Here is a 72089-nt window from a genome sequence, read left to right as displayed (position 1 = left end):
CGCGCAGAAACTCAGTTCGACCCCAAACCGCAAATTCCCTTAACCAAAACCTCTCAAACCAAGATCTACCGGCCATAATCATCAACTAAAACATGAAGAACAGTAGGGGAATTGTTACCTTAGGGCACCACAGCAAGAAAACTCTAAAATCCCCTAGCTCCAAACCTCCTCTTCCCCTCTTCTCCTTGATTTCCTTGCTGCCCTTCCCTTCCCCTTCTTCTCCTCTTTCTTTCTCTTCTCTCTACTGCACAAGAGCAGCAGCAGGGGGGTGGCGGCATAGAAGAGGGACGGCTAGGGTTTGGTGGGGTGGAGGGGGGAAAAGAAGGGGGGGCGCATGGGCCTTTGGGGGAGGGGTTGGGCTAACCGGCCCAAGCCCAGGTTGGCTCAGCCCACTCTCATGGTTAAAGCTTCTCTATTTTAAAAGAAATGCACTGCTGCAATTTGCCTGACTTTCTTCTCTTTTCTTTCCCGGCGAGAGCGATTCAATACCCAAAAAAACCGGAAACGACGACTTCCAATTTCCTTCCAAAATTTTAGGGCATTACACATTGCTCCTTGCTTTCTCTTTTTTTTTCTACGAATGTGACACAAACTCAAAACTCCTCTACTACCTTTTCTAGGACCAGAGCGGTATGTGGGTCACAAACTTTTTCTGGAGAGCAGGGGTAAAAAGGTAATAAAAAGAGCAGCTCTGTTCTGGCTTGCCCTCTTTCTCTAACCTTTGGCTTGCTCTGTTTTGGCTAAGGAGTTGCTACTCAAACTTTATCGCACAATGCTCAATATGAAGGGTGTGTGGGGGTGTCCGAGAGCAGCCAAAAACAGATAGACTCCGACTAGGTTGTGTAGGCGAAATTGACTGGATAGTCGAATCCGACTAAGTGGTCGAACCCGAAAGGATGGTCGAATCCGACTAGGTGGTCGAATTTGAAGAGGTGGTTGAAATGACTAGTGATTGAACCTGAATAGATGATCGAAACAACTAGTGGTCGAACCCAAGTAGATGGTCGAAACGACTAGTGGTCGAATTCGAGTAGATGGTCGACTCGGCTAGTGGTCAAACTCGGGTAGATGGTTGATGCCACTAGTGGTCGAACATGAGTTGATGGTCGACTCAACTAGAAAGACAACTCGGCTATAGCAAACAAGGTTAGGCCGGGATACTAGATGACTAAATCAGCAAAGACATGACACTAAAAACTAGAACACGATGACTCGACAAGCAACACCAACGATGGACTCAAACTCAACAAGATGAAAATTGAAAACAAAATTGTAAAGGGCACAAAGTGGTTTGCACAGCGGAAAAACTAAGATCTAAATCTCTTTTTTTTTGTGGGGCAATTTTCTGGACTCTAGGTAATGAAACACGACGAAACAAAAGTGGATAACTGAGATTATGTAACGAACAACTGAAGCTCTAATACCAATTGATGTGTGATTGCCCGATCTTTTGAAGGTTATATGATAAGTCGATTTGGTGGAGTTTCGATGTTGATGATCCAAAGGCTTCGATCAGAACAAATCGAGAACCCTCACAACCACTACACCACTACTCTAAGTTTATCAACTGTACCAAGATGCGATTGACTTCGCTAAGAAGGCTTTTCCTGCAAGCAAATCAATAACACAAGCTGGAACAGGTAGATGCAATATGAATATTGATAATTACCAATGAAGCTCGAGTTTGGGGTTCTACAAACTAATAAACAACGAAACTGTCTAAAATAGAATAATCTAAGCAAAACCCAAGCCAAAACTATGACAGCTATTGTGTATATATAGGGGGACGTGAAGAGGTCAATCTAGGGTTGTGTAACCATGTAAAGAGTCATACACAACCTAGACTCTAACCCTGAGAAGTCCTAAAACAGAGATGCAACACCTTATTCCATCGATTCTAACTAATATATATGAAATATCTGGTCGATCCTAGATCCATTGGAAAGGGCTCGTCATAAGCTTTCCAGAATGTCCAAGAACGCCTCAATTGGACTCTATATGCGAGAGTTATGCCCATTACTGTTGTGATATCCTCAGACTCCGAATAGACTTTGGAGTTCGACTAGGACTCGACATTGATTCTGAGTAGACTTGGAACGCGAGTGATGACATCCAATTGAGCCTGTGGTGTGTCCATCTAAGGTTGTGGTGTTTCTCCCAAGTTCCTAAGCAACAAAATAACACAAAAACTTAGTAGTATGCTATTATTTACGAGTATGAACATGCTGGGGAACGGGCAGGTTGCGCTAGCCTAAAACAAAATTTTCTAGCGCATTCACCCAGAAAATCATGCTAGTAGGGGATCATAGATCGTTATCGCTCGACACGAAGCAGCGAAAAAAGAGTTGGAGTAGACCGATCCAACGTCGTGCGCATTAAACTCCTCGTGCAGCTTCTCGATCGGATCTGCGACTAGTCCCACGCAGGTGGTCACGCTCCTCGACCAACCCCGAGCAGGTGGTCATTGTTGTCATGGAATTGGGCAACACCTCGCTAACACGGGTCCATTAAGGATACTTGTCACTTTTCACAGCGACGCGTGACTTGTTTACAAGAAAACAAGCAAAGGTTTCGACCGTCAACCTTGGGGATCGCCGCCCGGAAAATTTACGAGCAAATCGACAAAGAACTGTCACCCTAACCACAGGGATTTGAAATAGCAGTGAAGAACTAACCCTAAATTGCAGGAAAGTAAAGGCAAAACGAAAAGTAGATGCAATAGATGCGATTGACTGATCGATATACAATCTGCCTCCACCCCTCGACTATTTATAGGGGGGTATGGTCTTGACCCTAGGGAATCGAATTAGGACTCTATTCCAACCCTAAACACGCCCTGTTCAGCCAAAATCATGAAAGAGGTCTGAACAAATCCACGAATCCATTTCGATTCGGTTTCGTACTGAACACCGGATGGTCTGGTGAGGACAAACTCCAGAACACCGGACCATCCGACGAGTTTACTCGGCCGAAACTCTAAGACTCAGTCTTACACACAGTGGATATTCCGATGTCACATTTATACTCACTGGAGTATGTCACCGGACCAATTGAACTTCAACCGTCAAGGTAAGAGAGGTAAAAAAAAAATTAGCAACATAACCCATGTGTTAATGATGATCCATTTGCTAAGGGTAAGTTTACTATACCATGTTTTGTGGGTGCTTATGATGCTGAAAAGCATTTAGATTGGGAGATGACGGTCGAACAGAAGTTTAATGCTCATTTAGTTCCTAAAGTGCAAAGAGTTAGGTAAGCTACTAGTGAATTTAAAGGTTTTGCCATCAACCGGTGGAATAGAATATGCAAAGAAGAGTTAGAACCTATTACATGAGATGCTTTAAAGGTTGTTATGCATAACAGATTCGTTCCACCCTCTTTTAAACATGACTAGCAAAAGAAATTACAGCACTTAAACCATGGCAATAGATCCATAGAGAAATATTATTAGGCGAACAAGAACAACAAAACCATTAGTGTGAACACGAGGAAAGAAGTGCTTGATATTTTTTCAAAGCCGAGGACGGCTTTGCTTCAAAGGGGAGAGAATGATATGACCATCAAGTTATCATTTACTTCTGTTTGCCCATCTGAAAATCAGCAAGGTTGTGTTATGCTTGCTACTAAATCTGACCTTACTGAAATTTATGATAATGAGCTGCCATGCTATGCTTTGAAATGCAAAAATACCTTAGTTTCAACTGAGGTTATATTTAGTTCTTTGCCTCCTGCTGTTGCAAACTTTTGCAGGATAAGAAAATCAACCAAGCAATGGATGAAGAGAAGAAGAAGTTGCTTGAGAGCCACACCACCACTGCTACATCTCCTCCCCCAGGCTGTAATACCCTCTCATCCCTTCCTTCTTATGATGGATTTTGTGCCGATGAATACATTGATTAGGAAACATGAATAGATAAATTTTCTGCACAATGTCGAATTTGTGAAAACATGAAGATTAGAAATTTGTCGAATTTTGTGCATCAATTTCGTGGAAGAATTTGTATGCATCTAATAAGGTTCCCTAAGCTTAGAAAGAAATAAAATTCTTATAAGAGAAAGATTTATTCCTCAATCTCATACATCTATTTGTAAAGAATGAGTGCATCTTTCGGAGAAGCAACCCCTTGTTACACCTCTACATGTGCCTAGCATTTTGCAGGAAAATGTGAACAAACAAAAAAAGGAAAATGAGAAGAAAAACAAGGAGAACGAGGAGACATCTGTTGCACCATGCATGTTATAAAAAGGTACAAATGCTAAAGTACCTATATCACCTGTGGAAGAGAACAAAGGTAATGAAAAAGTTGCTACAATCACTCAAGGTGAGAATTGTTTTGATATCTAGAAATTATCCACCAATGATTCTAATGTAGAACAAATGTTAGTGGAATCAATTCTTGATTTATCTTTGTCAAAAGATGATTTGCTTATTGTTCCTTGTGGCAAAAAAGATTTGTGTGGTAATGCTTCACTTATATCACAACCACAACTTGTGAATGAACGTGTTAATTCTTCTTTACAAATCAATAATTGTTTTGAAATTAAACATGTTCAATGCATTGCTAGTGAGCAAGAAGAGCTGAAATTGTTATTTTCTCTAAATACTTTAGGTTATATTGGATTTGATGTTCTTTGTGATCTAGATAGTTTAGAGAAGAAATTAAAACTTAATTATGATTTTCCATGCTTATCACAGAATAATTTACATGTTATTGGCAAATAACATGATAAATTAGAGTATATGGTGCATCGAGTTTATATTTGTTCAGATCTGAAATCTTCTATTATTGTGCCCCAAAGTGATTATTTAGAGAACTGTAGTAGCAATATTAATGTCATGTCAAGTTTTTCTAATTCTATTTGCGACTTACCAAATAGTTCACAAGAATGGGAGCATTGTTGGCTGCTACCATACACTACAACCATCGCTTCAACTTTATTTGTATAAAAGATACAAATTGATGCCAGGTTACGATGCAATATCACTTCTTTTAAAGAAGGGGACCAAGAAGTGGCATGTGCATACATTGTGCCAATGTTGTCTACTATACTCAATTATTATCAGGTACAATTATTTCAAAGAGAATTACAATTGTTTCATACAGAACTTATGATATTACATAATGAAAGTTACTTAGTGCATTTATTTTGTGTCGAAGCTTATGGGCAAGACAATACTATATACAAACTGAGGACAATTTATTGTAAAGAAGGGTGGATGATTAGGGCACTACTCCCTCGGATACACACAAGGTGAATTTGTTCCTTATTGTTCATACTTTCTTCGTTAAAAATAGCATACTACTAAGTTTTTGTGTTATTTTGTTGCTTAGGAACTTGAAAGAAGTACTACAACCTTATATGGACATGTCACAAGTGCACCTAGATGTCATCACTCGAGTTCCAAGTCTACTCATAGTCAATGTCGATTCTAGTCGAACTTCAAAGTCTACTCGTATTCCCAGGATATCACGACAATAAAACGGGCATAACTCTCGCATACGGGGTCCAATTGAGGCTTTCTTGGACATTATGGAAAGCTTATGAAGAGCCCTTTCCAATGGATGTAGGATCTACAAAATATTCCTAATATATTATTCATAATTGATTGAATAAGGTGTTGTATCACCGTTTTGGGGCTTGTCAGGTCTTATAATCGTGTCAGGGTCTGAGTCAAGGTTGTGTACACCTCTCTCCATGGCTGTACAAACCTAGGTCGACCTCCTCAGGTCCCCCTATATATACACAGTAGCTGTCATAGTTTAGGCTTAGATTTTGTTTAGATTATTCTATTTTAGATAGTTTCACCGTTTATCGGTTTGAAGAACCCCAAACTTGAGCTTCATTGGTAATTAGTAATATTTAGATTGCATCTACCTGTTCTTGCTTGTGTTCTCAATTCACTTGTAGGAAAAGCCTTCTTGGCGAGGTCAACCATGTCTTAGCACGGTTGATAACCATGAAATAGTGATATAGTGGTTATGATGGTTCTAGATCTGTTCCGGTCGGAGCCTTTGGATCATCAACATCAAAACTCCACCAAATTGACTTATCATATTACCTTCAGAAGATCGAGCACGCCCTCATCAGAGGACTATCATGCATGTTCCTTCGAGCAGGGGAGTCACATCGGCCATCTCGTCCTGGAGATCTTCCATCGTAACGACGGCGGTCGTCCTCGCAGCGTTCCTCATGGAAGTTGTTCATCACTATACATAGATTATGCCGATTGTGGGGAATGCGATTCCTCATGTCTCCCTGGTTCCTGTGCCTATGGATAATGCAGTTACAGTTTGGTGCAAAAAGTGGTGCTCATGCTCGATCACCTAAGCTTCTTGCCTGGGATCACTCGACTTGGGGATACTCGCGTTTGTGGCTTCTCAAGCTGGCACCTTGTCGGCTGGGGCGTCTAGACTCAGCTTGGATCTAGGCCGCGTTGAGTAGGGTCTTGACCTGGTTAACCATAGGGGTCAAAGGATTCGCTAGATCCAACTCCAGAAGAGATCTCAAAATCTGGTGGGCTCCCTGGACATTAGCATTCGGAGTGTTGAAAACATGGCTGCCCAGATTTGGCTATGGTCGAGACAATGCTGCTTCACAGTTTCTATTCTGAGGGAGCTCATCCCTCGATGTTTGAGCCACTAGCGGTGGAGGTGTTTCCATCGGAAGTCATCGTTGAAGACCAGGAGGTACCTAACCTCCTGCGGTCCGTCGATGGAGAGTTGTGTCCAGGACACATAAGGCTCCAGCTACAGACATCTCAGGTAGAATATCGCTAGCAACGCTGGTACCATGACAGGCGGCTACCGCTGCTGGATCCTCGGGAATTTTTGTGCCATTATTTACCATGGTGTTTGGATCTACCGCCATTGGGTCAGTAGGTGGGATATCAGCTCCTCTGGCCATGAACACGAATTGATCTGTTTGGCTGCTCTGGCTGGTGACGGAGTCATCATCACCACCCTCATTGCAGTCAGTGTCCATACACTAGAGAACATTGGGCTCCTTAGGATCCCACTTAAGATGTCCCACCTCACGGTATACGTCCAATGGTCTAGACTCGATAATACCGGTGTGAATTAGTTCACCTTCATGGTCCAAGCAAAAGATCATAGTTCTGAATGTAATCTCCGATCGGGCTAGGGGCGATTCAAGGTTGATCGTTGTTGACCCGAAGTGGTCGTAGAAGCCATCGTCGGAGAATCCGGTACCGATGTGTACTCGAGACATAGTCGATCCTGAAAAGCAGAAGACCCCTACCTGACGCGCTAATTGTCGAGGATTTGTTCTTGATAATATGTCCTAAAAATAATGGGGTTACCTTCATGAATCAAATATTTAATATGAAAAGAGGCACACGCGATGTATACAGGTTTAGGCTCCGGTTAGAGTAATTCCCTACATCCTGTATGGATGATTATGTATATGTCTTCACTCGAGTACAAGCAATATGGATAACCTATTACAAGGAGTAGATCAGATCTAGTCTAACCTAGGGCCAAAGTCACTGAGTTCCTTCTGTATCAAGGTCGTTATGCATGCTTCGAGTAAAAAAAGAACCCCACAAGGGATCTAGGTCCCCACCTTATATATGGGTGATGTACCATCTCTTATCCATCTGTAATCGAAAAGGAGTTCTTCTTGTCATCCAAGTAGATAAATCTGTTATGAATACTAGTCTTCTCAAGTTGAGTAAGCAATTAAGGTCTTCATAGTATACACCTTCTAGTTTTCAGGATTATCAGGTACCGCAGATTCGGTTCTGTAATATCCAGAGTTATCAAGTATGCACACGGTACACCCTGTTCGTATATGATATACTCCTTATGCATATATACCCTATAGTTAGATATTCGAAAAAACTAATATGAGTAGAATGATCTTCACTATCTCATGAATGCATCGCTTAATTAGTGCGGAATTAGATTTTAGAACCTAAATTCTGCGAAGCTATCCCCTCCCGTTGATGTAGTCGACTTGATCTTGGTTCAGGAAAGCCCCCTGCAATGTGGACCTGTCTTTAGATCAGCAGAGCGCCCTCCAGAATTGTTTGGGTGATTCTGTTGAGAATTGTTGCTAATCCACGTGCTAATGATATGATTAATCATGGTGGCAGGGTTGTCCCCTCTTTATATAACGCAAAACTGACCTGGGACCTAACCTTTTTTCATTCAACCCCAGTCAAAGACTCCTTAGTTAATTAACCCATAATTACTGCTTAAGTTCATAATTAGTAATACAACACTTTAGAATTAGTTTGTAACTTAGCCAAAGATCATATATGGGTCTAAGAATCACAAGGGGAGAAAGCAATTAGTTTGTAACTTAGCCAAAGATCATATATGGGTCTAACAATCACAAGGGGAGAAAGCACATCTAGGTCCTCTGTTTGTCTGAATTTTTATCTTGAAAATGCAATTAAGTTTTCAGTGGAGTGTGTGATGGATGAGGCTGACACGATAAGTTGATAACCAGCAAATTGGCAGCTACTGCATTGGAGCTTTTACCCTAGAGATGACCGCACCTCGGTTTCACGGGCATCGTCGGTCTCCGGTTAGTCAAGATTGGCCATAGCTGAACCGTGCGAGACCAGCAAAGGAAAAGTATGGAAACGAGAAAATAGAGCAACGACAGCTCCGGGAAGCAGGTCTTCGTCTTGCCACTCGCACAATTGCGCGTAGAAAAACCAGCGCTACGAAGTGCGCCACTGATCTCACGAGCGGCGACGCTACGAAATGCGCCACTGCCTACTCCACGGACCAAGCTTCGAAATGCGCCACGACTCACGAGCGACGACCTTGACCTCTCATTAAAATCTCTAGCGGGCCTTGCCGTCTTCCGCCGAAGGACAGGAGGCCGCGGGCCTCTCTGCACGGCCCAGGTGAGCTGATATGATACCCCAGGTTGTGTACACCCACAAGCCTAAAATAGCAACACGGGGTTTTGTACGTGGAAAAAGTTCATTTCGCCAAACTCAACTATTGTCTGAGTCTGTTTTTCCCTCTCAACAATAAAACCAGGTATTATTGATCTCTCAACTATCTAAATCGGATATTTTTACTCCCCGCGTGGATTTAAACCCGGTTTTAACTTAGGTGGCGTTGATGTGGTATCCAGGCATTTTAATTTTGTTTACATGACGTCCACGTAGACAACACATATATCACCATCCATGTTCCTCTTTCCCTTTGCTCTAGCGGCGAGACTAGAAAAGGTTAGGGTGACGATGAGTGCGCGGGTGCTACTCGTCAAGCTCCATTCCGCGTGGAGCTCCCCTTTGACGCCGAGCTCCTCATCTGTGAGATCCCACTCACGGTGAGGTCGCCCTCTGCATCGAGTTCCCATCCGTGGTGAGCCCACCCTCAGCTCTAAGCTCCCCTTAGTGGTAAGGTCGCTCTCCACACCAAGCTCCCCTCAACTCTCGATCTCCCTCATGCGTCGAGCTCCTATCCACGATGAGAATGCCCTCCGCTGACCACACCACAGGTGACGACCCCAATGGCAAGTGTGCAGGTGTTGCGTTGATGCTCCTCGCCAAGCTCCATTCTACGTGGAGATCCCCCTCGACGTCGAGCTCCCCATCCGACGGCGAGGGCCAGGGCTCGCATGCCACCATCCACCGCTCCACCACTTCCTCCAGTCCCCTGCCACCCGGCGGGGTTAGGTACACGTCCACCATGAGCGGCTCCCTAGGGGACGACTCCAGCAGGTGCTCTACAGCGAGCGAGCAGAGGCGGTGCGTGGTATGGTACCTTGTCCTTGTTTCCATTGTGGGAGTGGCGGGCACCTCATCCTCGTCTCCATCGTGGCTCCATCTTCACGGGCGGTGACAGGAGTGGAGCGACAAGCTCGTCGGAGTTGGAGGTTGCAACGGTTCTCCAGGAAAATGTTTTGGGAGCCATTGTTCCTGGACTTGGTGCTATCGAGGAGGTTTAGTAAGGTGTAGGGAAGCTACCCAGGGGTGTGGTTCGGTTCGTGTGGCTCTGCAAGTGGCCGGTGACGGAGAAGATGGGTGACGAAGGCGTTGTACATAGCGTCAGACCGGTGGGGGCTCGAAGAGGGGAACAAGAGGCCTTTGAAAGCTAGAGAAAACGCTGAGGATGCTTACTATGCTCTCTGGGGGCTCTGGGGTGGTCGGAGTTGAGCAAGCGACGGTGAGGTGGAGCTCAGGTGACGTCGACAATGGTGGAGATGTATGCTGAGTGTGTTCCCAAGGGTCATGAGCTGTGAGGGGCTTCGGAATGAGAGGAGAGCTTGCTGATGCTACTCGAGTGGAAGAAGTGAAGAGAAGCTCACCAGAGGCGATGAATTACCATGGTCTCCTTGACCTCGCCATGGATCTAGTACCTAGGAGCCTCCCCCGAGCCATCTGACCTCAAGTCATTCGTGGCAGGCGGCCTTGAGGTTGGCATGGGACTCAGCCTTCATGGCCGTCTTAGCAAACTTGGAGAGGCCCAGGTACCAGGGGCGGTCCTCGTCGACAGCATAGAGGTAGAAGCGCGGTGGGATGAGCTGCACGAGGGAGTCAAAGAAGAGGGCGTTGCCTCGGACGCCCCCACAGCCGGTCGCGGCTAGGAGGTCAGCGGGCATGGTGGCCATGAGGGATTCATGGCCGACCGCCGAAGCTCCCCTCCCCGCTGATGATGACACGGCTGAGCCACCATGCGATGTGGGCTCGTGTCTTTTTTCAATTTAGTGACTGGAATGTCTACGTGTACAATAAGTCATACCACGTGTCATCTGACATGTGGGTGGCCACTGCCACATGTGAACCACTAGCACAAAACCAGGTTCAAAACCATGCGGGGAGGGAAAAAATCTGGTTTACATAGTTGAGGGAGCAACAATATCTAGTTTTGCAGTTGAGGGGAGAAAAATGGACTCGGGCAGTAATTGAGGGAGGCAAAATGAACTTTTTCCTTCGTACGCTAATGCCAAGTCAAGAACTAGCCTGGTCTTGCTTTTTTCTTTGAGCCCGCACCAGTGAGAGCCAAGGAAATGGCCCAAGGCCTAGGCGACTAGGGGAGCGCGTGGGCAACGCAGACACGCCCGTGGAGCGCCGAATCAGTGCACATCATCAAATGGGTTGGGACCTAGGAGCTAGGAAATTGTGGGGCGTGGGGATTATATATACAGCCTTACCTAATACAGCCTAACCGAACCCCCTCGCATGCCCGTGCCTACACTGAACCGCCGCCATGTGTCTTGCCTCACCCGCCCGCCTGAGCATGCACCTGCTGGTGCCAGCACGCTCCCGTAGCGCCACTTAGCCGCTCAGTCGCGCGCGCCTGCCCATGCCCACATGCCAGGCATGTGTCGTTCATCCCGTGACGCGGTGCTCAATAGTGTTTAGTAGTTTTCTGGCAGTTGCCGTTCAGTATCTTTTCAATAATTTCTATGATTCAGATGCTTCAATATGTCAGTAGTTTTGTTCAGTAGTCCCACTCAGTAGTGTTCATTAGTTTTTCAGAAGTAGTTGTCATTCAGTAAATCTTCAGTAATTTCTATGATTCTAATGTTTCAGTATGTCAGTAGTTTTGTTTAGTAGTACCTGCTATGTAGTGTTCAATAGTTTTTGAGTACGACAATAGTTTCAAGTCATTGAAAAACTGTTCAGTAGTGTCAGTAGTCATCGCTATTTAGTAGTGTCAGTAGTTCCAATTCATAGTAATTGTTCAGAAGTGTATCAGTAGTGTTAGTCGTTATCAGTATTTTTTTCAGTTGTGTCAGTAGTTTTTAAAATTATTCATTAATTTATGTCAGTAGTGGTAGTAGTTGTCAGTTGTACTTGTAGTATAAGAAGTTTATTTAGTAGTATAAGTAGTTTTTGGTTAGTAGTTGTTATTAGTTCTAAGTCATTCAGTAGCTTCAGTAGTTTTTCAGTAGCTGATTCGGGCAGAGGAGGGCTAAGGGTTGGGGCTAAGGTGGCCAAGGGTGGGGCATGGCCACCGAGGCTGAGGGCAACACGGTGGCTTGGGGAGGGGCACGACAGCCGAGGGCTGAGAGTGTTGTGATCAAGGCAGCACGGCGGCCTAGGGAGGGACACAAAGGCCCCGGGCCAAGGCGGCTAGGGGCGAGGCATGGGGGATATCACGTGACAGGTGCTGGAGTAGGGGCACAAGGGGCGGAGGCGTGCGGAGCGAGAGTGACACATGGTGGGTGTGGGGCAAGGGCGTGCGGGGCAGGGGCAGGGACATGTGGTGTGTGTGAGGGTTGGCTAGGCTGTGTTTGGCTGGCGGGGGTGTGGTCAAGGTGGGTTGGGCTAGCGAGGGTGGGTGGGCTGAGTCCTAAGTCTAGAATACTATTGTACATCCTAGGTGTAGAATAATATTATTGTATATATACACAGGGTGTATACACCTAATCGTACACCGGGGTGTAGAATACTAGCCAACCATGGGTTAGCCTAGCCACACCGGGCGCATGTGCCCACGCACTCGCACCCACCCAACAGTGCAATCTAGTCGTGTCACGCCAACCGCGCGATCCAGCCGTGTTACACCATGTGGCCACCCAGCTCACTCATCCCGCGCACATGCGCCTGCCACGTTTCATTCGTTTTGTGTCGCCCGCTCAGTAGTTGTCCAGTAGCTACCATCCAGTAATTCTTTAGTAATTTTTGCTATAGGTTGGATGCTTTCAAGTACAAGTGTAAAAATTTACTATGTCTTGGATGCTTTAGTAGTTGTCAGTAGTGCGAGAATTTATTATGACTTTGATTTTTAGTAATTTTGCTATGGGTTAAATGCTTTTCAAGAAGTGTGAAAATTTACTATAATTCGAATGCTTAAGTAGTTGTTAGTAGTTCTATTCAGTAGTTGTCCAGTAGTTTCAAGTCATAGAAAAACTATTCAATAGTGTGTCAGTAGTTCAATATTTAGTATTTTCAAGTCATAGTAAAATTACTCAATAGTTTGTTTTCAGTAGCTATCATCTAGTAATTCTTCATTCCAATTCATAGTAAATTTGCTCAGTAGTGTTAGTAGTTGTCAGTAGTTATTCAGTAGTGTCAGTAGTTGTTCAATGGTTTTAAGTCATCATAAAATTGTTCAGTAGTTTGTGTCAGTAGTCGTCAGTTGTGCCAATAATATAAGTAGTTTGTTCAATATTGTCAATAGTTTTTGGTCAATAGGTTTCTTCAGTAGCTGTCAGTAGTTACAAGTCATAGGCAGTGCGAGAGGGCACAGAGGCACGTGTGGAGCATGGGGCAAGGTCCATGCAGTGTGCGCGTGTGCGTGGCGTGGGCGAGGCCTGCAGGACACATGTCAGGCACAAAGGGGTAGGGTTGGGCCTCACATATCGCAGGAGCACACGCTCCTATGGGCTCGATGGCGACTGCGGCCCTGTCAGCCCAAGTGGGCGTGTAGGCATTGGCTCGCGGCCAGGCACATGAGGGCGAGTTGGGCTAGGGATGGGTTGGATTCTACATCTTAAGTTTAGAATAACGCTATTGTATATATATATATATATATGTGTAGAATATTATCCTACACCTAGATCCAACCTAGCCGGCCCAACTCCCAGACCCGCACGCACCCCAGCCCATGCGCCTGCTCGCCCCGTGCCACACACTTGCCTCCTCAAGACCACATTGCGCGCAGGCCCGACCCCATGCACGCCCTAAACCATGCGCCTGCCACCTCTCGACCATGCCTACATGCACCCCCGTGCCCACGCCATGTGTCTCTTTTGCTCTATCGTGCCTGTCCAAAGTCCAGACCCACCATACAGTTGACTTACAGCTAGCCACCAGCGACCTCCTCCTCCTCCTCCTCTATCCTGGTCAATCACATGCGCCATGTGTTCTTGCTTGCTGGCTTTCATGTCTCAAAATGGCAAGTCTTGTTTGAAATTATTGTGCATATAGATGAATAATATACTTATAAGCAAACAACATATTAGGCAAGACAAAGACTTAACTACTGCTAGTACTGTTGGAATCTTAATTTTCTCTGCAATTTGTTGTGTCTAATATTCAGTAGTTTTGAAGTCTCATTAGTTTTATAGTTAACATAAGTTCAATAGCTCTTAGTAGCTTAGTAGTTCTTAGTAGTAGAATTTGCTCAACATCAAACTATTGACTACTAAATATTCGACTACTGGCAAACCTAGAATTACTGAAACTATTAAATATATGACTACTGACTAACCTAAAACTACTGAATCTAGTGAATACTTAAGGAATACTGACTAACCTAGAACTATTGAACTCTTACTACTAAAACTACTGAATATCTAAAAACTACTGACTAACTTAATACTACTAAAAACTACTGAATACTTGAGGAATACTAACTAACTAAAACTACTAAATACCTAAGAACTACTAACTAACTTAAAACTATTACACCTACAAAATACATGAGAACTATTAACTATCTAGAACTACTGAATACTAGACTACTAATCAACTTAGACCTACTAAAACTATTGAATACTTAATAACTACTAACTAACTAATAACTATTAAAACTACTACATACCTAACTATGGACTAACATAGAACTATTAAAACTATTAAATATCTAACTACTAACTTTATCAAAAACTACTGAAACTATTAAAATTGTAAGAAAGTATTAATAAAATCACATAAAACCAGCCACTGACATGAATGTATCACTATGTGCAAGCACCGACGAGCCTTTCTGTTGGATCGTGCTGCACAGGCATGCAGACATCTCTCTACAACGAAGGCCATTAGCGTTACAGTTGCATCCATTAATTCACCGTCCGTCCGTACATACGCGCGCAATAGATGCGGTTACACACGCATGGTGAGCGGGCGGAGGGGCGCACGCGGTGCAGGCGCAGGATGGCGCGAGAAGCGGGGCCCAAATGGCGTGGGACAGGGGCGCGGGACCTGTAGGACACATGGTGAGAGTAGAGGGGTGGATGTAGAATAGCACTATATATATATAAGTATTATATTATATCTAGCGTGTACAGTACTATTTTACTGTCTTAGATGTAATCTATTCAACACCGAGCCAGTCCAACCCACCTCTCACAGCCCACGCACTAGCACATGCGCCCCCACATGCGCCACGTGGCACGATACCAGCCACACTGCTTTCCTCGCTTTGGTCTCGCACCCGCATGTGGCGCGATGCCAGCACGCGCCCACGCATCGCTTGTCCTGTGCCACCAGTATTTATTATCTAATACTATCTAATAGTATCCATCAGCTGTCATCCAGTAATTTTTCAGTAGTATCCAGTGACTATTATCTAGTAATTCTTCAGTAGTGTTCAGTAGCTATTATTTCTTCAGTAGTTGTCCAGTAGTTGTTATCCAGTAATTCTTTAATAGTTGTCTAGTAGTTGTCAAACAATAATTATCCAGATATTCTTTAGTAGTTGTAAGTAGTTTTCTTTAGTAGTTTCAAGTCATAGAAAAACTATTCAATAGTTATCAATAGTTTAGTATTCAGTAGTTTCAATTCGTAGTAAAATTATTTAGTGGTGTGTCACTAGTGTTAGTAGTTGTTAGTATTTTTTGTCAGTAGTGTCAGTAGTTATTCAATGATTCTAAGTTATAATAAAATTATTCAGTAGTTTTATCAGTAGAGTTAGTAGTTGTTAGTTGTGTCAGTAGTATAAGTAGTTTGTTCAGTAGTGTCAGTATGTTTTAGTTGGCAGTTTTGTTTAGTAGTTGTCGGTTGTTTCAAGTCATTCAGTAGCTTCAGTAGCTGATGCGGCTGACGGTAGCGCCTAGGTGCAGAGGCGAGGGTGACATGTGGCAGGCGGTGCGTGCAGGCGCAGAGGCGCGTGCAGTGGGGGAGGGCATGTGGGTGGGGCCTAATATATTTGTAAAATTACACGGTCATTTAGAAAATTTAAAAGAATAGGTTACCGTCATCCATTCATTGGGCAAGAGTAAGGTCTTGTCCGATGAATGGGCGAGACCTCGTGGGCCCTGGCGGTCAGAGCACATTAAATGCATTTCACTGAGGTCTCGCCCGTTCAGTAAGCGAGTCTCTCCCGCTGAACGGGTGAGACCTTTTGTGTATAAAATGTGGTGCGTCGCTTCGGCTGACATCAGCACACTCATTTCCACTCAATCGAGCTAAGAGAGAGGGAGGAGAGGAGAGGAGAGGGAGGAGAAATTTTACGGTGAAGCCCTGCCAGAAGAAAGAGGTATGTTTTTTTGTCTTTTTCAAACCCGGTAGAATAGTCAATAGTGCCAGGTTTTGACATAGGTTATAGGTTAGATCTAGATTTTTTAGAAACCCGGTAGGATAGCCACTAGATGTAGTTTACAATGTAGATCTAGGTTTAGAATTAGGGTTAGATATAGTTTAGCAACTAGATTATGTTTGTACGCATATTTTAGCAATTAGATGTAGTATTTAGACATATGTTAGGTATTAGATGTAGGATTTAGATATAGTGTATGCATAACTAAGGTATTAGCTATAGGTTTTAGAAATGTTTGATATAGTGACCCGGGTATTTTTTTTATTGTAGTATAGATTACATGTTGGGCTATGTTTGTAATGAATTTTGAATTTTGTAATTGTAGTTTTACGTAATTATTTATGTTTTGTCGCAATAGTGTTATGGTTTGTGTCAATTGTTGCTAGGTATGTCATACCAGTAGCAGTTTAATATTTTTTATGGTGACAGTGAAATATTATATGGTCCGGAAGGGTAGTATTGTCTGTATTTCATGCTATAGACAAGGGCATCTCCAGGTCTATGCACAAAGTGTCAGACACTTCTACGCCTGGTTGATGCGAGGTTTCAAAATAGACCCTGAGGTTCAAAAGATGACCATTAGCATTGTAAGCAACCATCTGAGAGATGATGTGTACTGGGCGAACTTGAGCCCAGCCACAAGAACATCACCTCAGCCTTTATCGTCAATGTGATGTACGCCTAGATTATGAACAACCTGAACTACGAACCACAGTATGTAATCATGCTAATTAAGGAGGAGTATAAGTATACTATTAGCTACAACAAAGTATAAAGGGCGAAGAGAAAGGCAATTAAGATAAAGTTCGGGACCTATGAAGCATCATGTGACAATCTTTCACACTTGCTAAAGACCGTTGCTCCAAGGAACCCGGTGACGTATTACAACATTGATGAATACCCATTGCTGTCCAAACCTGGCAAGTATATCCTGAAGCAATGCTTATTCGCATTAGAACCATGTATAAAAGCTTTCGAGCATTGTCGGCCTATACTCTGCATCGACGGTACTTTTCTTACCGGCATGTACAAGGGATAGATCCTGACTGCTACTGGGGTTGATGGGAACAACAAAGTGCTACCATTGGCCTTTGCATTTTGTGGAGAGTGAGAACATGAGAAGTATATATTGGTTCATGTATCGTGTTAGGATGATAATTATTGGTGCTCGGCCGAATGTGCCTTATACATGACCAGCATGCTAGGATGCTCGTGGCAATTCAAAATTTGCAAAATGAAACAGATGATTATGTGATGTGACCTATGTGGCCAGATCTGTATAGTAGGTGGTGCATGAGGTATTTGGGTGCAAAAATTTTCCGCCAATCCAAGAACAAAAATCTCATGAACATGTTTAAAAGGCTATGCAGTCAGAACCAGCAATGAAAGTTTAATGCTCTTTGAAAGACACTAGATAAGCTGACGAAGAAGCAAATATATGAGCGTATAGGAAGGCCCATCAGGTGAACAGAGGAAGAACCAGTATCTTTTGAGTCCCTACCAACGGATAATGAACCTGGCATAACACAGAGGACTGGGTCATGTACTAGGTCATTTAGCGAGTGGATTGAGAATGAGCGAAAGATAAATGGGCTCTGCTCTACGACACAAACAGAGCTAGGTACGGCATTATGACTATAAATTTAGCAAAGGTTTATAACTGGGTGATAAAAGGTGTGAGGGGGTTGCCGCTTGAGGGAATTATAGAGTTCATACTAAAAGTGACATGCAAGTATTTCAGGGAGCGCTATGCAATAGCGTACATAGCGCTAAATGATGTTTGACTGATTTATGAGATAAAGATGACTAAGTACATGGAAGGCAAAACGGGGAAGGCAAAGATGCACTGAGTGAAGATCATGAAAACTACACAGCATAAACACAAAATTCTATGCAGGGAGAAAGGAAGGAGGGGGCAAGCGTGAGAGAGTTATCCACGAGTGCACCATCTTCAATGATAGATACATTTGCACCTGCTACAAGTCGATGCTACTACAAAAGCTATGCTCACATGAGATTGTCATGTGTGCTATGATCGGGATGAGGACTCGAAGGTACGTCTCTGACTACTTTAAGAAGAAAACTGTGTTCAATACCTGCAACTATGAGGTTGATGGTTTTAGGATTTATGGTTCTTTCACAAAGGAACCTGGGTTCGGTTGTGTTTTCATCCTTGATCCGAACAAGATGAAGCAGAAGAAGGGACGGTGCAAGACTACGAGGCTACATAATGACATGGACAAAGCAAAAGCTGGACGTCGCGTGAAATGGTATAGCAAATGCAACAAAACAGGACACACTTACAAGAAATGCATCACTGGTGTTCCAAGTGTAAACCCCACAAAAGCAGGTCCTTGCGGCTCAGTTGTATATGGGAGACATCCTCATGGTCGTTGATCGTCAGCTTCATCGACTCATTGAGTTCGATTTAATTCGTGGTGTGATAGATATTCATATGCACAATATTATAGTTTATTGTTATAGTAGTGTCACTATGTTTGAGGTTATAACATATGAAGTTGTGATTCATTATCATATTTATGTACGCTTTGAATAATCTATTATGGCATGTTATATATTGGACACTTACTTCTTATTCTAAGTTTGTTTTGCTTATAAAAATGTAAATAACTCGTGAACATGCCCGGTCCACCTAGTAGAAGCATTTTCATGTCCGTATCAATGTAATATTCCTGTCAACTTTATGTTACCCGCACACATCCAACCATGAAAATAAAATTGACGACTCCTACTACATCTTTTTACATTAGTAAAAATGTATTCTATTTTCAGACATACCTTTTTTGGAGCTATCCTTTTTATAATTTGTCTTCTTATCAGTAGTCTTTTCATAAAAACCTTTTTTGATCTAGGTTTTTCAGACCTATCCTTTTAAGACATAGCCTTTTCAGAAATATGTTTTTCAGAAGTAGCCTTTTCAGTTGATATGACCATATCTTACTGTAGAATTAACTGCTTTCCATAACCCCTTTTTGTAGACTTTGTCCATACACCAGCACAATTCCACTATATAAATACATGATCTCCTCCCCCATCTAGAACCAACCACCAGCCTCAATCTCCATAACTCCGAAGAAAATGGCGTCCGATCCTTCCCCCAAAAAAATACATGCCAGATACTCCATCTGATGGGATCGAAGTGCCCATGTGCTGGTGTAGAGATATTTGTAGGGTGATGAAGTCCTCCGAGTTCTCTTACACTTACGGAAGGAGGTTCTTCATGTGCCACAGCTACGAGTACAATCCACCCTAGGGAAGCACCATCTCGTTGGCTCCTGCCTCCTGGTAATAACTTCTTGCCAAATTATTATAAAAACAACTAAGATTTACCACTTAATATTATGGTCTTTATAGCAGTCGCCGCCACCACCACTATATGACTTCTTACTGTGACTAAATACTGAGCAGTCGGAAGTAGATATGTTCCTCCTTCACACTGAGCACCACACCGTTTGAAGACACTTCCATGAGATGAAAGCCGACGAGATGAGGGAGGCTACGCAAAAGCACATTGAGAATGAGCAGTAGAAGAGGAGAAAGGAGCATTATCGTATGATGGCGGAGGCCTACAAGACGGAGAGGGAGAGAAAGCGCAAGATGGCACATCGGGCGCGTGATGCAAGACCCGAAGCATAAGAAAAGTACTCACGTTGCACTCAGTAAACCACATATTTTAATCATATTATTTACATTCTATACGATATGTTAGGTTTAGACATAGTACTTATTTACGTCATAATGATCGTATATCGTACATGCCAACGCTGGTGTATTATGTCACTGTTCCTATTAAAATCACTATGTTAAAATTTTCATTTCCGTCAAATTCAGTATCTAAAATATCACACCAATATCTAATAGCATTTGCCGATTTGACAACACAAATAAATTACGACGCACAGATACCTATTCACCGGGCAAAATTCTATTGGGGGTACACCCGCCCATTCACCGGGCAAAATTCGGGGCGTGGTTGCATGCACACAAGCACCGAGCGGGCGGTGCCCCTGTGCTCGCGGTTCGGCTGCGCTGGGTTGGTGCTGGCTTGCAGCGCCATTGCTCTGGAGAGTGGAGACCGACATGCCAAAGAGGCCGGCTCAGATGCAACCGTTTCGTACGTGAAACTAAGCGATTCCGACTCGCCAATGAGCTGTGATGGACGGCGTGACCTCCTTGGCTGCCACCACGGCTTCTCTTGCCAAGTGGGTTCACTTCTTGTGATATTAACAAGAAGCGTGATCAAGCACAGAAATCTGGCAATTTAGAATCGGAATTCTCAAACTTATTATTTCATCCCTTTGACTTTCAATATACTTCTTTTCGAACAACTAGTTTCAATATTATTCATGTGGCATATGCACGACCTCTCGTAACAGGGAGACTGATATGAAGGTCTATATTTAAGAAAGCATGATGTATAAAGAGGACAAGTACCAACTAAAATGTAATTTGACATCATGCTTTGTTCATTTTTGCTCCCTTCTTACTGCTTTGGAGCTCGTTCACTAGCTCGTGCAACGCGACGAGTGAAGCTCCTCCTTCGCTCACTGCTGACTTTGCCGTTTGCTGTGCCCACGTGGCCCTTGCCCTCATTCTCTTCCCCGCCTCACCGTTGGCGTCCATCAGTTTCTTGACCTTCTCTGCAACCTCTTTCCTCCCGATGATGTCGATCGCCGCCATGCCGCCGGTCTTTCTGTGAATCCTAACGCCGGCGCCGACAATATCTGCAATGTGCTTTGCGTTCAGCTGTTGCTCGGCCATCACTGGCCATGCCACCATGTGCTTTCCTGCCGCAAGGCTCTCCATCACCGAGTTCCACCCGGAGTGGCTCACGAATCCTCACACCGCCTTATGGGCTAGAACCCTTCTTTGTGGGACCCACTCACGGACAATCCGGCCGTTGGGCCCATGTACACCGGCGGGAACCACGTCTCAGACCAGACGGCCCAGAGGAAGGGGTGGCCGGACTGCACAAGCCCATGTACTATCTCTTCGAGCTGTGCGCCTGCGTGCCGAACGAAACGTAGACGACGGACCCCGGCCGCGCCGCTCTCACATCCAACCACGAGAGACAGCCCTCGGGGTCTCGCTCCTCCGCGCACTCCGACAATGTTGGACTTAATTTAAGCGTAGGTTTTGGGGACTTAATTTAAGCGTAGGTTTTGGGGACTTAATTCAAGTTTGGAGTACCAGTCATAACTTGAAAGGTCCAGTTGTAGGTGTGTATGTAGGGCCGGCCATGAGGGGTCGAGCGGGACGGCCGTCCCGGGTCTCAAAACCGAGGAGCATCTCTTTATGTATCTGTGTATAATATACATATCTAACAGTTCGTACGATAACAGATAGAATTAGATTTAAAGTAGTAGCTAGGCTTAGTAGTCCATATGATAAGACGTAAGTAGTCTGGTTTCTTCAGTCCATAAAAATTCAAGTGACCTATCTGCCTAGCCTATTTAGCTGTTTGCCTGTTTCATGTTTTGTTCCATACAGACAGTCTAGTTTCTTGCGTTCCGTGGGACCACGACTCCAAAGCGTCCCGCATGCCCGTAACTTCAATGGAGTACATGCATCAGCCATTGCCACATGAGTTTTATTTGCTGGTTTTTCTGCTATATAGTTTCTACTTCACCTCAAATGGATCCGACCCTTGTTGAGATCGCACGTTTGAAATATAGAAAGGACCCCGCTTGCTCCGACGATCAATGGGTCCAACATTTGTACTGTCGGTGCTGGCACCTACAAGCAGATAGTTCCAAAGTTACTATGGTTGCAAGCTAACTGCTGCATGTACCGATGAGTAACTAAAAGTGCACGCAGTAAGTTGTACATAGGCATATGAGTATCTCTACCTAGCTAGCATGCATTAACGCAAGCATACATGTATGTACTCTGATCCCTCACAATTTTGTTCAGCATTTACGATAATTTTGTTCCAACTTACCGTAACGGATGCATTCTAAATTGTTCAAGCTTATCGTAAATGCTCGTGGACTCTACCCAGAATATTATCTTTGTAGTTAATATATAAATATTTCAATATTTATGTTCAATAGGTCCTCACTTTTAGTTTCGCCCTGGGTCACTGAAATCTCAGGGCCGGCCCTGTGTGCACGTCTAGTTGTATGTGTGCAAAACTTAACAGAGTCGTTCGTTCTGTACTCGATTTGATTAGTTTGAGTTGGATTTGGAGTCTAGGGTTTATGATCGTGGGATGACATGATTCGTGTTAGAATTTAAAGTTAGTATGTGCTATAAATATAGAGTTGTAATCTCTAGTTTGTATGAGTTGAATAGTCGTAAATTCCTCCAGAAATTTTTTTGATCTGTCTTGTGTTGTTCTCGTCGAAGAGAGCGTTCGATTTGCATCTGGTATTTTTGTTGCTCTCATCGAGTTCCAACGAATCACCAAGTTCCGATTAACAGATCGTCCGCTCGTTTTCTCACTGAGGCGCTCGCGTGGTCGGACACTCATGTAGTCGCGACTTGCTGGTTGCTTGCATAATCGAGCACATACTGTTTGAGCTGGGTAATCGAGCACATATCGGTGTCTCATGTGGTCGAGCTCGTACTGGTCGCTAGCATGGTCGCGCACAAGCTGGTCGTGCGCATTATTGAGGTGTTGAAACCATCGTATGGTATTAGAGCCGGGTAGGATGTGCAAAAGTCCTACCTGCTTGATTGACCTACGTCATCAGCTTGCTTCTTGCCGGAAAAAAGCCGGTAACAACTCGTGAAGATGTCGATCGTTCCTCAGGGTGAGAGAGCGGCGGTGGGCCATTTCAGTACCCGTAGTTGACGGCGACGAACTACAGAAGCTGGGTAATTTGGGTGCAGGTGATGATGGAGGATCAAGGTGTCTGGGAGACTGTCAAGTTGACAGCAGGTGTGGTTTTTGACGAGGAGAAGGATAAGAAGGCGAGGTCGTATCTCTTCCAAGAGCTCCTAGAGGACCTCTTGATGCAGGTGGCAAGGAAAAAACTGCAAAGGAGGTATGAGACTGTCTTAAGACAAGGTTCGTTGGTGCAGATCGGATCAAGAATACACGGATTGGGTCAAGAATGCACGGCTACAAACGTTGAAGAGCGACTTCAATGCCATGCGCATGCAGGAGGGAGAGAGCCTGGACCAGTATGTTGACAAGCTCAACAGCATGTCCGTCAAGTACGCCAACCTGGGGAGATGCTCGACGATGCTGCATTGGTCAAAAAGCTGTTCGACACCATGCTGGATTGCTTCCTGAGTGTGATCGTTGGGATCGAGCAGTTCTATGACCTCAGCACCATGCTGTTCAAGGAAACCATGGGGCGATTGAAGGCTTTTGAAGAACATGCTCATCCGCGTGCATCTGGAAGCAACAACAATGGTGACGATCAGCTCCTGCTCATTCAAGCCAAGTGGCAAGCACGGCATAAGAAGGACATCGACGATTCCTTGTCAAGCAACAAGGGCAAATACCACCCTCCTGCAGATAGCAACCGTGGCCGGGGCAGTCATGGACATGGCAAAAGTCATGGTAGAGGTGGTCGCGGTGGTACGTCGTGCAATGACGATGAGAACGACTCAGGTGGCGGTCACCACAACAAGAGCCACAGCAAGTGCTACAATGGATACAAGATTGGGCACTACGCGAACGAGTGCAAGACACCGAAGAAGAGGGAGGAAGAGAAAGGCGAGTCTCACCTCACACGTACTGATGACACCGAGCAGGTCTTGCTGCTCGTAGTATCGGAGAAGGTACTAGGGTTGCAACACAGGCGGGATGCCATGTTGCTAAATGAGGATAAATTGAAGCCGGAACTGCGCGACACCACGGAGGAGGCTCTAGCTCTGAGGTATGGTACCTGGATAATGGAGCAAGTAATCACATGACTGGTGATAAAGAGAAGTTCAGAGAGCTAGACAATGGTGTCACTGGCAAGGTGAAGTTCGAGGATGGCTCCATGGTATAGATCATGAGCTTAGGGTATGTCATGTTCAACTACAAGAACAGCGACCAGTGGTTGTTGCAGGAGGTCTACTACATTCTCCAACTCTGTAGCTATCATCAGCCTTGAACAACTTACTGAAGTTGGACACAAGGTGATCATGGAAGCTGGACATTTATATGTCTATGATGAAACTCATGCACGGTTGCTGATGAAAGTGAGACAAAGTCCAAATCGCCTCTATAAGATCGAGCTGCATCAATCATCGTCGGTGTGTCTCTTAACCATCCTTCAAGACCCGACGTGGCTTTAGCATGAGAGACTCGAACATGTCTACTTCGTAGCTATGAAGCTACTTCTTGATAAGGAGATGGCGGCAGGCGTGTCACCAATCACACACCCGAACTAGCTGTGTCAAGGGTGCTTGGTGGCGAAGTAGGCGAGGCAGCCATTCCTGACGGTGGCAAATTTAAGGGCAGAGAAGCCACTCGAGCTGCCACATGCTAACCTTTGCGGGCCAATCACACTTTCAACTCTCGCTGGTAATAGTTATTTCATGTTAATTGTTGATGACTTTACTCAGAGGATGTGGGTGTATGTGATCAAGACGAAGGATCAGGCCTGCTCTGTGTTCAAAAGATTTAAGTCGCAGGCTGAGAACACGAGCGGGTGGCGCATTAAGAAGTTGAGGACTGATTATGGTGGGGAGTTTCTCTTTGCCGAGTTCACCCAGCTATGCGAGGAGGCTGAGATCAAACGGCACCTCACTGTGCCATAAACACTATAGAAAAATGGCATGGTAGAGCGGAGGAATAGGACCGTGATGGCGATGGCAAGGTCCCTGCTCAAGAGCATGAACATGCATGAAAAGTTTTGGGGAGGGAGGCAGTGCAGCATGTGGTGTATCTGCTGAATCGCTTGCCAGCGAAGGCGCTGGTTGATCACACTCTATTCAAGGCCTGGAACAGAAGGAAGCCGCATATGGCACACCTTCATGTGTTCGGCTGCATGATGCATGCGAACGTGACAACGCCACACTTGAAGAAGCTCGACGATTAAAACTAGCCGATGGTGTATCTTGGCATCAAGGATGGCTGCAAGGTGCATCGCCTCTTTGATCCTTGGCACGAGAAAATTCATGTGAGTCATGATGTTAAATTTGATGAAAGTATGGAGTGGAGCTGGTGTATAGGTGCAGGCAGCGGGGAGCCATCTGATTTCGCCGTTGAGGAGGTGTTTAGCACTAAGCCGGCGATGGGTGGCTCTGTGCCCCATGGGGGTGGTCCGATAGGTGTGCCAACGCTCACGGTACATGTTGATACAGGTCCTTCATCAACTCCGCTGGCCAGTGAGGTGATGCCAGAAGGGCCAGCAACCAGGACACGTGCTACTGCACGCACGGTTGAAACCTCCTCCTCATCTCCCTCCACTCTGCTAGTGACTCCAGCCCCTGAATCACCGGCGGACGACCAGGCCACATCACTGCTAAGCGGGAGCAGCAACACAGATGAAGGACATGTGCAGTACAGGCACATCGACGACATCATGAAAGATGCTCCAAGGGTGGATCTCAATAAACACATGGAAGAAGTAGCCATGCTCATGGAGATGGAGGAGCCATCCTCCTACCGTGAGGCCGGTGGACAGCAAGTCTGGGAGGATGCCATGATCAAGGAGCTTGAGTCCATAGAGAAGAATGACACATGGACTCTCATGATGTTGCCAGCTGGTCACAAGCCGATGGGGCTCAAATGGGTTTACAAACTAAAGAAGAACACAAAAGGAGACATGATCAAGCACAAGGTGAGGCTAGTTGCGAAAGGATACGTGCAGGGGTAATCGATGAAGTGTTTGCATCGGTGGCTAGGCTGGACATCGTGCACATTATCCTTGTTGTTGCAGCCAATCGATGTTGGTAGGTTTATCATCTAGATGTCAAATTGGTATTCTTAAATGGTGAGCTTGAAGAGGAAGTATACATGGTCCAGTCGGAGGGATTTGTAGTGAAGAACAAAGAGCATCTTGTGCTCAAACTCAGCAAGGCTCCACGGGCATGGAATATTCAACTTGACATGAGTTTGAAGTAGCTCGGATTTGTGAAGTGTGCTCAAGATCATGTCGTATAAAAAAGAGGAATAGGCCAGCATGGAACTATTGTTGGAGTATATGCTAATGATCTCATTGTGATAGGAGAAAGTCCAGAAGAGATAATGGGATTCAAGCATCAAATGATGAGTGAGTTTGCGATGACCGATCTCGGATTGCTCAATTACTATCTCAAGATTGAGGTAGCGCAAGAAGATGTGCAAATTACAATCAAGCAAACATCGTATGCGAAGAAGGTCCTTGGTTAATTTGGTATGCTGGATTGCAGTTCCACAAAATTCCTCATGGAACAAAGGGCGTAGCTGCACAAGGATCCAGATGGACAGCCGGTTGATGCAACTGAGTATCGTCGCATCATTGGTTGTCTATGGTATTTGCTCCATACAAGACTTGACCTTTCATTTGTTGTCGGGGTGGCAAGCAGATTCATGGCGAAGCCCACGATGATGCATCACAAGGCAATGCAGCAGATTCTTCAATATTTGAAGGGCAATGTGCATTATGGTCTTGTGTATACCAGAGGAGGAGAAACATAGGTGATCACCGGCTACACGGACAGTGATTTGATCGGTGACATGAATGTCATAAAGAGTACCGGAGGTATGGCTTTCTATATCAATGATAGTTTGGTGTCATTAGACTCGCAGAAGCAGAAAATGATGGCTTTGTCTTCAGGCTGAATTTATGGCGACAACAGCGACAACATGATAGAATTTGTGGCTTAGAAGTCTGTTGAGGGAGCTAACATGAGAAGAGTCCAAAATAGTCAAACTCTTTGTCGACAATAAATCGGCAATTACTTTGATGAAGAATCCAGTGTTTTACGGCCGTAGCAAACACATTGATACCAATTTTCATTTCATCCGTGAGTGTGTGGAAGGAGGCCAGATTGAGGTGGAGTTCATCTGCTCGGAGGAGCAGCGAGCTAATGCTCTGACAATGGCACTGCCAGCGATAAAGCTGGCAATCGTGCGGCATCTATTGGGAGTTCATGATCTCGGCCCACATCATGATTAGGTGGGAGTATGTTGGACTTAATCCTAGCGTGGGCCTCGGGGACTCGATTCAAGTCTGGAGTCCCAATCGTAACTCGGAAGGTCCAGTCGTAGGTGTGCAGAACTCAATGCAGGAGTCGTTCGTTCTGCACTCGGTTTGATTAGTTCAAGTAGGATTTAGAGTCTAGAGTCCAGGATCGTGGGATGGCACGATTCATGTTATAATTCGAAGTTAGCAGGTGTTATAAATATAGAGTTGTAATCTCTAGTTTGTATTAGTTAAATAGAGTCGTAAATTCCTCCAGAAAAAGTTTTGATATGTCTTGTGTTGTTCTCATTGAAGAGAGCGTTCGATTTGCATATGGTATTTTCTTTGTTCTCGTCGAGTTCCAGCGAATCATCAAGTTCCGGTTGACGGATTGTCCGTTCATTTCTCACCGGGGTGCTCGCGTGGTCGGACGCTCTCATAGTCGCTACGTGGTGGTCGCTCGTGTAATCGAGCACGTACTGCTCGAGCGGGGTAGTCAAGCATATACTGATTGCTAGGTTGAGTTCGTACCGATTGCTAGCGTGGTGGGGCAAGCAGGTCGCGCTCATTATCTAGTGTTGAAACCATCAAAAATGTCACTGGCAGCGAGGAACGGCGGGCCCGTGAGGTAGGCGTGCACACCTGGCTGGTAGAACAACTCGAATGGCGCCACATAGTCCTCATCCACAGGGCTGGCTCTATAGTTTCGAGGGCCCTAGGGCGAACTCAGCATTGTAGGCCCTTAATGCTAAATATTATTTTCACATGTATAGTTTATAAACCATTCATCATCTAAGGTGACACAAATGAATATTGCTAACATGATAAACCAAGTAAGTTAACTTACAACATGTTCTTAATTCTTGATGAATAATGTCGATTCTACAATAGAAAAACTAAAAGAACAACAAAATAAAACTAGTATGATTACCTCAAGTAAGAATCAAACTTCAACGACTCTATTGACAATGCTTTACAAAAGAGGTGGCGACAAACATCCAATGTCTCTCACAAAATACAACTCATTTGGGTATTTCTTGATGCAAAATCATTAAGGACAATATAGAGATCAATATTGTCCAAGATATTCTGCTCAATGCAGCACATAGCCAAGCCATTCAATCTTTCCTATATCATAGTTGACCTCAAATAGTTTTTCCAGTAATTTTAATTTTGAGAAATTTCTTTCAACTGAGGCTGCATTCACGGGTACAATTAAGAGGATCCGATACGTAACAAAGATATTTGAATATCAATCTACAATTGTAATGAACTGAAGAATCTCATGTGCTAACATCAAACCATCTGGCAAAGTTACTTGCAGCATTTTTAATTCAGAGAAAAAAATATTTAACTCAACATCAGCAGACACCTTGGCTGGTGCTCAAGGTTTTCTATCAAGAAGAAAAAGGTGAAGTAAAAATATTACACGAAGAGGCCCACTAGTCCTTCGACTTGTTCAAAGAAGGCACTTCAGGCTGTTGGAGAACAACACATGCATAATTGTCTAGTTTTACCTTTTGACTTAAAAACTACAACTGTTTCGATTGAGAGCTGATTGATAATCGTCGAGTTTAATCACTTTTTGACTGGAACGGCATCCTACCTAAAAGCGTAGGTTTAAGAGTACCAAATACATAAGAGCAGAAAATTACTCACAATCTGCAGTGGAGTTGAACGCTACGGATTATTAGTTTCCACGGACAGTGCATAAGATTCTTGAGCCATCGGAATGCAGACCGAGCGTCGAGCAGAGCGCAGGCAGGCCGTGTGTACGTGGACGTGCGGTGAGTTTTACGTTCTGGACCTGACTCCAGGCAGAGTATCTTTGGGCTGGGCCCCTCCCCGGCTTGGGCCTTAGGCGGTCGCACCCCCGCCCTGGCCCAAAGCCAGTCTTGCTCATCCAGCGCGGCGAAGCTGTTGACAAGGATGCCCCTGCTGCGCATGTTCGACTCGCTAACTTCTTCGTCGATGAGGAACCGGATCACTGGGTCCTCCGAGTCGGCAAACTTGGCCACCACATCTGGGACCTCATCCGTCGTGATCGTCATGTGTAATGTGTTCCGGCATGCCAGGCACGTGGAACGGGGCCCTCAGCTCGATGCTGGCCGGCGGGCTCGTGATGAGCGCCTTGCAGATGGCCATGGAGAAACAGGACATGCCATGGAACACCCCGGCATCGCCCGCGACGCGGTGCGTGAACCCAAGGAAGAAGTCGGAGACGAGTGCGAGCGGCGAGGACGGGAGTGACTCCAAGAACTCGGCGAAGGGCTCCCGCAGGAGCGCCGTGGCTTGCAGGGACGCCGGGTACAGCGACGGGCACGCGGCAGGGCGTCGGTGGACTCCAAGCCGGCCGACAGAGGCGGGAGCGACGGGAATGGGATCTCGACGAGGTCCACCGACACGGGCAGGCGGCTGAGCGAAGGCGCGGTTGGCCGGCGTGGTAAGCAGGGTGACGCGTAGGTTCTTGTGGTGCATCGAGAGGGCCATGGTGAAGTGAAGCAACGGGAGCATGTGGCCTTTCGCCATGAACGGGAAGATGACGAGGTGGTCGCGGCCCGGGGCAGTCTCACTGTTGCTGGCGCCGTTCGCGGCATGGTTGACTGCGCTGGCACCATTAGTGGTGGTGGTGGCGGCCATGGCTAGGCGTTGCTGTGGCTGGGTGCTGCAGAGTTGAAGTCTTTGAGGGGTTTATGTATATACAAGCTCCATGACAGATGATCTGTATCTCTTGGAATTAATTTTGCGATGCATATGACACAGCAATGTTGATATAGTAGAATGGTTGCCTGGCAGCTTGTAGCTACCTTTCTCTTTCGTCTCTAGTTTAATTGTGCCAGCTGAATTAGTTAGGAGACCATAAATTCACGATCTATGTTGACCTTTAGTTGCGTGTTTATATACAGTTTGCATTTTTTAGTTGCATGCATTGCATGCTGATGCACATAGAGAATGAGTAGTTTTGTACCACTTTTTTTTGGGTGTGAAGTCCGGTAGGATTTCGAAAATAGCAAGAACGATTTGGAAGCAGTTGACTTGGATACAAGTGGTGTTTGTAAATACTCCTATGGGAAGAGATGAGCATGCCGGTAGGGATGGTTCACAATTAAGTGCTAACGACAACAGGAAACGTTAAGAATTGACAGTCAACAGTAGGATGCATGTGATTAAGGCGTAATCAGTTCAGGCTAACCGGAACACCCATATGTGCATATACTGCTCCTCTCGGGGGACTCAAATTTGCGCGGAATTTAGGACTCAAACCGGGTGAGCAAGTTCTATCATATGGACCATAACCAACTGAGCTATATGCTCAGTTCGCAGGCTAACGCCGATTAGGTGTATAGCATCCTACTAGTTTTTTGTTGAAGCTTGGGCCGCAGTTCGACTCCTGCCAATTATGTGTTAAATGCACGTCACGGAACTGGTATGCTCTGAGGTTCAGAATGCACAAAGTAGGCGGAGGCAGAGATTTGTAAAGTTTCAGAATCTCATACTGTCACCTACCGCGTTCGATAGTACATGGGATCATACCGCGTTCAATAGTACATAAGATCATACTGTTCTTGTGTGATTTATAGTGTAATTTTCTAGCAATTTCACCGTAATCCTGCCTCAGGATCCACCTCTAAATCCCGAATATGCTTCAACTGTTGGCCCAAAAAGCTCCCACCATCCCTCAGCCTACATCGTAGCATGGATTTTGGAACACATGTAATGGCCAGAGAATCGGGTGAGGAAGGGGCAAGGAACGCTCCAGTGACGTTTAGCAGTCTCGTTCTGAAGTGGGTAGGGTGGCTCATGATCCGTTTTCAGGTGGTGGATAGATGTTTTTCGTTGTTCTACTTTGTGTCCTCCGTAAACTTATGAGATTTTTCCAGAGGATGTATTGAAATCGGAGATGTGTAACTTCCTGATTTTATATTCATATGATGATGGTTCTTCCTGGTATGTTTTTTTTAAGAGAGAGGATGCTCTTGGGCTCTGAGCATCTGGAGTTGTATATGTCTACGATGACTTAAATCCTGGGTAGAACGCCATATAAATTTATTATTCCTACTGAACTGATTTATTTCATGCCGAGCTTCTTGTAAACTTCTTGCTTTCTAAACAACCATTTTATGGACAACTTATACATTTTAGGGTAGTGTGAAGAACGAAATTGAGTTATAGGTGACAAGGGGACTGACTTATTATCAGTCGACTGAAAATTTTCCCAATCTTGGCCACTTTCATCTAGTACATTGAGTACAATATATTACATTATTATTTGAGTGTTAAAAGAAGTCACCATATTCGTTCTCAAGGTCACGAAATTACCACGTTAATCAGAAAAAAGAAAAAGATCTAACATCTAACGGTCTAGATTAAACCAAAGAGTCTGTATCAAATATGATTAATAAATAGCTAAATTCAAAATTAAAAATTATAAAAATTAGCAGTTCGATTTCTATAATGTTTCGGAAGCAAAATATCTAAATAAAGAGTCAAAATAAAATAAATCAATAATAATTGAAATTGAGGTTATAATAGAAAAAAGAAAGATCCATATCAAATAGTCTTAGAAAAAACTAAGTTTTTATAAAACTAAAATACCTAAATAAAGAGTCCATATAAAATCTAATTAATCAATAGCTAAATTTTATAATAAAAAATAGTAAAAAATTCAAAATTCTTACTAAGATACAGATTAAGAAGCATCGTATAGCTCATAGTCGTCGCATCAAGCAGACAACGGGCAAGACGTAACACACATGCAAGGCATGTTGGGGAACGGGTAGGCTACGATAGTGCAAAATAAAAATTTCTACCACGTTCAAGCAGAAAACCATATGAGTAGTGGATCATGGATCATTACCACTTGACGCATAATACAGCGAAAGAAGAGTTGGAGCAGATCGGTCTAACATCATGCACGTCGATGTAGAGAAACCAGTTGGACTCAGCAGGGTTGTTGTAAACGATCAACTTCCTATTTGGGGTTTACTTCCGGGTTTGACTTCCTTGTCGGGAGAGTTTCGACTACCTAGTTGGGATCAGTTCAATCTCTGGCCTGGAATCGAACAGGGGTCGAATCAACAATAGTTTTGAGTTCTTGTCGTTGAGCCGATCAGCCTCGCAATAGAAGCAGCACCTCTACGGTATCCACACATCCTGAGGTAGAACGTCGAACGTCAATGTGCTAGCACCGCACGTACGACTAGAGTTTCGAGATGTCAAGTGAAGAGGGCACGGCTAGAGTTTTGAAGTGGCTCAACCATACACCCCTCCCCACGCCTCCCCTTATATAGACCCTATTGTGGGCTACCACGTTGGTATCCCATCAGGACTCTAGTCCCTTAAGGATCATAATCCGATCAAACCCTCTTACGGATCCAATCCGTGTGTCATGTTCCAACTCATTAAGTGTGTGGCTCGTTAGATTCATGTACAAACGACTATGACTCGAAAACCCCTTTCCAAACCAAAATCAACAGAAATCCTTAGCAGGTTATATTGACTCTTGAGTATACATAGAGATCATATCGGCTAAACCTTAATATACACGTGCATCAATCCTTTTGCCTCACAATACCAGTCAAGCTCAATACGAGACATGTGTCATCCTTAAAATAGCTCGACCAGTCACTTAATCCTATAACGGATTACTCAACTCGTGATTAACTCTTTAATCATATTGGCATGGTCATGCATATTTTAATCCAACCACATTTAGAGGCCTAGAGATATCTCTCCCATTATATACGAGGGGCAAATTATATCTTAATCGCTCACACCTCACGATATGTTTCATGGCAAACTCGAAAACTACATTTATAACTATCCAGTTACAGAGTAACATTTGGTAGCCCCAAAGTGTGCCACCATATATTCAGAGAATCAATAATGATATTAGGTCTAAAGATCTTATAGGTATAATATTTGAAATTATAACTGATGGCATATCATATAACAAACACAGCAGTATCTCAAGGTCTATCCAACACCATGTTCTCTAACATATGTCCATATTATTGATTTGATATCTCTAATATATATATGATATATGAAATATAATCATTAATCAATACATGGGCTAGTTTGTGAGTCATTATTATCCTCTATAATGATATATGACTAGTACTCATTTAAAATAACATCACAATAAAATAAAAAGCTTCACAAATAAATCACATACTTGCTAATTAATATAAATGATTATTATCCAAGAAATCAAATAACATATTATTCAAAAGTACATAAACATATACATGATATAATTATCTCCATGATTGCCTCTAGGGCATATCAGTAACAAGACAAACCTATTCTGATTTATACCTGCCGCATAATTTTAACAGTTGATCAAAATGTATACGAATCAAACCGATACATGTATATGTTTCAGATATAAATTGAATTTGGAGCATAAATAATTTTCTCTTCCACTAACATAATTTTTATATGTTCTTCATTTTATATGTTTTGTAACTAAATGATACCAGCCTCGTAAAAACTTAAAAAAACTTTTAATAAAAATTATTATGATAAAATATTATAATATAACTAACCACGCTACTAATATAAATCACCTTACTAAGTTAATCCTCTCATCTAAGAGCTATCTTCTTCGTTAAGACCTCAACTACTCACGTGTATCCCCGGCCTCCTCCTGCCACCGTGCCAGCGAACTCCTCCTCTCTCTGCCACCTCCAGCCTCTCTTCCTCTATCCGCCATGACCACCACCAAAACCCATCATCTCCGATGCGGCAACTCCTTCGCATAGTCGGACACGCTGTCACCACCCAATCCCACTGCCCTCCCCTAACTTGCAGTGTCGCCACTGCCACTCCTCACGTAGGCCACCATCTCCCCAGCCTCATTCTAAGCGGGGGGCCTCGAACCTAACTCCGGCGAATCTGGCCCCAAACCTCGCCGAAGGGTCGCCAGAGAGGACGAGGATGCCGCAGACTGGAGTAGGAATCGTTGTGAAATCCCACATGACGAAATCCATTCAAAGTTTCTTGATTTTCTGGTGACGGAAGACTGGAATGGTAGCATTGTAGCAATTCCAAAAAAACAACACGTCACTCAATGGTTCGTCCCAATGTAGACACCTTTCTGTCCACCCAATCCTGAACCCACCAGCTGCCATTCTCTCTTGATTAGTTTACTCCTCGAGGCTTCCACATGTTGGACTTAATTCTTACCGTAAGCCTCGGAGACTGTTTCACACCAGTATGGAAGGAAGGAATTCGTATACGGTTCGTATATGGTTATAGAGTCGTTCGTATGTGTATAGAGTTTGAGTCGGAGTCGGATCGTGGGATGGCACGATTCGTATTAGGATTTAGAGTTAGCCGGTCGCTATAAATGTAAGTTATAATTTCTAATTTTTGTAAGTAAGACATAAAGTCGTGTAAGTCACAAGTTGAATAGAATCAAAATTTCTTCCAGAGAGCCTCACGTGTTTTTTTGTTCATGTTGATTTTCGTTCTTGCCGAGTAATACACGACTCAGGAGTTGCTAGGCATTGCGGTTGATCAGCGTGATCGAGAGTAGCACGTACACGGCGGATAGCCAGACTAGTCGTGGTCGAGCATGTACAACTAGTCGCTCTTCTGGTTGCTCAAGTGGTCGAGAAGCCTGATCGCTTGCGTTGTCGTGAATCCGGAAGTAGTCGCGCTCGTGATCTAGTGATCGGACCCAACACCACATGTCTCCTCTGTTGGTCACATTCCAACCTTTTTACCCGCCATTTTTCTCTACTCTCTCGTCATCGACCGGAGAGGAGAGATGCAGCCTCGGGGACACCACCAAATCCTGGCATCTCGATAATACGATCAATGTGAAGCAAGGGAGAGTGGGAGATCGGGTGACAACGTGGCATGCCTTGGCTCCTGCGGCTGCTGGCCAGCGCGGCGGCGTTGCTGCTCACCGTGTCCCCGGCCATAGCCGCTGATGTCATGGAGGTCGGCGTGAACTGGGGCTCGCAGCTCTTGCACCCGCTGCTGCCGGCCTCAGTGGTCAAGGTGCTGAAGGCAAACAGCATCTCCAAGGTCAAGATGTTCGACACCGACCACTGGCCCGTCGGCGTGCTCCTCGACTCCGGCATCGAGGTCATGCTCGGCATATCCCCAACGACATGCTTGAGAGTTGAGACAATGAGCAGCAGCTACAACAACGCCAAGGATTGGGTCAAGGAGAACGTCATTGTCTATCGGCGGCAAACTGAATCTCAAGTACATATGCCAAGCATGTGATCAACCTCTCGTGAAGTCATTCATGGCCGCGAGTTTCTCCCAATCAATATTTCTTTTAGACTTCATGTCCGTTCACAAGAATATCTCTTTGACTTCTCTCTTTTACATCTTTTCATACATGCATGAATGCTTGCATGGCGTGTTCACACTCTTTCTACCCATTCACATGAGCATCTCTTTGACTTCCCTCTGTTACATCTTCCCATATATGCACGGCGTGTTCACACTCTTTTGCGTGATAACTTGAGTGCTATATATTTGTAAGTTGTAACCCTGAATATTCAATCAACAAAGATCGGTTGATTCATTCCACTATCATGGTATCAGATAGGTTTGCTTCTGCGACCTTGCTTCCGCCCCTCTAAACACTAATCGGCGACATTCGTTCGCTAGTCCTCTTCCCCGTATCATTGCTCTCCTGCACAAGACGTCCACTTTCCACTCCACCGTGCTCTCTCTACACGCTTTCTTGCCCCTTCCCTTGTCTTTCTTCCACTCAATGCCAGGGTTCTGACCGAGGCTGAGCGCGCTGAAGCTGCGTGTGCCGAGGCTGCACGCCGAGCCAAGGCGCACCGAGGCCACGCACCAGGAGGAGCAACGTCGCCTCGACGCTGAGGCCACGGCCGCCCATTCCCTCACGCTCACCAACTCCACGATGGCCCTGCACGCACAGGTCGTCGCTGTGCAAAACTTCCGTGCAATGGTCCCCATCGTCCTCGACACCAGCTCCACCAACTATAGCCACTGGCGTGACCTCTTCCTTAACACCCTCGGCAAGTACGCATTTGCTGACCACATCCTCTCCGACGATGTTTTGAACGACAAGGAGTGGCGCCACATGGACTGTACCATGAACTTGTGGATCTACGCCACGGTTTCTTCCGAACTTCTTGAGATCATAGTGGTCCTCAACGCCACTGCTAGGGAGGTGTGGCTTTGTCTTGAGCAGCAGTTTCTCGGCAACCAGGAGACACGCGCTCTCATCCTCAACGTCGAGTTCCAAAACTTTGTCCAAGGGGATCTCTCTATGACCGATTACTGCTGCCGGCTCAAAGCAATGGCCGACACTCTCGCTGATTTGGACTGGTCGCCGATCGAACATTCGTGCTCTCCGTTCTTCACGGCTTAAATGAGATGTTCTCTCATCTGGCCTCGATCCTCAAGTGTCAGCGGTCCTTTCCCACCTTCATCGAAGTGTGCTCGGATCTTCTTCTTGAAGAAATCACCATGCAGAGAAAGCCTGGCACGCCTTCTACAGCTTTCATTACCGGCACCGGTTCGGGCTCCAAGCTCGGCCAACCTAGAGCCAACCGTCAGGGCTCCTCGTTCGGCCACAGCACAGGCGGCGGTCCACCCAGCAACCCCAATGCCCAGTCCAACTCCACCAGCAGCGGCCAGTACATCTCTGGTGGTGGAGGCTCAAATTCTCATCATGACCGCCGGCATGATCGATGTCGCGACAATGGGGTCGTCACTCCAATTACACCCCTGGCAACTCCCGTTCAGGAGGCTCTCCTCCTGGAGGCCCAACCCAGTCCTGGCCTTCTCTGTATAATCCATGGATCGGAAGCATCTAGATGCGGCTCGGTCCGGTGCTGCCGTCTGCTGATCTGCTTGGGCCCCGCCTGTGAGGCCAAGATGGGCCGTATCCTCCCACCGGACAGAAGCAGGCTTTCTTCACTGGCTTTCCCCAATAGTCGGTGCATTCACAAGCCCTCTTCAGCAATAATCGGTCGGGCCTATGGTGCCTGCCCCCAACACTGGCGCCTATGGCTTCTGGGACCAACATGAGCCCACCAACTCGTTCAATACCATGACCATCACCCCACCTCCAAGCAGTGCATGGTACATGGATTCGGGAGCATCCGCGCACATGTCTTCCACCAACGGTAATCTTCAAGTTTCCTCCCTACCCACCCCCTCTACTCCAAACATCATCGTTGGCAATGGGTCTCTCCTTCCTGTCACGTCTGTTGGTTCTACTTCTTTTTCTACCTCTCAACGTCCTCTTCATTTACGACATGTTCTTGTCTCTCCGCATATTATTAAAAATCTCATTTATGTCCGTCAATTCAATACTGATAACAATTGTTCAGTTGAATTTGACCCATATGGCCTCTCTGTGAAGGATCTACAAACCAAGAATGTGATCATCAAGTGCAATAGCTCGGGCCAGGTCTACCCCCTATTTGCATCGTTGCCTCCTTCGCACGCACTCCTTGCCAACACTCCTTCATCTATTGTCTGGCATCGGTGTTTGGGTCATCTTGGTCATGAGGCCCTCTCCAAGCTCGCCCATGTTGCAGGCATCTCATGTACTAAATCAGAATCACTTTGTCAAGCATGTCAACTTGGTTGCCATGTGCGTCTTCCATTTCCTAGCTCCAACTATAGAGCCGTCCAGAATTTGTATTTAATACACTGTGATCTTTGGACTTCTCCTATTGCTAGTATCTCCGGTTATAAGTATTACTTAGTCATTCTTAATGATTGCTCTCATTTTCTTTGGACATTTCCTTTGCAATTAAAATCTGACACTTTCTCTACTTTGTCGCATTTTTCTCCTATGTCTCTGCGCAATTTGGCTGCACCATTAAGAGTGTCCAATGTGACAACGATCGGGAATTCGATAACTCCTCCACTTGTTCCTTCTTCCTCACTACTAGTGTCCAACTGCGTCTCTCATGCCCCTACACCTCCCCACAAAATGGTAAGGCTGAGCGCATCATTCATTCTATCAACAATATTGTTCGCTCCCTTCTCTTTCAAGCTAGCATGCCTCCCTATCTCATCAATCGCCACCCCACAAAGACACTTCATTTTTCTACACCCTATTTCGCTTTACATGGTGTTCAACCCACATACTCTCATTTACATGTCTTCGGGTGCAAGTGTTACCCCAACCTCTCCGCCACTACTCCCTGTAAACTGTCACCTCAGTCCACCCTCTGCATTTTTCTCGGCTGCCCCTCGGATCACAATGGATACAGATGTCTCGACCTTTCTTCCAATCGCATCATCATCTCACGTCACATCGTGTTAGATGAGTCCTCTTTTCCCTTCTCCGAGGTGTCTTCCCCACCTGCATCCGACTTTGATTTCTTGACCGAGCTCAACACTATTTTTCCTGCCTTCTATACTAACCGTGCAGGTACACTCGGAGGTCCCTCCCATGGTGTTGCTGCCCCTGCTGGTTTCCCACCACAGGCTACTTCCAGCAGCACCGTCGCTACACCAGGGGCAGTTCTACTACTGTATCAGACGAGGCAGGCCTTTCTCCTACTGCCCCTGTCGGCCTCTGGCCGCAGGTTGTTGCCAGCAGGTCACAACCTGGCTGCCCACCTTGTTTTCCCCCCTAGCTAGTCAAACTCACATTCCTCCAGCCCACCTAGTGGATGCTTGCACCAGCCCAGCTCAGGTTGGGCCGATCACTACCACGCCCCAGGATGTCAGCCCAGCTAGTGGCGCTGATCCACCCCTGGCGCCTATGTTGAACGAGCTACAGGTGCCCGCACCTGCTCAGGTGATCCTGCTTATTTCCCATCAGGCGCCAGGTCCCGCGGGCCCTCTTTCTGGTTCGGCTACCCCCGTGACTCGGGTTGCTACCAGTCAAACCGGGAAGGAAGTTGCTATCTCCATTCCTCCGGTGGCCAACCAGCACCAGATGGTCACTCGCGGCAAGAGCGGATTTCGTTTCCCGGTTAATCGTTGTCGCATCCCAAAATCCTTAATTACATAATTAAGCATAAATATGCTTCTTAAGTATTATGTTTAATTTTATGTAATTTTGATTTGTAACTCTAGAGCAATTCGTTTAAAGTCATTCGGATGAGAGAAAGAAATCCGGGAGAGAAAAGAATAAAAATTCGCAGCTAAATGGACTTTTTCTCTAACATGTGGGACCCATGCCCGGTCCCACACCCCTCTCCTCACGTGCAGCCCACCTGCTCCCTCTCTCACTCCCTCAGCTCACTCTCCCCCACCGTGCAGCACATAGGAGCAGGAATTCCTCCCTCCTCCCTCACACTCACCCTCTCTTTCTCCCTCAAATCCCACCTCTAGAGCAAGATTCGAGGTGAGTATGTGGTACCATTACGATCACGAGCTCCTAAGCTACGCACCCGCCCAATTCCTTTCTGTTTTCTCGAAGGATTTGGGCCGGATTTGATATCTTTTGGTGTTTAGGGTTGAAACACGAGGAATACCGGCGTTCATCCTCCTCCCGAGCGATTTCCCTCTGTTTCCTCCTTCACCCGGTGGTCAACAACCTCGGCAAAGACCCTTGGGTGTGTCCCCTAGGCTTACATGTCAAGAATTCATGTTTTGGTTGGATAGATTTTGAATTTTTAGCTAAGGTTGTGAAGTTCTAGTGTTCTTGAGCATTGAAGGCAATAGCCGAGTTTTGGTCGATTTCAGCTTATACGTGTGGTCCTATGCGGTAGAGGAGGTCAAGAGGGTGCTCTAGGTCCAAATCCCCACCCCAAAAGCCACTGGCATCACCAGAATCGTCGCCAATGAGCTCACCTAGTGCCCCCGGCCGCTCCCAACGGTCTGACCACACTTCCGGCGGTCTGATCGTCGTTCCAGGGGTCCGACCGCCCCTCGGGCTAGTCTAACCACCAGAACCCAAACCTCTCTACATGCCAGTGGTTTGATCGTGACTCCCGGCGGTCTAACTGCCCCTGTTGGCGGTTTGACCGTGGTCAACTCAGCAGAACCGTTTTCAGCACAGTTTAGTGTTGGCTAAAACTTGTAAAATTCATAATAAATTCTCTGTAGCTCCAACAATTTTGAAACCAATTTTTTTGGTTTCATAATAACCTAATATACCTATTAAAAATGTCCCCAAATATTAAATAATTAATTAAATTTCTGAGATTTATTAATTAGGTTAAAGCTTCATTAATTCACCATTAATTCATCGCAAGCCGAAAATGGGTGAAACCAATTTTTGTAGTCTTCTTATGACTTTTTCTATCTAGGAAAAATGTTTTCATGCATTATAAGGCATAATTTTATGGCATTTCATCATATGCATTTTTGTGGCATACATATTTGCACTTCATTCATACTCATCATTGCATGCGTTCTTCTTTAGTGAACGAAGAATCGAAGCGTGATGCGGGTGTGAGTGAAGGCGGCAGCGAGCTCCTGCATTTTCTGTGAATTCTGAGCAAACCTAAGAGTAGCAAGGCAAGCAACTAAGCATATTGCACCTTTGTTCAATTGATTGAAGTCTAAAATTTATGAACTATGCTTATGTATGTTTGCATGTGTTGAGTCGAGATCGGGTACAAATGGGTAGATCCTATGTTGAATGCATTACTTCTACCTTGAATTGTTGTTCATCCTTTCCTTGTCGCCTTGAGTATGTTGTTGGTGTCTAGATTACAAGTTAAATCGAAATGCTTAGCAATGCATAGATCACTCGGTAAAAGTCGTGTGGTGAATTGTTTCATCGTTCACGAGCATAGGCGTTGTTTACTTTCGTAATAATCACAATGTTGGATATCGGTTAATGATGGTTGGATGAGTGGTGAGTATGAGACGAGATGTGGGCGGTGCTAGAGGTGTTATCCACTCCGGAGGAAAGTCCTGGGGACAGGCCGGGAGAGGAACCCGGACACCGTAGACTGCTTGCGTCGTTTAAGCACCGATCGTCGGTGTAGTCGGCTTTAGCACTTACCTTACTCACCACATGTCGATCTAGTGGTAAGGCGAGTCGAATACCTTGTAGTTGTGATCATTTGGACGTGAGCATCGACGGTATGAGCGGGCGGGCTTGTAAGAGGTGCTAGTTTGCTCCGAGAGTAGTTCTAGTACCTCCACGCCGAGCGATGCATGATCTAAATGGTTGGGGCTTATTGGGAAAGGTTGACATGAGTACCCCCTTGTATGGATCTGTGTGGTCATGCAAGCCGTATGGTTATCAAGTCGTGTGGGTCCAGGAGTATCCCCCTGCAGGGTGTAAAAACATTTTAAAATGCCGCGCTCTCGATCATGAGCATACTTCTTTCCATCTGCATCGATCGTAGAGTTTTTCGCTTGTGGTTGATGGTTGGATATGTGGGAGATTTTTCAGTTGGTCTTTGTTACCTGTATGTTCAGAATGGTTCCAGTTATTTATGTTCAGTTGGTAGGGTAGAGTTATGTTGTTGTTGGTTAAGTTAATTGCTCACATCTATGTGTCTAGGTTATTTACTGCTTATGTTTAACTTAACCATATGGGTTTTCCTTGCTAATGGCTCAATGCATAATCCTTGGAGTCGAGCTATGCATATGTGCTCTTTATGGTTTAAGTCTTGCGAGTGCCTTCATACCCATGCCTGCGTTTTTAGGTGCTGCTGGTGAGAAAGAGCCGGTGTTTGGCTACTTCGTGCCTGTCGTTCAGGGTCGTGGGCAAGAGTAGTTTATCCTACTCTCGGAGGTCGTGCTTTTGGGGTAGAGCCTAAGAGCATGTGTCTCCACTTTCTTTTGTTGTATAGGTTTATGTTTCCGCTTCGTAGATGTTGTTGTCTTTTGTTGTAAATTAGTGTAGATGGTTGCATGGCTAAAGACTTGTAATATAAATGTTAATTACTCACTCTTTATTAAGCTATGTTGTTATGTGTTATGTTGGAAAGGCATGTGTTCCGATCTTGGGCACAAAACACGTGCCGAGACTACCGGGATAGTATTCTGGTTAATCATCAAAATTATGATTATGAATAACGATCCTCCTAGTGATTAATTAGAATTCTATTTGGACGGTTTCTCACAATCACATGAACCTTCATGCCTCCACCCTCTCACCGATTCCTAAGACGTACCATGGTGCTCTATCGGATACTAATTAGCGCGTTTCTATGACTGAAAAATTTGAGGCTCTCTAGGCAAACAACACTTGGCATCTCATTCCTCGACCTCCAGGCGCAAATATTGTCACCGGCAAATCGGTCTTTCATCACATGTTTCGACCGGATGGTTCTCTTGATCGCTACAAGACTCATTGGGTTCTTCGTGGTTTCACCCAGCATCCTGGCATTGACTTTGATGAAACTTTCAGTCATGTCGTCAAGCCCACTACTGTCCGCATAATTCTCACATTGGCTCTCTCCCGTGCCTGGCTAATTTATTAGCTCGATGTGAAGAATGCCTTCCTACATGGAACGCTTTCTGAGACAGTCTACTGTGCATAACCCTCTAGTTTTGTTGACCCTGATTGGCCTGATGATGTGTGTAGATTGAACAAGTCACTCTACGGACTCAAGTAGGCACCTCGAGCATGGTATAGTCGATTTGCCTCCCACCTCCTGTCTCTTGGTTTTGTGGAGGCGAAGTCTAACACATCCTTATTCATTTTTCGGTGTGGTTTGGATACTATCTACCTACTCCTATATGTCGATGATATTGTCTTGACAGCTTCATCTCTTAGTCTTCTTCGTCACACTATTGAGGCTCTTCAACAAGAATTTGCGATGAAGGACCTTGGACCTCTTCATCATTTTTTGGGGATTACGGTTAATCATTGTGATGATGCTCTTTTTCTCTCACAGTGACAATATATCCTAGATATCTTGGAGCTGGCAGGGATGTTAGCATGTAAACCCTGCAGCACCCCAGCCGACACACATGCTAAGCTCTCCAGTGATTGTGCTCCCGTGGATGACCCGACTCACTACCGCAGTCTGGCAGGTGTTCTGCAATATTTGACCTTTACTCGTCCGGATATCGCTTATGTTGTATAGTAGGTCTGCCTATTCATGCACGACCCTCATGAGCCTCATCTTAATTTGGTGAAACGCATTCTGAGATACCTTCAGGGGACTCTTGATTATGGTCTTGCTCTTCATCGTACCTCCACCACTATTTTGACTGTCTACACTGATGCTGATTGGTCTGGTTGCCCTGACACTCGAAAGTGCACCTCTGGTTATGCGGTCTTCGTCGGAGATAATCTTATCTCTTGGTCATCCAAATGGCAGAATATAGTATCCCGGTCCAGCGCTGAGGCTAAGTACCGTGATGTCGCCAATGGTGTTGTGGAGGCTTGTTGGCTGCGCCAGTTGCTCATGGAGCTCCACAATCCACTTCGGCATGCTACTGTTGTTTATTGTGATAATGTCAGCATGGTCTATGTCTCCAGCAACCCACTCCAGCATCAACATACCAAGCATGTGGAGATTGACATGCACTTTGTTCGTGAACGTGTCAGCCTCAGTGACGTCCGTGTTATGTGTCCCAACGTCCTCTCAGTACGCCGACATCTTCACCAAAGGGCTGCCCACTTCGGTCTTCCAAGAGTTTCACTCCAGTCTCAACGTTCGGCAAGCTCCCATCTCAATTGCGGGGGAGTGTTAGTCTTCCTGCCCGTTCACACGAGCATCTCTTTGACTTCCCTCTTTTACATCTTCCCATGCATGCATGAATGCATGCATGGTGTGTTCACACTCTTCCTGCCTATTCACACGAGCATCTCTATGACTTTCCTCTTTTACATCTTCCCATGTATGCATGAATGCATGCACGGCGTGTTCACACTCTTTTGTGTGATAGCTTGAGTGCTATATATTTGTAAGTTGTAACTCTGAATATTCAATCAACAAAGATCATGTGATTCATTCCACTATCACTTTCAATGACAAATCAAATGTTATTTGATCGAGCAGGTACGTAGCAGTCGGGAATGAGCCATTCCTCAAGGCCTACAATGGGTCATTCATGAAGACCACATTCCCGGTGCTCACAAACATCCAGAAGGCACCCGTCGAGGCCGGCCACGGTGGCACCGTGAAGGCAGCCGTCCCGCTCAACACCGACGTTTACGTCTTCTTTGATGACAAGCAGTCCTCCGGCGCGTTCTGGCCAGACATCAACGACCTCATGACCTACATGGTCAAGTTCCTCCATGACCATGGCTCCCTTTTGTCATCAACATCTACCCCTTCCTCAGCCTGGCCCTGAGCGACGATTTCCCCTTCGACTTTGCCTTCTTCGACGGCGGCAAGAACATACAGGACAAGGGTGGCATCAGCTACTCCAACGTGTTTGACGCCAACTACGACACGCTCATGAGCGCACTGAAGAAGGCCAGCATGCCCAAACTCAAGGTTGTCATCGGTGAGGCCGACTGGCCCACCGATGACAACAAGAAAGTCGACGCCAAACTCGCGAGGCGGTTCTACGACAGCCTCCTGAAGAAGCTGGTCAAGAAGGAAGGCACCCCGCTCTGGCCGGGCAACCTGGAGGTCTACTTGTTTGGTCTCTTCAATGAGGACATGAAGAGCATCACACCAGGGGACTTCTAGCGGCACTGGGGCATCCTCGCCTACGACAGCAAGCCCAAGTTCCCGATGGACCTGACGGGCAGGGAAACGATAAGCTCCTCACTGCCATGCCCGATGTGCAATACCTCCCGAAGCAGTGGTGCGTGTTCAACGACACAGCTAAGACCATCCCCAACCGATTCCCGTCAGGGTCCAGAATCCCTTCACGAAGGAATTTTCGTTCCCTTTAGCGCTCCAACGGTTTCCCTTTGTGATCCCTTCATGAAGGGATTCCCAAGGTCATTCCCTTCAGAATGAGATTTTCTCTCCTTTCACTTCACGAATCCCTTTAGAGGGAAGCTGTTGGAGATGAGAAAAAAATAAAGGGAATGAAAACGAGAAGGAGAATCGAGAAGTGAACGAAATGAAGGGAATATGGTTAGGGATGATCTAAGGTCCAGTTGAAGCTGCCAGGCAACATCCAGTACGCGAGCGCCAGCGGCGACTGCACGACGCTCAGGTACGGCAGCTCCTGCAATGGGCTGGACGAGAAGAGCAACATCTCCCAATATTAGTGTTAATCTTGTTGCATGCATGCTTATTTATTTTGCATTGTACTGCTCACGTATTAGGTGAGTTCATACGTGTGCATGGATGTCTACTGAGGCTTGCACGTTGCATTAGTGAGTGATGCATGAACGTGTGTTAGTCATAGGAATGATAGTTGTTTAGTGAGCGATGTACTACTCGGTAAGAGATGTGGCCACTGAGATTATAGGGTGCATGCATTAGGATAGGGATCATGCATGTTTAGTCATATGCACGTTAGAATGTGTAGCGCTTAAGACGGATCTGAGCCGGTGGACTCAGAAGCCAGGGCGTTCAGCACTTGTCTATTTAAGTTAAGTACTTGTATCAGTCAGTTAACACATAAAGAAAGCAGAAGAAGAAAATATGGCTAAGCAGTTACGACCAGACCAAGTGTGTGCTTTGTTTCTCTGTTCTACGTGTTCATCTTCCACCTAGCAGTGCTTATGTGCTTGTGACTCTGTGATTGTTGTGTCCATTGAGAGAGTGCCTGAGTAGAGTACCTGGGCATCTCCAACACCTATGCGTTCAACATGTACTTCCAGATGCAGGACCAGGACGTGCGCGCCTGCGACTTCGACGGGCTCGCCAAGATCACCGATAAGAACGCGTCCACGCGCGGGTGCCAGTTCCCGATCCAGATCGTCAGCGCCGGTGGTCGGGCGGCGCCCGCGCTCGGGTGGGCGGCGCTCTTGGCCTTGGCTGTGATATTGTTTGTGTAAAGTGAGGTTGTGAGTCGTGACATCGTGTAGAAGGGGTATATGTATGTGAAAGACTGCACAATGCCCATGTTGCTACGGTCTCTTTTGTCTCATGATGGAATGCAAAGCACACTCAACTTGCGAGCCATATTAGCACTACTACAGTACTCCCTCCGTCAGAACGTAGATGATGTTTTATCTTTTTCTATAATATTTAAATATATTATGTTCTATAATTTTGAGATAACTTTAGTCTAAATTTTTTCCAATCTTACCCCTTCCATAATGTAAAAAACTCAAAGTGACGGGTCATAACGTCATGGATGACGGGTCCCGCACCCGTCACCCCGAACGCGTCAATGATGACCAAATATAAGTGATGGGTAAGGATCCGTCATCAATAAGATTATTGGTGACGGGTCAAAACTTAACCCGTCGCTTATGAAGGTCATAAGTGACGGATCTGTAACCCATCACTTGTTACAAGTCATAAGTGAACTTTTTTATGTTTTTAAAAATGAAAAAGTCTCAAAAAATATTTTGTTTACTCGACCCGAGCCCATCGCATATACCCCACAAGCCACATCTTTTTCAAAGTATTTTCAATACTTGCATTCCACGGGAATTGAACCCACCACCTCTCTCGCGCGTGAACCCCCTCACAAACTCGGATATCACGCTATTGTGATATGAAGCAAATATTTTATCGTTTTAAGTTTCGTTGCCGAAGGTTATAGGTGATGGGTCATAACCATGACCCGTCATCTAATTACTCATAGGTTACGGGTCACGGTTATGACCCGTCACCTATATTTATATTTATGTTACCAATTTGAATTATATGTTGCTCTAGATCTTAATCGCAAAGGGAATAAAAACATTTTTAATAGTTCGATTCAAAGTTTTGGAATCAGAGAGTGGGACTAAATTTCAATTGAGTTGTTCACTTCGACTGAAAGCAGCTGCAGAATTGAAATAAGCAATATAACTAATGTTTCAAATAAGTGACCCAGAGCACTCTCGGTAAAACAGGTATAACTTTTATATACGGACTCCGAATTCGACGTTTTTTGGACTCTACGGATATCTACAGAAAAAGTTGCATCCGTTTCTCACTGACTTTGTCAGATTTGGTGAATTTTTCGAGACAAAAAACGGCTTGGAAAATTGAGTTCTCGCTTCAAAAATTTCTGCATTATTTTCGGAACGCGTGTTTGTGTCCAAAGCCGCCACCCCTTACATCAAACTTAAGCAGATATGTACATAATTAATATATAAGCAAATTGTTGAATGTGTATTATTTCTTTTACTACATATTTTATGGTCTGCAAATAAATGTAACTAGTTATTATTTTTAATTAATAGTAGCTAGATTTATAATTGATATAAATTATGAAGGATAAATTATTTTTTTCACGACTACATAAAAAATTGTTGAGTTGATGGGCTAATACATATAATGTTTCATCAAACTGATTGACTATATATCTAATAATGATTGAGTAATTAAAATTCCTTCCTCTGCTCTGTTGCATCAAACTGGTCATTAGTGATAGGTCAAAACTTGATCCGTCACTAATGACTCTGTAGAATAACTCATCACTAATGAATTAGTCATTGGTGATGAGTCACAACTTGACCCGACACTTATAACTTGCCTAAAATGACCCGTCACTGATGACGAGTTATAAGTGACGGATCACAACTAGATCCGTCACTTATGTCTGGCGTAGGATGACCCGTCACTGATGACGTCATCAGTGATGGGTTACAACCACGACTCTTCACTTTTAACATAAATGACGGGGTCATATTACGACCTATCATTAATTTCGTGTCTCATTTATCTATTTTTCACGTAATATTCATTAAGTAACTATCAATGCAAGTCTCATTTTTATACAATAAATAATATTAAAATAAGGTAAGACAGTTATTTTATCTTTCACCTTAATACTTATACTCAACTTAAAACATTATTTATTTTGAGACGAAGGGACTACAACAGATGGTATTTAACCAAATTTTGGCCATATTTGACTGTTATTTGATATGGCTCCATCTTATTTAACACTTTAGTCATTTTGGATTTGAAGTTAGCTATTGGGAAGCTTTTTTTTTCTTGGTTTTATATGCTTCATTTTGGGGGGAGGGATTCTATAGAGCAATGTTGCTGATGTCTTCTCATGCAACACCACTGGATAGCCGATGTCTCTAACATGGATCTCATATAAATAGAAAATTATTATGTATGTATGCTCATTACTTGATATATATGATTAATATTAAATAAAACATATCTACCGTTTTGAGATTCACATTCAGGAGAGACTGTGCCCATCCAAACAGTGTTGCAGAAGGGTGTATAGATTTTTTTTCTCCCATTTTGACACAAACCAAACTAGCAGTTGTGGGGTCACTTCTTACATAGATTTAGGTGTGCCCCGACAGTTGTGCAACCAAGTGGCAGATATACTTCTTACATATAACGAGGAGTTGAAGTATTGAGTTGTAGCTTTCAGGCCACTAGCTGGCGGCGGCAATGGGCTACCTAGTTACGCCGGGTGGTGGACAGGTGGGAGGAAGACGAGACCAAAAAGGAGCTTCTCATTGACAGGAAGACAGACTAACCGCGAGTTGTTAGATGGTTTACCTGATTACTTCCTAGCGCGAGTAAGAGCTGCCTTTCAGCTCTACATGTGCTGATGTGCACGATCTCTTCCCGCTACGGTTTGAGATTTGTGCTAGAGTGAAAGCGAAAATATTTTCCTGAACTGCCATTTACAGATCTCGAAGCGGCCGTGTGCTGGAGCGAAAAGGAAATGTTTTTTCCAACCGCCATTCCACATTGGCGCGGATCTCAAGGCAACTATGCTGTTATGATAGTGCAAGCAGAAATGTTTTTCTCGGATTAATGGGTATACACCACTATACACATTCACCATACACTCACACAAGTGTACTCAAATATATGTAAATTATAGGCATCAGAATTTAATCTCGGTGGATGGAACCGTTTGTGCATGGTGTGGACAGTTGCCATAGAAATGACCCCAGCAAGACAGTTTGAGAAAATTCTACTATTTTTTACGCATGTATGAGTTATTAAGATCGTTCATTTATATATAAGATTGATGCAGATAAAGTCGATGACAAATTATAAAGTAGTTGAAACAATCAACTGATGAATATATATTAAGTAAAAAAATAAAGAACAAGATAACCCAGGTATCCATACTTATATGAAGTTGTCTTTTCCGAACAAGACACTAGCACGACCTCGAGAAACCATGCATGCCATATTGCCACAATTAGTGTGAGAGAATCACTATCTCCTACGGGGGAGGGAGGCCTTCCTTTCTACCAGTTCCTGCCGATTGTCAATTCCTTGGACGCCATATATCCATGAATCCATCTAGGGCGGCAAGCCAAGGCCATTCTTTCAAACTCGCCGTAGTTATTGTCGCATAACCCATCATTTTTTTCGTTCAGTTCCTGATGCACTAGCTGATCGATTGTATACAAGATGAACGACCTGTTCTCGTCGAGCTCGTTCAAGAAGTATGCGGATGCGAATCCGCAGCCGTCGGCGGGAGACATGGAGGCCGGCGGCGAGAACGTGGTGAACCTCGACAAGTTCTTCGAGGACGTGGAGGCGGTGAAGGAGGACATGCGCGAGCTGGAGGGCATGTACAAGCGCCTCCAGTCCGCGAACGAGGAGAGCAAGACGGCGCACGACGCCCGCGCCGTCAAGTCCCTCCGCGCCCGCATGGACGCCGACGTCGAGCAGGTTCTCCGCCGCGCCAAGGCCGTCAAGGGCAAGCTCGAGGCCCTCGACCGCTCCAACGCCACCTCCCGCAAGGTCCCCGGCTGCGGGCCAGGCTCCTCTGCCGATCGCACCCGCACCTCCGTTGTCGCCGGCCTCGGCAAGAAGCTCAAGGACCTCATGGACGACTTTCAGGTACGCAATGCATACAACTTTGTTGTGCCATGGACTTCATGATGCCTGACGAGAATGCGCATGGTACGCGCACATGCAGGGGTTGAGGACGAGGATGGCGGCGGAGTACAAGGAGACGGTGGCGCGGCGGTACTACACAGTGACGGGGGAGAAGGCTGAGGACAGCACGATCGAGTCGCTCATCTCATCGGGGGAGAGCGAGTCGTTCCTGCAGAAGGCGATCCAAGAGCAAGGGCGCGGGCAGGTGATGGACACCATATCGGAGATCCAGGAGCGGCACGACGCCGTGAAGGATATCGAGTGCAGCCTGATGGACCTGCACCAGGTGTTCCTGGACATGGCCGCGCTCGTGGAAGCGCAGGGGCACCAGCTCAACGACATCGAGAGCCACGTCGCGCACGCCAGCTCCTTCGTGCGCCGCGGCACCGTCGAGCTGGAGACCGCGCGCGAGTACCAGAAGAGCAGCCGCAAGTGGATGTGCATCGCCGTCCTCGCCGGGGTCGTGCTCGTGGCCGTCCTCGTCCTGCCCGTCCTCGTCAACCTCCGCATCTTGACGCTCCCCAGATGATTCATCTCCGTGATGTCGCGATTCTCACTTCTTGTTGTTCTTGTCTCTTGAACCGTACTTCGTTTTACCAAGGATTTCGGTTTTTTTTGTTTTGAGGGCTGTACCTTTTTCCTTCTTTTTTGGTAGAAATAGTAGTGTTCAAAAGCAGGAACTACTAGATTGAGAAGACATGCTTGGGACGTCTGAAACTGTGACCTATAGTGATTATACTGGTTTCGGTATTTCGACATTGAAGCCAAGCGGCGTGGATGATCAAGCTTAGTTTTACACACAGGATATTCAGAACGTGGATGTTCATACGAATTTAGGTTCTAGTGTTTTATGCAAAAATTTCTGTTTCCTCCGTTCTTTTTTATTCGTCGGTATTAACTTTTTTCCATCTTCTAGGTGCATTTTTTACCAATACTTTATGCAACTTTATATTGATGTGTACAAAAAAATTTATACTTTTACGAAAGAATTTCAAAAGAACAATATAGCAGTATGATTTCTATATAACAATTCCTTAAATATTTGAAATCATCATTGGTCAAACTTCAAAAAATTTGACGGCATAAATTCTAGGAAAAAAAAATTGGAGGTAGTATGCAATTGCAACATTCAAAACGAGCCCTTTCACTTTGTTGGCTCAAATGGATCTAAATACCAGATAAACAATTGCCAGGTGTCCACCTGTTCAGCTCATCCAGACGTCCACCAGCTGTATAATTTATGGCATTGTACCGCAATGTATAAGAGTTCAGTAAATAAAATGTATAAAAGAAATATATTTGTTGTAATTTTCACATTACTGTGCACTAATAAAATACTCCCTCCGTTCTGGTATACATGGCGTATTAGCGATTTTGCTAAGACCAATAATGCCACGTGCTACAGAATTTTGGACGAACGTACCCTCCCGCACGGCTGCTTCCTTCCTCGCTTAAATGCCACGCAGTCAAACCGTTGCCGCCCTTTCTCCTGCATGCATGCAGATCCTGCACCGCCCTTTCTCCTGCCTGGCCCAAAAGCTGTAGCGGAGCTTTGCCGTGCTCACTTCCGCGCTCGCCCTGGCTAAAAAAGATGACGTGAATCATTGCCACGCGCTCTCCCGCGGTCGTCACCACTCAAATACTGCATGCAGATCCTCCTCCCGCGCTCTCCCTCACTCGCCATGGCCCTTTGCTTGCATGTGCTTCGTCGCGTCATTTTCTCCCTCGCACGCTATGCCCAAAAGCTGCACCCGAACTTCGCCGCGTGCACTCCTGCGCTCGCCATGGCCCAAATCGATCACGCGAACCATCACCACGCACTCTCCCGTGCTCGTCTTTGCCCAAATACTGCATGCAGATCCTCCTCCCACGCTCTCCCTCGCTCGCCATGGCCCTTTGCTTGCATGCACTTTGTCGCATCGTCCCCCCCCCCCCCCCGCGCTCGCCATGCCTAAAAGCTGCAGCGGAACTTCGCCGCACGCACTCCCGCGCTCACCATGGCGCAAATTGATCACGCGAATAGTCGCCGCACGCTCTTCCGCGCTCGCCATTGCCCAATTCTCTCGCTATGTATACTTTCTTTTGCCCTCTTCTCCCAGAGACATTAGCATTGATCTCTACTACTCCCTTCTCATCCCAATTTGAGTAGATGGCCAATTTTGATCTCAATTCTTCCCCAACTGATTGGAACAGAATTATTGATTACCCGGTGATCGATTTGCAGTACGACCTCGAGTTGGCAGCAAGCGATGAAGGTGAGCGTATGAATCGATTTGCAGTACCCCTGATTTCTTTGTTGTTCTTGGATTGATTTTGATGTTGATTTTGTTGGTTTAACAGAAGGAGGTAGTGGCGTGCACGGCCTAGACAGACGCTGGCAATGCACGCTCAGACTAGCGGGGCGAGGACGTGCTAGACAAGCCAGCCTTGGTGTCGCTGGAATCGGACGCGCCGGCCGCAGAGTCACCGGCCTACGTAACTCGCGCCTAGGATTCGTCGGGCGCAGAATAACCACTACCAGTGCGTTCATTGGGCGCGGACAGGGCGGCCTACGAGTCGTCGAAGGAGGACATGCGGGGCATGGCCATGAGCACGAAGAACAAACACACTGGAGGAGGAGAACCATGATGCCGAGGAAGGAGAACTTGCTCAAATGGATGTGGACGGTGACGTGCATGTTGCAGCCGGCCCTGAAATGAGTAAGTTTGTTCATGTACACACACAAAAGTTTGATTACATACTCCAAATTTGATTATTGTACATGGAAATGAGTAAGTTTGTTCATGTACACACACAAAAGATTGTGGCGACGGTCGAGAAGTAGGAGAAGGCGGTATTGGTGACCACTGCCTAGGCAAACGCTGGCAACACAGACTCGAACTCGCTGGGCAAAGACATGCCGGACGTGGGTTTCATATGTCGTGTTGACAGCGGACTCGAAGTCGCTATACAAGGCAGCTTACGTCTTGTCGGACACGGACGCACCAGTCGCGGAAGCACCAGGACCAGTGGCCTCATTCGGCATGGACTGGGTGGCATCGAAGGAGTAGTAGGACTCGCTGGAGGAGGACTTGAGGACAACCATAACGACCAGGAAGAAGAACATGCTCAAATGGATGAGGACGGTGACGAGTCTGTTTCAGCCCGCTCTGAAACGAGTAAGATTGAGTATTTTATGCTACATTTGATTCTTGGCCGAATGTATTTTTGGTTACGTTTGATAAGCCTATTGTTTTTTTTTTTTTGCATTTGTAGATCAATGTGGCAATGTCATTAGAAGTAAGCAGCACACCGATGAAGACAAACGTGCTATATATGCCATGCTCTTGCATAGAACTTCCTTTGGCGTATTGAAGCATGGAGTGACCGCGGCAATTGCTGCCGAAACTGGTGTGCCTTTAAGAACTTTTCAAAGGATATCAAAGAATGGAAAGGATGGTGGGGTACTAGGAGTGGTGAGCAAGAATCCAAATAATTGTGGCCCCAAGCGAATTGCTTTCAATCCCGAAGCCATTAAAGGTATACCGTTGCATAAGAGGACTACTCTTAAGGATATCGCGTGTGAGATGCATATGTCAAAGACCACATTGTTCAGGCGGTTAAAAGAGGGTAGGTTTAGGCGGCACACAAATGCAATCAAATTTACGCTGACAGCTGAAAATAAGAAAGCTAGGGTTCGGTTTTGTCTAAACATGTTAGACCCCACTAGCTTGCCGTACCAACCAACTTTTCAGGGAATGTATAACATCATCTACATAGATGAGAAATGGTTTTATCGGACGAAACAGACACAAACATACTACTTGGCGCTTGACGAGGAGGATCCGGAAAGAACCACACAAAGCAAGAACTTCATAGAGAAGGTTATGTTTTTGGCGGCAGTTGCGAGACCTAGGTATGACATGGATGGTAACATGATCTTCGATGGAAAAATAGGCATATTTCCATTCACTTTTGTGGAACCAGCTCGGAGGTCGAGTGCGAATAGGCCTCGTGGTACATTGGTAACCAAGGTTTTGCCATCAGTCACCAAAGATGTTAGCCGTCCATCTTCTCGTGCATTGCTTGACCTCCATGCGCATAGCTAGGACCACCCTTGACTCCGCCCAACCTTCTTGATCATCTAGCACCAAGCACCCTACTTGGCCTTGATCATCTTGCCATCGGCCTCCAAGTTGCATCCATCACTTGCACAACCTGTCAACCTTAGACAAGCAAACACACCTCCCAACTCCATCTCTATTTAGCTCAAAAATAGAAATCTCAGTTCAAAGCACATGTCAGAGAAGACATGAATACCGGATGTTCCGACGTGTACAAACCATTAGACTGACCAACTTTCGATCCTCTTTGCAAGAAACAGTCTGGTGTTCTCTTCACACGATCGTCGGACCATCTAGCAAGTAGTATTCACCCCAGAGCCATTCTACAGCCTCTCTGCAGGAAAAGCTTTGTCGATCTCTCCGACATTCATACCCAACATCACCGAACCATCTGGTGCATGTATGTCCACTAGAGCCAACTTGCAACCTCTCTGCAATAAATGCTCCGGCGTTTACAGTGCCCATCACTAGACTATCTAGCGTGTACTTCAACTTTTTTTGCTAAGTTGAAATACTCCAATGTGTACACCATCTGAACGTCAGACCATCCGGTGAGTTCAAAATTCTAGGCACCGGACCATCCAGTGTGTACAATTTTTCTAGACTCAAAGAAAACATGCCAACTCTATTTCCTCTACAACTTTAATTAGTCATGATCATAATTGCAGTACATATACATGCTCATGCAATCTAACAATCATCAAACCAAATCCATAACCTTGTCAATCACTCATCACATATAAACTAAGATACATTTCAACTTGGTTTCTCAACTTTATATGCTTCGTCATGCACAATCATTCCAACATGGAGTTGGCTATCCCCCAATCTACATTCATGCTAATTTATGCCAATTTAAGACCTCATATTAGAACAACATCAATGCTCTCTTCTCATTTCTGGAATCTTCCGATGAATATCAAAAGATTTCATTGTGAGTCATAATCTTATCAAATAAGATAGGTTGGGTTTGCAGATGTTGATATTGGGTTCCAACTCAAAAGGTTGTAGCAATTTCTCCCTCAAGGAGAATAACTGCTATTGTAACCAAGTCCATTAAACCAGAGCATTCATATGACCACTTTCCTAGGTTCATTTGATTCTCTTATGTCTCTCTAAGTCCTCTCTAAGGAAATCAGGTGACTTAGTGACTCTCCCCATCAACGAGTCGAGACCATCTCGATTCATTACTGAAATTCACTTTAGGTCAGCAGAAGACTTGTAGTTTAGTATATTTTAATACCCATAGTGCCACCAAGATCTTTCAATTTCAACATGCTTACATTTGATCAATAGAAATATGTTCAATCATAATTGAAATAATATAACATCAAAGATTAATCATATAATGCCCAAGATCACAGAAATAGTAAATGTTTGCCTTAGAACATTCCTAATCACCTACTGACAATTAATATGTAATTTTTACATCTAAGAGCACAACCCTTAGTATCCTTTATGGGAAATTAGGATCAGTCATGATCCACACAATCCTCCATGTCACATCGTTTTATTTGGGGTACGAGGTTGCCCCGAGGTGGTTTCATGTACTCTCAATGCCCCAATTAAAAATTAATGCACAAGCGATTGAATTGATTATATAGGCTGGTCACTACCTCTGGTAATGTTGCCTCCATGAACCTGAGGTTTCCCACATTATTTGCTATTACTCATCATTACATCCAATCCCTTCACATTTTGCCAACTTGCCGAATTTCTCCCAGTATACACACCAACCATTCGTGTGCATATACCATAGGTATATGTGGGATTCAACTCGAATCACCTTGTAATATATACTTGACAATACCTATTGTTGATGTGAATCATGTAGAGTGGATGTGGCAAATTTCCAATAGTCTAGAATCAAAGTGCTAATCCAAGAATCTCAAATCCCTTTTCTTTCTTTTGGCCACATAGCACTAAGATATTAGATCCACTTTTCTAAGTTTTAGCTTGGATATATAGAGTGTATGATGTAAATCATATTAATGTCAAATTCCATCGAAGGTATGAGGCATTTCAATGTATTCCATACAATTAACTAGCAAAAGGTATTTGCTATTGACAGATTATGCTATAAGCATATGGGCATCACAATATATATATGCAATACACAATACATTTCTTAAGTAATAGATAAAATTTCTACCAATTTACAATAAATTACTTGTGTGCATAAAAGAATTATAAAAAATAAATGATCTTTCATGAATAAACATATAAACATGAATATATAAAGCATGCAAGCAAGAGATTAAAATCCCAAACTTTAATCTAGTACTTCAATGAAAACATAGTATCTTCAAGGTCTAATTTAAACCACACATTGATAAGAGGCACATATCGATGCCATGACCTTGACATTATATAATATGACTTTCATAGACCATCTCCAACGTTCAAAACTTAACCCTAGAATATCTTTTGTGTGCCTATTATCTGGCTGCTAGTTAGTTGAACAAATTACAATCTATGAGTTTTAGACACTTCTTCCTATAACCTCATAGGTTTTAGAGACGTGCTTATCCATAAGATTCATGGTCATATGCCCTCATATAATGAATCTTTCCTTTGGATTTGTTCATAACAAGGTGTTAAATATCTTCTATAGTGCCTTCCATAGACCATGATGTGTATCTTTCACTAGAATCCTTGTCGAAGATCATTAAAGGGTCTGTTTGGTTCGATGGATGAATCCATGTAGTTTTCTTGGTGTTTGGTTTGCTGGATGGATTGGATGGGCGGCCAGGATAGAGGACTATTCCCTCAGATCCTGGATGAGTCGATCCAGGCAAAATCGGCTGGACCAAGCGATCCAGGTTTGTCTCCTTCGTGCTCTCATACGTGTGCGTTCGTGATTTTTCAATTAACTCTAGATTTTATTTGGAAGTACAAGAGTAGTCCAAAAATTCTAAATATTTTCATGAGCAAACTAAAGCTCACTAGAAACCCATTTTAATTGGTTTGATCCAAAAAGCATGAGTCAATATTTAATTAAAATTCTCCAAAGGAGCCTACTTTTATAACTTCTAGCAATTTTTGATTCCTCGAATAAATTCCCAAAAATCTAGAAAAAATCACTAATATTCTTCTCATGTGATGTAAAAATGTTTCCAAACCTAAGTTATTTGGTGAAAAGTGAGTTCCTTTGTAATGCGCTACTTATATACATTTTAGTCATTTCATGTGATATTCTCTTTTTAATTCAATTTGAATTTAAACATATTCAAACATGCACAAATTCATCCAAATACTTATGGAATGCATATAAATATGAATGGATCATCATACCACACAGAAAACCAGCTTATCCCATTCGTCCTAATAAAACAGAAATCTGGATCATCCCATCCAGAAAAACATGGATGGCCCAATCCTATCAAATCTCACCCTCCAACCAAATGCACCCTAAGATGATTCATTGAGTATTTCTTGGCCAATGCTTTCTCCTAAGGGAGTCATCATTGTAGGGATGTATCATATGAGACAAACACTTGCGACAGCGATGACACAGTGGTGTGCCTACATGCACGCCGACCGACCTAAAGGCACGACACGATGAAGGAGGAGCGGTGTGACAGTGCGTGCGCACCCGCTGGCGTGAGGCCAGCGTGGTGGCAGTGGGGGCACGTAGCTTGCTGTGGACCATTCCGTCAAGGCAAAGAGTGGCACGATAGCGACGTGTGTGCTCACCTGCAAGTCGGTTGGCCCGACCACCTACTCGGAGGTGTAGTGTGACGACGGCATGACGATGTGATCCGACACGGTGGCTCGATGGCTATCGTGATCCACTATGGTGGATCAGTCACGTTGCGGTGGCGACATTGGCCTTCCATCTTGCCAAGGCCGTCGATGGAGAGGGTGTCGCCTTGCCTTCGATGTAGCTAGCTGCTACCTCGCCAAGGCAAGGGCGATGATGCCACACATCCTACCAAGATGGGTTGTGCATCCGCTTCCCTCAGTCCGTGACTACACTCCAAGGCGCGCCGGCAAGCTCGCCAAGGCAAGACTCGGTCAATTGGCTCAGGAGGGGTGGTGCGGTGTCGCCCCATTTTCTTATCAAAAAAAGTTTAATAAAAATTATTAAATTCAAAAGAAATTATTGTGTGAGAATATACATGATTAGTGAGCATTCTCATGATAATAATTGCATTGTAATATTCACATTACAACATACTAATCAAACAAGAATTTAAAGGAATAACACATAGAAGACACAAGATGTAGCCTGGTACACTCTATTTTTCAACTTGAGAACACCTCCTCTCCTTATATAGGGGAGGAAAGGGTCCCATTTTATATAGATGAGTAATATAGGATTAAACTTGATATCACTAATAAACCTGAAGGCCCATGATTAAGTGTCGACATGTGTAGCCCATAAGATAGACCTATATTATAACAATACCCAGTTTGTTAGTTCCTACAAAAACTGCGTTGTGTATTACAAGAAAGTACATTGCAAATGGCTTCACAAGAAGCACCCTAGAACAGCAATCTAGCAGTAGTCCATGAAGAAGTACTAGATGAGCAAAAAGGTTGCCTCTATCAAAGGCACCAGTGGTCTAGTGGTAGAATAGTACCCTGCCACGGTACAGACCCGGGTTCGATTCCCGGCTGGTGCAGATTTATTTTTATATGGCTTTTATGCCGTCCATGAGTCATGGTTCAGGTCACGTTTTGTTGCTTCAGCAAGCATCACAAACGATTTTATCTGCGCATGGGATTATGCAGTCCCAGAAAACTTCAAATGTTTTGGTGCTTCAGCTCGGTCAAAGTAGAAAGTCCCTGAGGCTAACTTTTCCTTTGGTTGCAAAGCCAACCAGATCGCTGTGTCAGCCCATCGTCGTTTGATCTCAGGTTACCCGATAACCTGACATGATATATTATGTCGCGAATCAACCACGTACTGGAAGATAGATAGTACAATGCATAAATGCATTAAGGATCCACAGGAACAATTAGTAAGCAAAGCATACTTCTCTGAAAGTCCCGGAAAGCTCTTGGCGACCCCAGGGTATATCAGCCCATCCTGGCGGCATGGAGTAGAAACCAACTCCTTTGTCGCTGTATTTGTCAGACCACCATTCAGTGAGTGCGACCTGAGTGCAGTTCCATGAGCATATTAATTTCTCAATCCCATACAGACTCGGTTAGAGAGAATACATACTTCTATCTTGACAAACCTGAACTCTTTTGTTTCGAGCATACTGTTGTGTACCATCGATCGAAGTTGCCGTTGCTGAAGTAAAGTTTTAAAGAATGAGAAGGATGATGGCTGCCATTATGACATTATGGGAGGTGAAAAGGCATGCTAATTCATTTCCAGAACAAATAGAAACTGCCACAGTTTCTGCCCTTACAGGCCATTGGATGAGAAAGAAAAGTGCTTTTGAACTAAGCTGTCTGCAAGCTACAGAATCAGTTTGCTTTCAATGATAAAACAATCCAGAATCTAGCAGCGCTCCCAAATAGTGAATTGCACAACCTCCAATGTAATTTGATGTCTTGACTCGCAATTAGTCACTACATTTTACTCAGTTTTGTCAACTTCGCTTCAATGAACCCCTCTTGGCATGTTTCATTGCATAACTACAATTCTCCTAGACCAATTAATTTAAAAAACATGCCAGGGCTTTCTCTTGCTTCCTTTCATAATCTATAGTTTGGTCTCTTCAGGCTATGGGTTTATATTTCCTCTTCAAACTAAACTGAAGAGATTTTGGGAGGGTTTTTCACGATTCCACTGAAGAGGGGGTTTGCAAATAACCAAGGGAAACAACAAATGAACACAATATCACTTGCCCTTCTGTTGTAGTCTCACGCTTGTGCTCAAGTAAGCCAGCATTGTTAACCTAGACAACAAACTATCTAGTTATAGATTTATTCCAACATACAGTTAATGCAATTAGGAGAGCTTGACAGAATTAACATTAAAATTGAAAGCAGTAGTGCAAGAAGCACAAATTGTGTAGTTTTTGGAACAGCAATGCTCACTAGGACATGAAGTGATTTATCCATTGAAGTGAACTTTGTTGCAAATGATTTGACTTCATTGATAGATGAAAGGTCACATATCTAACACAAGATAATGATTTCAAGTGTTATTTGATCATAACTAGCACATAGCGTCATGAAGGAGTTGAATCTTCCAAACACGTACAAAAAGCAGTACTGAAGCATCCTACCTCCAGATGAACTTTTGTATTGCCAGTTTTGGACCTTATTTGATTAAGAGCAGCCTCTCCCCTTTCCTTGCTACGACAGAGCATAGAGATAGTAGCACCGCTAGAAGAATAGAAAACAATGTCCCCCAACCCCAAGGCACCACATATTCAGATGTGATCATTGAAGAAAAATAACATCATGATAAAAAAAGAAAGAGAATAGATCCATACCATGAAGCCAAACCCTCAGATGTAGCAAAACCTATGCCGGAATTTGCTCCGGTTACCAGGCAACTTTTCCCTTCCAACCGGATCTGCGTATCGTCCTCTCTGAGTTTCTTGGCATGCTCCCTGAGCATTCGAAGCCACATTAGTCCAAACGTGACAAAGAATGCTACTGTTCTACTTCCGAAAGGGAAGGAAAAAAAATAGTAATTGTCTGTCAAATATTGCACCATTTGATCAGTTCAGGTACTAATGCCAAATTGTGTAAGAATTGTAAACCCGTAGCCTTGCTGGTAGCTTTTCCCTCATTATCAAGATCAAATTGTCTATCCTATCTGCTCTTCATAAGTCATAACCCCTTCAATCGCAATATGTAGATAGGGGTTTTCCAGTGATGAAATTAAACGGCCAGTGCTCTGCAGCTAGAGGGGCATTGGGTATGGATTAAAATAATGCACTCACTACCTCAAAAAACGGGCGAAATTAAACTCCCATGTAGCTATGTCACAACAATGAACACAATCGCACAAAATTTCGCAAGCTGCACGAAATAGATGAAAAATTCGCGAGACAGGAAACCGGATTTGGTGAACTGGTTGAAGCCGTAGAGCCCGAACGCCGCCGTCCACCATGCCTGCGCCCCTCAAAATCCACCCGAATCACCCACACATACGAGCCAAGAGAAAAAAGAAAAAGAAAAAGAAAAATCTGGGCGCATTACGAGCAGGTAACAACAATTGAAGACATCATCACCTTCTGGATAAACATCTCTCACACACACCCCTTCGCCAAGAAACGTTGCTTCCTGTCGGGCTAAGAGTTTGTTCTTTTTAGTATCCTTCAGTTTCCTTCATTTTTGAGAAACAACATTAAAACATGTCTGGACGAGTGGTTGTTAAGGTTATCGATTTAATTTGTCGAGTTTTGGATTACTTAAGTTTGATTTGAGCATTTTAATTATAAACTAATTGAGTTGAAGTTAGAGAAATATGTTTGCTTGTCTTATTGTGTGCAGTTGACGGATGTAATTTGGTAGTTGACGGCGGGTGATCGGGGCTAAGCGGGTGCTTGGTGCCAGACAATTAAGGAGGTCGGACGGAGTCAAGAGTGATCCTGGCTGTACACGTGGAGGTCAAAAAAGTATAAAAATGGAGGATGAAGACTGCGTGTTGATAAAGTCAAGTGAAAGAGATACCAGTGCAAGTGACAAGACGGTCCGAGCGATCGGGAGTAGGGGAGGCTTGTTGGCGGTTAGGATCACAAGACGTAGTACACATGTAAATATCAGAGCGCTTGCTTAATGTGTAAGCAAGTAGCGAGTCACGCTTTGAGAAGCGTGCAGAGGGTTTCACGGTTGTGTCTTAAATGGCAACATCACAAAGCTTGCGTCGAGACAAAGCTAAATCGTGAAAGAGCTGCGGCTGTTCAATGAATGGAGCAAGAAATTGAGCAAAATACCTTCGGTGATATGTAGAAGTGTATTACAAGAGAGCGATATTTTGGAAACAAGTTAGAAAACTTAAGGGTCAAGTTTCCTAGGTCTATAAATAGAGAGGTAAGACTATGAAAGAGTTTGAACCAGTCACTTGATCCTCTTGTACTACCCATTTGAGAACCTAATGCTAGGATTTTAGAGGAGAAGAAGGATGAGTTCTTAGCCTATGTAATATGCGTGAGTTTTGAGAGAAAAATCTTTATAATTTGTTTAAAATAGGGTTGATCTCTTTGAGTAATAAAATTTATATTTTTGCATATGTTTAAATTCCCCTCATTCTAGTTTTCCTCTATTGGTTCCTCTGTTTTTTTTTTTGCAAGTTTTCGATCTCGGTTCTGATTTTTGTTTTTCGTACTTGAGCTGAATTTTTCTACCTTGTTGGAGTTAATCTTCTAGTTGTTAGAGACATAAAATTCGCGAAAAAAAATACACAATTGTGTATTGAATTCATTTGCCTCTAATCCATCAACTTGGAGGTTTTCTTCATCCGGTGATTATCTCCTTGAGCTTTTGGTGTTTCTCCTAAAGAACCGATTTTTGTGTGGGGTTGAGTCATCGATTGGTTTACTGTGGAACCTAGAGCTCGATTCCAACCATGAGACCCACCTTTTGTTGGATTTTCAAATTTGATTTTTGAATCAGAAATTCCAGATTGAGCCTAAATTTCTGCTGTGTTGCTCTTTGTGGTGATTTCTTCTTGAGGTGTGTTGGGTGAATAAGACGTAGGCCATCTATTTCGCAAGAAATTTGTAATGCACCTATTCACCTCCTCTAGTCGCCTATCTCGGTTCTACATTTTCTTCTAGAACCTTCTCCAAGAGGGAGGGAGAAAGACAGTGCAGAGGTTGGAGAGTCAAGAGTCTGCCTCAGTGGTCGATCCTGCGCAACGTGAGGTGGCAGGCAGGGAATTTTTTATTTTATATTCTAAGTTTTCAAATTTGACTATTTTAGATGGACGAGTTTGAAAAAATAGCAAATATACTCTCCATCTCAAAATAGATGACGTTTTAGCTTCTTCAACAATGTTCAAAATACATGACATTCGACAATTTTGATGTAGCTTTAGCTTAGATTTTCCAGTCTTACCTCTCCATTAAGTCGCTCCTCCCAATGCAAATCTTATTCTTTTTAGTCATGCTACATCATTATTACTTATAGACCAATGTGCAATAAAGGAGGGTAAGATGATCATTTTACCTTGCACCTTAATACATTTGTCCAAATCTAAAATATCATGTATTGTGAGATAGAGGAAATATGTGCCCAAGGTATTATAAGAGCTAGTTGGTAGAACCGTCAACACCATAAATTTTTATGAGTATTTCCATAGTGTTTTTAATTTTAAGGACAATCGAGTGTTGTATTTTTATCTTGAGAAGCCAAGTAGATATGTACCTTGATTTATATATGATAAGTTATTGATAAAGTGCAAATTGAGTTGAGTTTGGTTTGCATGAGCTTGATTATGCATAATTTTGATTATGACTAACCAAAGTATGAGAGAAATGGGAGTTAGTTTTCTGTTTTTGAGCCAAAAAATTTTACCAATTGAACTATCCGGCGCTGGAGAAATTATACACACCGGATGGTCCGGTGTTTAGAAGATTTCACACTAGAGCATTTCAACTCAGAAGTGAAAAATAAAAAAACTCACCGGATAGTCCGGTGTTAAAGAGAAGTGCACACCATACTATTTTCCAAGAGATATTGCAATGCTTGTCTTGTGATTGTACACACCAGATGGTCCGATGATGAGCAGGTGTGAACATCGGATGCTTCACCGGAGCATTTTGCAAAAGATCTCTTTTGGTTCGATGAAGAGAAGAGTTGCACACATCGGATGGTCCGGTGCTCAGAAAGAGTGTACACCGGAGGCTTTACCGGAGCTTTTTCCAAAAGATTTTCGGTGGAAGGAAGATGTATACACACCGGATGGTCCGATGATCAGAGACTGTACACATCGAAACATCCGTTGTTCTTGATTTTTCTATGATGATATTTTCAATAGAGAATTTTGATTTTAAATAATTGGAGATGGAGTTGGAGAAACATGTGTACTTGTCTTATGATATATAGGCGATGGATACAACTTGACGGTTGATGGTGGGATAATCGGGGCTAAGCGGTGTGCTTGTTACTTGGTGCCAGACGATCAAGGAGGTCGGATGTAGTCAAGAGTGATCCTAGTTATACACGTGAAGAGAAAGCAAAGCAGGAGAAGTTGGATGAAGATGGCGTGTTGTCAAAGTTAAGTGAAATAGATGCTGGTGCAAGTGATAAGGTGGTCTGAGGGATCGGAAGCGGGAGAGAATTTCCGACGGTCAAGATCGCAAGACGGAGTACACGTATCATTATCAGAATCTAGCAAGGAAGCTAGGTTGCTTGGAGAGCAAAATATATAGAAAACTTAGAGGGCAAGAAAGGAATATAGGAAACTTAGGAGGTAAGGAATCTCCTAAAGGCCTATAAATATAGGGGAGGCGGTTGAGAGCATCTTGAGCTAGCCATTTGAGAGCATTTGGGAGAGAGTTCTAGGGTTTTAAAAGAGAAATGAGAGCTTAGCCTATATCTTAGGTGAGATCTTTGTAAGCTAAAACACTTTGTAGTCTATCAAAAATTGGGTGTTTCTCTGCTGGTAGTGCAGATTGTGTTTACTCTTATGCTTGTATTCATCTTCTTATAGTTTTCCTCTTTTGGCTCCCTTGCATGATTGCAAGTTTTTATGTTTTTATAGTGATTTTCGTTTTTGTTGAAAAGCTGAATTTTTCCATCATGTTGGAGTTGTTCTTCTTGGTACTAGAGTGATAAAAATCATAGATGAGTTGGTCTTGAATCACCCCCACCTCTTGATCCATCAACTAGGAGAATTTCTTCACCTGGTACCTAGTTCTTTGGATCGAAGTATTTTCCCATCTATTTGTAAGTTTTTAAGAGCTATGGCACTTGGATTGATCTTCTATGGAACATAGGCATCAGATTTATCCATTAGAGCTATGGTTTTTCATGATAATGTTTGGAGTGGTTTATTTCTCTCGATATGTTGCTTCCGCTTTTGATTTGAGGCGCGTTGGGTGAAAGATTAGGATATGCCATCAAGAATTTGGTGAGGCTGCTATTCATCCTCTCTAGTCGTCTTCCTCAGTCTTACATTTTTTTTTAATATGTCGCATGTTGGAAGAGCGACACATTTATTTTTTTAAAACATGTCACCCGTTCGAAGAGCGTCAAGTTCAACAGACGTTTATTCATGCTATTTTTTCAAATGGGTGCCTAAAATTACTAAATTTGAAAATTTATATAAAAATGAAAAATCCAGGTGAGGCGCCTCCACACTCCATCTCTAACCTCGTGTCCGGGAAGGGGCCGTTGGTGTTGGTGCGGCAGCGGTGGGATACTGGGTTGGGCTGGGCACTGTGTGGGGAAGTGCAGGCCGATCGTTTACGCTTCCATTGGTAGGCCCAATGCCTGACCCATTAACGCGGACATGCTTTAACAAACGAGGCCTTATTGGATTGGATATGGGCTTGTGTGGGGGCGTGACATTGAGTTTCAGCAAGGCCTGCCCAAATTTAGGCATCTCAAAAAATAGGAAACCCGAATTTAAGGGGAGCAAGGCCTGTCGAATCTTGGCCGCTAGGCTTGGCCGATTGGTTTGAACTGGGGATGACAACAGGCACAATACCCACGGTATAAGCTATATAAACATGTATCCGTGAACTAATTTCTAAACTCATGCCCAAACCCATTACCCAACATAGGTAAAAACTAACACCCGCAGGCATACTCATATACCCGTCAATATAGTAAACATACATTGAACATAAAAATAAGTATGTAACAATAATATCATCAATTTAAATATGCATCTCAACTAAGACAACGAACAAGCATCTCATAGATACATAGTATGCATATCACCTATATCCACATAGTTCACATATACAACATATTATTTCACAATTCAACGGTGCTTAGTGCAACACAAACGAGCATTGTTCAATAAGACAACAAGTGTGGAGCGGGTACACGGGCGAAGCAAGCACTGGTAAGCCTATTTCATATTCGTCTCTCTATACCAGTTGGGATTAACTTCAATCATGCACCCATACCCACAGGTAAAAATTGCATTCCAAACCCGTGCCCGTTAGGATTTTTACCTACAGGCACGTGGGTAAAATGTGCCAATTGCCATCCCTAGTTCGAACGGACCGTTGCTTGTCTCATCCACGTGATGCAGTTGCAGTGAACGTTTAGCCGAAGAAGCAAAGCAGCAGGTGCAACATGATGAGGTTTTCGTGAGATTCTTTTGGGGTTTGTTTGGTTCCTTGGATCTCTCTCATCCTGACTCAATGGATGCGTAGAATTCCGAAAAGGATCCCTTTGGTTGTCTACACATCCACTATTGCAACATGGTCCGACGGGTGCAAATATACAGTGTCATCCTACCCTGGGATTCGAGCTTCACTCCGCAGCCTAGCCCGATGAATGCAGATTCTGCATTCGCTCATGCAGGCAGGTACACTTGTCAGTGTTATAAAATTATCTTCATACAAGTAACCAATCACAATATTAACTTTTACAACCTCTCATGTAGCCACAGATTTAATTAACCAAACAGAAACTCAGCTCAGCTTGTCCAGACAGGTACAACTAACCGAACGTTCTTCTTTTCAACAAATATAACTCCACTCAACTATTTCTTCTCAGCCTGTTTATACAATGCAGCTCTACAAAACCTCTTTCGGAGAACCAAACACACTCTCAAGGACTTGTTTAGATGGAGAGGGATTAATCTTAAGAGTGATGGATACTAGATCCGTTACTAATACTGGTTATCACCTGTCAATAATGATTTTTTTTCACATAGTGCTTGTTCCCCATACGGTTAGAAGGGAAAATGAAGTAATTTACTAGGGTTTGTGTCAAATCTCTTGCTGACAGATTAAGTGTACTATATATACCGCGTTTTATGAGAAGATCAAAACTTCCGTGAACCGGATGCATGAGAAGATCAAAACTTCCGTGAACCGGATGCATGAGAAGATCAAAACTACTCCACGTCTTTAGATACTGTTAGTTTGCTGGCTTTGCATCGTGCAACACAAATCACGCCTCCCGGTGTTGTGTTTTGTGACTTGGACACATGAACTTCAGGAAAACGTACTAATCGTTATTATGCATTGTTAGCTTGGATATTCCAAACTGATGGTACAATTGGAGGCAGCACAGAAATACTAGGGTTTGGGGCTCCATGCCCCGCCGGACGAAACGATCAAATGCACAGCACAGTACTAATCTATCTATTATAACTAGCAGTACTAGCTTGTCCGATATGCAATGCAAGCTTACTATTTCTTACTGCAACCAAAGCAAGCTGGCCAGACAAAGAGCCAAATAGATACAGATGCTCGCTCATCGCTTATCTTATTACAGAGCCCAATAATATGCAGTAGCACCTCTCAGTTTAACCTACCTCAGTTTGCTAGGGAATACCTATGGCTACGAGCTCGCCGCTGCCGCCTCAGCTTGCAGCTCAGTTTCTTCTCGGGCCACTCCCGTTGATGCCTCAAGTACTCGCGCTAATCCCTTTTCTACTCTGCCGCGTAGATAATTAGCCATCATCGGTTTGTTCAATCCCCTCTAAAAAAATTCTAACGGCCACGTCGGCAGTACACTGCTGGGCCCTGAGATGATATCGGGGGGCGAGGAGCTGAGACAGAGAGTGGAATTGATTATGGCTGCTCCTTTGCGATTAAGGCCGCGGAGATAATTATTACTAGCGCCGTTCGAGCCGCCCTAAGCTGCGCCTCTGCTCTCCATGCTGCATGCATGAGCCGCGTTGCGCTGTAATGGAACTTGACGAGGGCTTCTTGTGCCGAAAGCTTTTCCGTGGGCTGCTTGCTTTGTTTGATGTGCAAGGGATCGATGTGCCCCAGGGCCGGCCCAGAACCCCAAAACCCAGGACCCTCTCCCATATCGTGCAGGCCCTAGCCTCCTATCCTCATCCCTCACGTGGAGCGCTGCCACTCACCTGTCCACTGCCGCCACCACTGCTTGCTTATGCAGATCCTACTTGCTTATGGTTTTTCGCAGTGCACTCCGATCTGCTGCAAAAATTAGCATGTATAGCTGCATGCTACTGACAAGAAGCTCTGAAACAAACTGCGATAATGAAAATTAGTTAGGCTTAAATTCGTCATGTCTGAATCGATAGCTGGCGTTGTCTTCATATGCCCAAAGCATGAGTTATCGAAATACAAATGTTTCGAATAATCAATACATAAGACTAGTACCTTATGAATTGGAATCAGTCAACCCCTTATCTCAGAAACACTATTGTATTTTGCTAACTGAATTATGCTCAGCTGAACTGTCCACTTGTCATATTCAGACTTTCAGTTGAAAGTAGTCATATATGACCCTGGTCCAACCTTTATAAATATATTACTGGTATTGTGACATGGGCTTGCTGAACTTAAATAGCCTGATTCAACAAAAGGATGAAATATCATGATTAAATTAAAGTCAACAACTATATTATCTTCTAAGAACATTGAGAACAAAGTGAGCAACCATAGTGCTGGCTTGCTTTATTGATATACAATACTACAGAACTGGTCTTATATGCTGGTCCATCACTGTCGATTTTTAATGGGCCAGCAGTGATGAGTCATTATTGCCGGTTTATAAGCCGCGCGGGAAGAATCAACCATCGTGGCTTATGAACCGGCAGTGACAAGGGACATCACTGCCGGTCGATGGATTGAGTCAGTAGTGATGCCCTGCGCCCTCATCATTGCCGGCTTAATCCACCAACCGGCAGTGATAGCATAACATAACTGTCGGCTGGTTAAATGAGTTGGTAGTGATGTCTCGGCTATATAAAAGTTGTCCTCTCCTTCCGCAAGCTCGAGCACAGCAGAGAGGAGCTTTGTTCTTGCTCGGTGATAGCTATTTTTGCTCACCAGGATCTTGGTGGCTTCAAAATTTTGAGGAATCCTTATGCCCTAGGTGTTCCAAGGTGTGTAACTTCCTCTCCAATCCATTTCTATTTGAATTTTATTTGTTAAATTGCTCTAGATTTTGAAATGATGGAGATGAACATATGGCCATGATGTTTTAAGATAATGTAGATGCAATTATACCTCATTTATGATATGGAAGCTTCAATTACGAGGAAAGTGTCTTTATTATTGATTTACATTAGCTATATGCATGAGCATATTTATTTTTGGTTTTTAATGAATTAGAAAATTTAGCCATGATATTAAGGTATATAGCAAACTCCAATTATATTTTTTATATTTTAATTAATTAGCAAGCTCCAATATAGAAACTTTAGGTATGAGCATATTTATGGTTGATTTTTAGTGAACTAAAAAATTAGCTATGATATTTAGGTATGTAGAAAGCTCCAATTATATTTTTTCTATTTTAATTAATTAGCATGTTCCCAATATGGAAACTTTAGGTATGAGCGTATTTATTTTGATTTTTAATGAATTAGAAAATTTCGTCATGATATTTAGGTATGTAGCAAGATACAATTATATTTATGTATGAGCGTATTTATTTTTTATGTTTCCTTAATGAGTCATAGATAAGGTGTTGAATAATAAAGAAAATTTCTAGGGATGGCATCAATAAATACTCATCGGAAGCGAACGCGAAAGCATGCAAAAGGTGGCTCCTCCAACCCGGGCCAATTGCCGGTAGGAGATGACGAGGTAATTTATTTGTTGGTGATCACAAAATGTTATAGATGTTATGAATTTGGATTTACAATAATGATATAATTGTAGATGGACAGAAGATGGATGTACGATGCGAGCCGTGTGAGCGTAGAGTACAAGAACGGTGTGGATTGTTTCCTGGTACAAGCTACGATGCACAAGTTAAATACACAGTCTCAATACATGTGATGTCCATGTGTCGATTGCGAGAACAAAAAGCAGTTCTCCACCACCCAGCAGATACATTCCCACTTGATACCAAGGGGCTTTATGCTTGGCTATACCCGTTGGACCAAGCATGTGAAGCTGAGATCGTACAGGAAGGGCAATACATTGAAAGAGAAGACGAAGACATGTGCACCGATATACCGATCGACGAATACATCGATATGCTACCTACCGGAGATACGTTGGCCGATGATGATCTAGAGGAGACGTTGGCCGACGCCGACGTTGATGATCTGGAGCAGATGTTGCGTGATGGGGAGGGGAACTTCACCAATGAAAGAGAGTTTCAAAAGTTCCAGTGTATGTTAGAGGACTTTAAAACACCGGTGTTCCTGGGATGCGAGAAGGAGCACACAAAGTTGCGTACCGTGCTTTCACTGCTGCAATTGAAGGCAAGCAACGAGTGATCTGATACAAGCTTCACAGAGTTGTTACTATTCTTGAAGAAATTGCTTTAAAAGAAAAATATGCTGCCAGAAAATACGTACCAAACCAAGCAGGTTGTGTGCCCATAGGGGTTGAAAGTACAGAAAATACATGCATGTCCAAACGATTGCATGTTGTTTCGCGGAGAGCATGCAGACATGCAAGCGTGTCTTGTTTGTGGTACAGCATGGTACAAGCGTGACGGTGATGATATCGATAGTGAAGGAAAGAAGAAAAGGCATCCCGTGAAGGTGATGTGGTATTTTCCTATAGTCCCCCTTTTAGAGCATTTATTCGCGAACAAAAGGCATGCTGAACTGATGCTATGGCACGTCGATGAGCGCAAGGATGATGTAATGCTGAGGCACCCCGCTGAATCTACATAGTGGAGAAACATCAATATGAAATACAAGAAGTCCTATGCAGAAGATGTGAGGAATATAAGATTTGGGTTGAGTACGGATGTGATGAATCCATTCGGCAACATGAGTTGTAGTCATTGCACTTGGCCTGTGACTCTATGTATCTACAACCTTCCTCCTTGGTTGTGTATGAAGTGAAAGTACATTATGATGCCGGTGCTGATACCAGGGACGAGGCAACCTGGCAACAATATCGATATCTATCTGAAAACATTAATGGAAGATCTTGTAATATTGTGGAACGATGGTGTGCAGGTATTGGATACATACAAACGAGAGAACTTCACCCTACATGCAATGCTGTTCATAATAATCCAAGATTGGCCAGCCCTTGGTAACCTATCAGGCTAGACTGTACATGTGTGCATTGCTTGGATGAAACAGAGAGTTTATGGCTGAAGAACACCCAAAAAATAGTGTACCTAGATCATCGTAAATTTCTTCGCAAGGATCACCCATACCGCAGCAACAGGAGAGCTTTTGATGGGAAAGTTGAGACTCGATCACCTCCTAAGCATCGCATTGGGAGACAGGTATATGAGATGGTAAAGGGACTTAGGGTTATTCTTAGAAAGGGACGTAGGAGTACACCGGTTCCGAAATCTAATCTTAGAGCTCCTATGTTCAAAAAGAAATCTATCTTTTATGACCTAGCATATTGGCTAGATTTGGTGGTTCGACACGCAATCGATATCATGCACATTGAGAAGAATGTGTGTGATAGCTTGATTGGCACGTTACTAGACATACCTGGCAAAACAAAGAATACACTCCAAGCACGGAAGGACCTAAAATGTTTGAAACTCAGACATGATCAAAATCCCAAAGAGGTGGAAGAAGGCAACAAATATCTTGGCCCCGCGAGCTACAATCTGAGCAAGGTGGAGAAAATTGCAATGTGCAAGTGCTTGCATGGAATCAAAGTTCCATCCGGGTACTCCGCTAACATAAAGAGACTAGTAAAAATGAAAGACTTGAAATTAACTGGTATGAAGTCTCATGATTGTCATATGATGATGACATAGATGCTTCCAATTGCAAGTAGAGGTATTATACCGTCAAAGGTCCGAAACCCAATCATAAAGCTGTGTTCATTCTTCAACGCGATATCACGAAAGGCTATCAATCCAACCAAGCTAGATAAGCTGCAGGAAGATGTGGTCGAGACTCTATCCCAGCTTGAGGCATTGTTCCCTCCATCGTTTTTTAATATCATGGTGCATCTCATTGTTCAT

The 72089-nt window shown here is 44.2% G+C and overlaps 2 protein-coding genes, 1 non-coding gene and 2 pseudogenes across 3 annotated transcripts; 3 read left to right on the top strand and 2 right to left on the bottom strand.

Moving 5' to 3' along the window:
- Positions 1-20675: 20675 nt before the first annotated feature.
- Positions 20676-29923, bottom strand: LOC133927718 (UDP-glycosyltransferase 90A2-like; annotated as a pseudogene).
- A 5220-nt stretch (positions 29924-35143) lies between these two features.
- LOC133927717 (glucan endo-1,3-beta-glucosidase 8-like) lies at positions 35144-46073 on the top strand (annotated as a pseudogene).
- A 3290-nt stretch (positions 46074-49363) lies between these two features.
- On the top strand, positions 49364-50820 carry LOC133925940 (syntaxin-124-like). The gene is made up of 2 exons (XM_062371680.1): positions 49364-50013; positions 50093-50820. The coding sequence occupies exons 1-2, from the start codon at positions 49579-49581 to the stop codon at positions 50579-50581; spliced, it is 924 nt and encodes a 307-aa protein (XP_062227664.1). The 5' UTR covers positions 49364-49578; the 3' UTR covers positions 50582-50820.
- Positions 50821-58712: 7892 nt separating this feature from the next.
- Positions 58713-58783, top strand: TRNAG-GCC (transfer RNA glycine (anticodon GCC)). Its single transcript has one exon. It is a non-coding gene; the product is annotated as a tRNA-Gly (tRNA).
- Positions 58784-59893: 1110 nt separating this feature from the next.
- Positions 59894-61318, bottom strand: LOC133927716 (uncharacterized). The gene is made up of 6 exons (XM_062374136.1): positions 61304-61318; positions 61123-61184; positions 60557-60676; positions 60347-60446; positions 60156-60236; positions 59894-60013 (listed from the first exon to the last, which is right to left on the bottom strand). Exons 1-6 carry the CDS (start codon positions 61316-61318, stop codon positions 59894-59896), a joined length of 498 nt encoding a protein of 165 aa, XP_062230120.1.
- Between the last annotated feature and the right edge of the window lie 10771 nt (positions 61319-72089).

This window comes from Phragmites australis, chromosome 8, assembly GCF_958298935.1.
Source record: "Phragmites australis chromosome 8, lpPhrAust1.1, whole genome shotgun sequence".
NCBI lineage: Eukaryota > Viridiplantae > Streptophyta > Magnoliopsida > Poales > Poaceae > Phragmites > Phragmites australis.
The sequence above is the reverse complement of the archived record's forward strand: the minus strand, read 5'-3'. Positions and strand labels throughout refer to the sequence as shown.

Excerpts from the sequence above, each read along its gene's own strand:
- LOC133927716 (XM_062374136.1), bottom strand. Across the intron at positions 60,447-60,556 it reads TCTGAGGGTTTGGCTTCATG|CGGTGCTACTATCTCTATGC; the intron begins GTATGGATCTAT and ends CTATTCTTCTAG. Across the intron at positions 60,237-60,346 it reads ATACAAAAGTTCATCTGGAG|ATATGTGACCTTTCATCTAT; the intron begins GTAGGATGCTTC and ends ATCTTGTGTTAG.
- LOC133925940 (XM_062371680.1), top strand. The coding sequence starts at position 49,579 with ATGAACGACCTGTTCTCGTCGAGCTCGTTCAAGAAGTATGCGGATGCG. Across the intron at positions 50,014-50,092 it reads ACCTCATGGACGACTTTCAG|GGGTTGAGGACGAGGATGGC; the intron begins GTACGCAATGCA and ends GCGCACATGCAG.